Here is a 72,089-nt window from a genome sequence, read left to right on the forward strand (position 1 = left end):
TCCCGACATACTGTATGTGTGTGTGTGTGTGTGCGTGCGTGCGTGCATGAAGGCACTACACAGTAGGCTAAGTGTAGTGAGTAAGTAAACCACTGTAAGTGTAAATAAGTTTAAAATCCCGAGTGTGTCCAAACAGACCCTATCCTCTGTCCACACACAAGTAGAAAAGATGGCCGTTAGTAGTGGGGAAAATGTTTCCCGCGCATTTGGGGAATTAATTGAAACCAACTGCCCTCGCTGACGGCGAATGGAAAGAAAACGGTGGAAAAGAAGAAAAGACTATGAAAGCAAAAGAGTGGAAAGATGTGGACGGCAGTGGAACGTATAATGCTTTCCAGCAGGGACTGGTGATGGGCAGCAAGGGGGAGCAGGGCGGGGTCTTAGATCAGGGGATACCCCTTTCTTCTAAAAAGGGGTTTCCCACAAAACGGCCTCCCATGCCAAACGTTTCCACCCACTAACCGGTAGGAGGTAATTACATGGGAGCTGTGAGTCACTCCAGACCTGAAATAGAACTTCCACAAACCCCCCCGCCCCTTCCCTAGGGAGAACCGATGGAAAGTGGTGAAATTATGGGAACAAAGGTTTATAATCTCGTTTAGGTCTCCGTTTTACGTGGTTGTTACTTTTTAATTATTGTGATGTGAATTACAGAAAACACTGCAGATAGCTTAGAAGGAAACCACACACAGACAATCGCAGGTAGCATCTTGGATAAATTGCAGACGTACAAACTGACAGCACGAATCGGTGCGACACATTTTCTGCTTGTAGATCGGCTGTTGTGAGTATAGTCAGTACACCATCATACGGCAGGCTTTGACAAAGGTATAGCCAGGCACGTGCACACATAGACATCAAGGGGGCTTGAGCCCCAGCCCTTTTATCCGTCTGTAAAATGTGCCCTCTCCAGACCATGAATGCAGTTTTTACTATGGTGAAAGGAACACAAATGCCCTCTTTCCATGCCATACCTGAAGGCAGCATTCAAGAGAATCGCCTTGTCCAAACTCTCCTGAACTTGAATGCAGCATCTCATGTTGAAAGAATTGCCCTCTCTGTGTAGAAAGCCATGCCATTACGCCACATCTCCAGTATTTACTTGATTATGCTTAATTCAGTGTGGTATCAAGCACCGAAAATAGCCGACCTCCAAGCTCACAACGCGTCGCAGTGCGACGCGTTATGAGCTTGGAGGTCACCTATTTTTGATATTCACTGCATGTCCCTGGGTATAGCAACAGGCTGAGCTGGGCTTTTCTATTTGTACAGCTTCACCACAGTAACACGTCCAATACAGATAAAGCTCTTGGAACGGACTGAGGCCAAAGTGTTCAGGTGTGAACATGGACAACACTATGGTGTCTTTGTTTCGAGCCCTGTCTTCCATCCATCTAACATCAATGGGCTGACTCGTTTAAGCCGGTTCTGGGCATTCTTCGGAATTAGGCCGCTAGTGCATTCCCTTTCAACCCATTCTTTTTTAAAACTCTTGATTATGCCTATAAGAGTGTTAGGGAGTGTTTCTTATTTTTTCCAAGCGGCCTGTCTGCTCAAACGAGCCCTTTGTGTGTGAAAGGTCCATGCTGAGCCGGACAGCGGAGCAACTAGCCGCTGGCAGCGGCAGTGTGTTCTCGCGTGCGTCTGTGAAATGTGGTGTGTCAGCTCCACTGGCCTTCGCCAGGAAGCAGTGTGCCCGTGCATGCGTGTGTGCATGCATGCATGCGTGCGTGTGTGTGTGGGCGAGCGCCTACGATTTAAATCTGAGTGGACAAAAATATAACCAAGCTGCACTTAAGTTATATTTCAGTCACAAATGGATAATGTAACACTCCATTTCACACTGTACATATCTTAGTAGAAGCCTAAGGGGATCAGCTTGCGTGCGTGCGTGCGTGCGTGCGTGCATGCGTGCGTGCGCTCACACACCAGCACCAGGGTCGTAAAACCTCGGACCAAAATGTGGCGGCTTTCCCGAAGCGAACGTTGGAACTTTGTTTCCCTGTCGTCATGGCAACCTTAGGGTACCGTTTTGGAACTTTCCTTCCTTAAGGACGGCGTGCGTCACAGGGAGGAGCCTTGGGGAGTAATTACTGGGAATGTGGCTGGAAATGGGAAGAGGAGGAAGAGGGGGAGGAGAGAGACGCAGAGACCAAGAATGTGTGAGACTGAGAAATGAAAGAGAGGAGATGCTGTGAGAGAGAGACTTGAGAGATATTAAAAGAAGTTTTATTTTTTTACTTATATATTTTTAAGTCAAACAGAGATCCACCTATTGCACATATTGTCGTTGTCGGGTGGAAACTTTGTATGTCCAAAACCGTTTGTTTTGTATTTATCATTTTTAAAACGATTTAAACTAGTGAAAACAGCCAATCTACAAGCACACAACGCCTCGCACCACAAGGCGTTGTGTGCTTGTAGATCGGCTGTTTATCACTAGTCTTTTGCGACGGTCTTGTATGATAAAGCAGGGCTTTACCTTATGAAAAAACACACATTTGAAACTTGGAGATACAAGGTTTCTGCCCGACAGTGACAATATACACATACAGTACACACATAAATACATAACTAAATGAATAAATACCCTGCAATACTTATGAAACTGTTTAGATAAAATAGTCATAAATATTGCAACGTACCTAATTTCAAGAACTCATCAGGTCTATATTGGGGGAATTACACATGTGGAGCAATGTTCATGAAAGTTGATCCTAAAAAACACAAGACAGACACTGTCACGACCTTTGCCTCTGTCCCTGCCATTTGTCCCTCTGCCTCGTCAGTTATGCTGCGTTTTGTCCCTGTTGTGACTATGCCACACTGAGTGTGTCTCTGCCCCTCCCCATGCCCTGCTCCTGCATTTCCCTCAGCCAATCTCCTCTCCTTCCTCACTGATGAGATTTTGCCTAGCCCAGGGGTCTTCAACGTTTTCAGCCCAAGGACCCCTTAGTTGAGAGAGCGATGAAGCAGGGACCCCCACAACCTTTTCATAGATTTAATCGTTTGACAGCACAATCATCAGTGCATTTTGGATTCATGTCAATTTGTTGTTTTCAGATATTTAACCACTTGTACCGTCAATACTTACTAAACTTGACCTTTCACTCCGTACTTAGTCTGTTGTTTTTCCCCTCTACACCGAAATTGATCTGCTATTTTTGGTTAAAGTTCTCAGAATATGGACACTAGGGTTCAAGACTTCAAGTGGTTAATTTAAAAAGGCAAAAAAAAAAAAAAAGGTTTCTGCACACAAAGATTTGGAGGACCCCCTGTAGTAACTCTGAGGACCCCCTAGGGGTCCCGGACCCCCTGTTGAAGACCACTGGCCTAGAGTGTGTTATAGTTTAGTCTTGTGCTTGTTACTGTGTGGACTGTTATACTTCGTGAATCCTGACAGACACAACACAAAATTAAAAAATATAAGACGCAGTCATTTCTTTGCAATGTGAGGTGGTCTGTGTCGAACCCAGAGCCCAGCCCGGTTGTGTAACTGCTGTTCCATTCTTAAGCCTATATGAACTCCACCTCCACCTCCCTTATGAAGTTGGACTTCTTAGAACTCTGAGTCCCAGAGTCCCTTTCCTGTAACCTCCGCCCCTCCCAAATCCCCCCTCCCTTAACCCTATAGGCTTGCAATTACCTCGCACACTGTTCCAAGCACAACACTCACCACAATAATGCTATCATTCATGGACGTGTCCTCTTAGAACCGTTGCGCTAATTAACCTTGCACCTTCCATCCAATACGCTGCATTTCTAGCGGCCTTGCGAAAGGAAGGAAGGGAACCCTTGGCTCATCCTCTCGTCCACCAACAGTCTCCCCACCCCGACGACTCATCCCCAGGGGCGTCGCACCAAATTCTGGGCCCTGGGTACAAGGATTCACTGCCTTATTTTGTGCTTTAACTATTGAGAAATAGCAGATATACAAGCTCACTGCGAGCTTGTAGATGTGCTATTTTTGAAAAATCGTGTACATTCTTTGAAGGTTTTTTGAAAAACCTATGTTTCTAAGTCAGTGGTGCTCAAACTTTTTCATGTAAAGGACCCCCCAAAATACACCCTGGCCACAATAGGCGATGTAAACGGCATGAATCTGCAGACACCAGAAGTGCCGCGGTTAACGGAAGTTACGGTGAAATTCTCCCGGCGGAAGTAGCACCGTTTCATGCCGTTTCAGCTTATGGTCGTAACCAGGCTTTTCTCTTTATATGTATTTGGCCACGGACCCCCATCTCAAAATATTTAGTTCCAGGGACCCCCCAGAAGCAAGATTTGAGTTACAAATGTTCGCTTAAAAAATAAAGAATTTTAAGCACACATTTTCACGACTTTTCAAAAAGTAGAAGATCTACAAGCTGTATATCTACTATTTTTCAATAGCTAAAGTATAAAATAATTAAGGCCCCTCCACCCTGGGCCCTACTCAGTCCCACCACCCCCCCCCCCCCCCCCTTGTGACGCCCCTGCTCATCCCTCCCTCCAGTCGTCACTCTGTCACGTCACCCACTGATGATTTGATGTGAACTCGTAACTTTAGTTTGCATGTCCCCTCGCCCTGCCTCGCGCTGACTGAGGTGTACATGGTTAGACTGTGTTCAGTCCACTACACTATTATTCATAACATAATTATTCCCACATGACGACAGTGATAGAAACCTCCCATTCCAGCAACCTCTTGTGTGTCACTGTGACTATGTGACACCCATCTACGCTCCACAGATCATGACCTGTGGGCAGAAATGTGATTCTCCTGAAGTGGGATCATTTTTATCCACTGGTGGTTTCATTTGATGCATTCATTGTTTGATGCTCATTATGTGTTTTGCCCCTTGTACTGTATATTATTTTATTTTTGAGCCGTGCTCCTGGAACATAAAGCTCAAACATCTGGCTTTCTCCGGTCAAAAACAATGGGAAAACGTGTTAAAAAATGTCTGAGCTTAAGTAAACTGAAGAGCGGCTACTATGTCTGGCCTACATCCTGGCACAAACAGCTCAAAGTTTGTTGTCCGGTCGAAAACCGGGGGGAAAGAATTCAAGGTCCAAACTGGACCCTGTACACGCCGCTATTACTGACCACGGGAAGCGTATACATTCTTTGGAGTCAAATGTGGACTCGGTCAGTGAACCTTTTCATGTCAAGGACGTCCTCCACATTACTATGTATTTGTCATTGTCACCCATCTGAAAATATGCTGTGCCATACAGGACAAGAAGATTTGTGTTAAAATGTTTCAAAATTATTCAAAAATGTTCACATTCTTTCGAGATCCTTTGAAAATAGCAGATCTACAAGTTCACAACATGTTACTGCATTGTGAACTTAGAGATTGGCTATTATTGGCTATTTTCACGTGTAATGTTAACCTGGGGATCCCCAGACCCCACATTGAGAACCACTGATGTACAACACAGAGCTATTTTTCTGACCTTTCCCCACCCAGGCAAAGGGTCTCCTCACCTCACCCTTTCACCTATGCAACTTAACTTAACACACCTCTTTCCAGAACCTCTTTCCTATAAAGATCTAACCTTTTGACAATAAAACTACCCTCATCAACAGATACTGTCCACCTGTACATCCAAAGACATCAAAAGACAAAGTGCACCAAGAGTTCACAACATTCTTTCCAGCTTGAATCGAATAAATATATGGGTGATGATTGACAAGACACCCACGTTGATACAGGATTGTGCAGTGATGGGCAACGAGCAAAAACCTTATTAATCTAGCATGACAGACCGTTATTGTCATTATACTAAGTACAACAGACAAATTCAACACGCTACAACAGGGAATTCTAATTAAACAGTTGTGTAATGTGCATATTAAGGCCAGCCCCATCCAGACACCCCCCAAAATACCTCACTGCACCACTGAACCCTCCCTTACCCGCCCTGATAACCGTGACCCCCCCACCACAGCAAACACACCAGTAGACACAGTGCATGCCTCCACCACCAAACACACACCTGTATCTGTCTGACTGGAATCGTGGTCGAGTCATCGCTGAACAAATGATGGCATCAGTGATAAATGAACGCCGATGATATACAGGAAAATAACTCCCTGTCTAGTGTCTACTCACACACACTTCCCGGTAGGAGATAGTCTCACTCCAGGCGGGTGCCAGTGCACCTGTAGGGAATGTTCCACACACACCTGTAAACTGTCTTCAAGTAAGTGCTTCCATCTGTGCCCTCTTCTTCACCCCCCCCCCCCCTGCCTGAATGAATCACCATGAGCTTCTTCATGCCATTGCAACATGACAATGGTGTCTACCCGCTGTGTGTCTGCCCCTGCCCACTGCTATGGAAATCACTCAAGCGTTCAATCAGAGTAGCCAAAATGTATCCCTGTCAATGTGACTGTATAATTTAACTCAGAGAGGGTACAAATGGAACCAGGGTCCATTTGGTTCCATTTGTACACTCTCAGGGGCCTTTTCCACCAAAAGAACCTTGGTTCAAGAACCAGTGGCGTTCAACTTTCTTGGAACTTTGGTTCGTTTTTGCGAACCGGCTTGCGTTTCCACCAGAATGAACCAGATTGAAATAGACTAATAGAGGAACCAAGGATTTTGTGGTTCCCGTTCCGAACCAACTTTTACGGTTTGTAACCAACTTGGTTCTTGGTGGAAAAGCTCACCTCTGGTTCATCCCATAGGCAGGAGAAAGAACCCGAACTGGTTCTTTGCCGGTGGAAAAGCGCCCTCAGAGTTACAGACCCCTAAGGTTCCCTTGGTTCCTATGTGTCTATCATTTTAGCTTGGGATCCCCGCAACCCCTGGAGGTCTCCTGAATGACCCGTTGAGACCGAGCCAGTGCATTACAGGTTTGGGTTTTGCATTCTCAACGTTAAATTGACACTGAGAATTGAGAACTGAGAGTGAGCGTGACTGACTGAGGGCCTTTTGTGCATCCAAGAGGAGTTCTGATGGGCTCTTCCACAAAAAAAAAAGTCATGTATGGCGGTTTGTTCTCTCTCTGAATGAGGTGTTATAAGAGACAAACAGCACAGGGCTCTGTCCGAGCCTGACCCGGGGGTCGGGCAGAAAGAACATCCATGCCTTGGCCGGACCTCTAGAAATTCACGTTTTCAATGGAGTTCCTCTGGTCGCAGTGGAGTCCAGCGAGGACTCCCGCTGTCTGGGTTTGATTTAGGATCTTCTGTGGGTGTTCTATGATCTGAAGGTCAGAACAGACTAAGGATGGGCTTGGCTGGAACAGAACCTCTACAGTTCATGTTAACAGTATGGGCAATTTCTTTCTATTCTAGTGAATGAGTATATTCAACTTTGTTTTGATTAATGTCCAATCACACAGTAGCAGATCTACAGCAGTCATTTCTTGGGGTTAATGTTTGCTAAGGATTTCTTGGAACAGTGCAAAAATACACAAGTAAAAAACCCTAGAGTTACAAATGTATAAATGAATGATAACAGTGTATACAGAAACCTTGCAGCTAAACAGCTTGAGGTTGACTCAGAGGCAAACTCAGTTTAACTCTGAGCTGAAATGACACTGGTTTCACAGTGTGCAAACCAAAAACTAACGAAACTGAACTCATTATTAATTGTTAAATTGAACGGTACTTAAAGGATTTTAGTAGACTTGATAAAATGAAAACTGAAACTATATTGTGTATCAGCACAAGCATGAATACACGCTGGTGGTGCATAATGTGTATTGAGACTGGGATATCTACATGACAACTTTCTTACTTCACTCTTGTGTTTGTTTTGTAATAACCATTCTGAATTATTATTCACATTATGATTTAAAACAAAACCTAAACCTAATACTGAAACTAATACAACTAAACAAAAACAATAGGGGAAACCCAAATAAAAAGAAAAACCCAGGAACAAAATATTATAATATCCTTGTTCCAGACTACCATATAAGGACAAGCCATGAAGCCTCATAGCTTACACAGCTAAGTGTGACAGGGTCCAGGAACGGGAGTGACCGTGTTGTCACTTGAACTGGCAGCTGGTTCGCTGGCCAGTTATCACGTTCAGCTGATAAGGCCAGCGGGGCAAAGCAAACAGAATTTTTACCTCAAACACCACTCCCATGCAAAACCGCCATGTGCCATTAGGTCGCGAACTGGCACCAACTCACAACTCACAGTGAAAGTGCCAGCACGTCGTCATCAGACTGAAGACCAGTCATCTGACCTTCTCAGTGTTTTCTGAGACCAAATGGTATTTGTTCTCTGACTGAAATGCAATTTTTTTTTAAAGTACACCATACATTATTTCGGAGGTGCATATTGTGAAATGTCAGTTCAAACCAAAACATTTTACCAGGTTTTCCTGACCTATAGGGCCTAGGCCATAATTCATATCTGAGGCATGTGTGCATGTCCTGCTCTTTATCATATCGTCGCTGTCGGGTGGAAACCTTGTATGTCCAAAACCGTTCGTTTTGTATTTATCATTTTAAAAATGATTTAAACTAGTGAAAACAGACGGGTGTGCTTGTAAATCTGCTGTTTTCACTAGTCTTGTGCGACAGTCTTGTATGATGAAGCAGGGCTTTACTTTATGAAAAAAAAACATACAAATTTGAAACTTGGAGATACGAGGTTTCTGCCCGACAGTGACGATATGCTCTACCTGCACAAATACAAAGACTGATCACTGATCCATTGAAGGGACAATTCAGTAATGTCACGCAACAGGACAAAAACTATACGGGCTCTTTATCTGGAGGGGGAGGGGGGGGGGTGCAGTCATGGTTGATAGTATTTCTCGTGTTGATGAAAGACAAAAGTGATCTGATGTTGTGCCAACATCCTTGAGGCATTATGGAGGTATACTGTCACATGGCCTGCCAAGGCTTGTGACAAACATGTGAGTCACCTAATTTCTCAGGGGGCACATTAATGCTGAGAACTGGCAGCCCTCAATTCAGCATTCCGATGGAGATTTTTATAGCATTGCGGTGGAGATGGAAAGCGTGCGTTGGAACAAACTGAGTCACAGTAACATCGTTCGTATGAAATAACAATACAGTGGGTTTAAGCGATATGCAACAAATCTTTGTTTGTGCAGATGTAGATAAGAGTTCAATGTGTTTTTTTAATTTTATTTATTTTTTGGTCTTGGTCAATTCTTATTTGAACACATTTGAAAGAAATCCAGGAATAGAACTTGGTTCAATTAAGAAAATCGTAGCCACTCGTCTGACAACAATTTTCGTTTCAATTTAGTTTTGAACTATCCAAAATAGTGAAAATAACAGATCAGCTATTTTCACAATTTCTCGTATGAAGAAGTATAAAGTTGTTAAAGCAGGTCTATGTGAACGTCATTGAACCTATTGCAGTCTTTATTTTCACCTGAAACTGACACTGTTGATGCAATGCTATAGGAGCTATGACAAGTTGCACCAGAGACATGTGAAGACTTATCCCCTTTTGAAATAGATGCAGATTAAAGGCAGCCGCACATCGGCACGATAACACCACGCCAAGACCATTCCTTTATGACCTCCCCTTTTGTCTCTTTTATAGCCCTCAAAAAGGTCTGCAGCTAGCCTGGCGCCCCGGGAATCAGGATGCATTACACTTGTGTTATTTAAGTGTCAAAGATGACATATTCAGTTGTTTTAATTGGACTCATTCATTTGATTGATGGGTAGGTTACAGTATATTCTCTTACAATATTTCACCCCTGACAATGCCATGGCTACTAGTAGCTTAACTTGATTCCTCTACAATGGCATGTCCATCGCACCCTCTCTTTTTAGTTTTTAATCTATCTATATCTATATACTGTATTATGTACTGTATTGATACTGCATATAGACAGGAAATGGGGAGAGAGTGTCTGGGAGTAACCCGCAGCAAAGGTTTTGGGATCGGACTCAAACCCACCCACGACACATTGTTAGGCTGCATTGGAGCCTAGGAGCCCAGAACGATATAGGCCAGTGATCCGGGCCCATCCGCACCCTTTCTAATCAACACCCATGGTCTTGTTAGCAAAAATTGTTCACTACATTGTTTTTAATCACAAATAGCGTACTAAATAGCGACCTGCTGTCACAATTATAAGTAATGTGACAGCAGGTCGCTATTTAGTATGAAAACCTCCAGCTCATGTCCGTCCGTTCGTCTGTCTGTCACACCTCATGCTCTTCTGACATCACAATGATGTTGCAAATGAACGGCAAAGACAGAAGAATTCATAAGAACTGACCTGTTCTGACATCACAATGATGCAAATAAATGGCCAAGACAGAATTCATTTGCTCTGACATCTGACATCACAATGATGACTCGACCAGCTCAGCGTTCTCAACGGGCCTGAAGATTAAGGCCTGGCCCTAACTGGGACCTAGATGAGCCGGCCCGAGGCCCCGTCTGGCCTTACTAATTAGCATACATTTTACGCCCTACCAGGCCCAAAAAACGTCAATATCAAGTCCATATATGGATATTCCCAGATGATGCCCTGTTAGGGCAACCACACTAATACAATCCCTTTTATGCCCATATATGGAGATCCCTGATGTCATCAATATCAGGCCCATATCTGGGAATGCCCATATACGTGTGCGACCTCGCCCTTTAGGGTGGGGTCGCCTTTCGCCCTTAGGGCGTCTTACAGGTGTTGTAAGTAGATCGTGTGGAACGCTGTCGCCCACCACGAAATAAGTCCTGTGGATCTCTTATGGTAATAGTTTTCGACTGTTTGATCTGAATCCGGTTCTTTCTCTCTCTCACACAAAAACACAAATATGAGTTTGAATCCAGGCTCTAGAGAAGCTTACAACATCTGCCTCATGGGACTGACGCCTGAACATCCACGCCTATCTCGTGGCACCATCATTATCTTCACCTGTGTTTTCTCTGCAGGGTGTGGCTCCCATCAGGACCAGGCAAGACCCGGCAAGAAAGGCTGATATTGGCCCACCATAAAAGAAACACTGTGTGTGAGAATCGTTTGTAATACTTTTAGAATGTCTGGTCTAAATCTGTTTATATCCACTGTACATCTTTCTCACCATCATTATCTCTCTTCTCGCTCATTCTCCCTTGTCCCTCTTTGTGAGGGAGCCTGGGTTTTCTTTAATTGAAAGGGGTTTATGACTAAATGGGAACTTAAATGTAGGCTTGAGTGGGATTCTAAAGCATTTGTAAAGTCAATACATGTGCAAACAGACTGCTCACAGGAGGCACGTATTTCTGGTTACTATGAACAGAGTCGTGCTGTAATAGCAAAGCTGCACACCAACTTGTTGAATAATTTACATCAGGTTATATGTATCTGCCTCATCTAAAAACATGTACATCTGATAAAATAACCTCCACTTGATTCACTTAAATGGAATTGTTTATTTTGTCTGCTCGCCGACTGTGGTCGGCCCGGTCTATGTGATGTTGTTTTGATTTCACCAGGGGTTCTCACAAACATTCATATCCTGCCACGTGTTTCTTCCTGGAACATTTAATGAATATACAAATTAAAAATAGTTTCTGGGATGAGACTGAACATGACTCCAGACAAAAGAGAAGCAGTCAAAGACATTGCATCTTAAACATATTGTGTATGCTCATGGGTGTGTAGGCAAATGCATGACGACTGTACAAACAGCATTAAAATGATTACTGTCTCTGTGCTGGTGTAATGGGTCTCTAGGTGTCTGGCTGTCTATAAGTAGATGAGGACAGGAAAAGACATTGGCAAATAGTGTCGTTGACATACTGTATGTACTGTATATGCTCACACACTGACACAGAGACCACACATGCACCACATCTGAGAACATGAACAATTTTGAGAACGGAAAATAAAATAAAAGAAAAAGCGGAACTTCTCTTCTGTAGAACCCAAAAGACATGAAACACATGGCGAATGTTGGTGTGAAAAAAAAAGAAAAAGAATAAAGGACACCCACAGGGGGTCTTCTTGTATAAGTTTACTAGTTTAGACTGGCTTTTTGTTCTTATGTGTCTAGCAGGGACACATGCTGATTGTTCCTTTGTTTGACCAGCATGGAAGCTGTATCCTCTAAAGGGAGGGGTACGAACTGACATGTCCGGCTACTGAACAGGACATATCTCATAAACCATATGCTTCCACCGTGATGCTCTCATGTTAAACAGGTTGCAATGTGTCGTTTGATTGTTGTTGATGTTAACAAGATTAGTCAGCCCACTTTGGTGTTTGTATTTTTCTTTATTGCTTAGTTGGAACGTAGGGGAGACAAAAGAGAGAACACCCCCTGCACAAAGTACGGAAAAAACAGATGACAAACATTCCTCTTCTCTATGAACTTTTGCACACCTACTCTGAATTTGATGTCTGAAGAGTGGCTGTAATTTTTCAGTCAAACCCAGTTTGATTCGCATTTGTTACTGTGATAGACAGCGCGTCACAATGCTTTTAGGTTGTAGATCAGATTTTTTGTTATTTTTTGACACACCCTAAATAGGGACGCCAGGTTGAAAGTGGTGTTTCATTGTGAAGGCTCCGGTGAGATTCGATCCCAGCCCAGTACACAGAACATACAGGCCCAGAGGCGACGGTCCTAAACATTACAGGAACAATTTGAGGTTTTCACCGGGATTGTTTTATGTGAATGCGGGTATTTCCTTTCATCCTGCTTTTCATGTCCTAAATCCAGCATTGAAGCACCTTTGCCTGGTTGTAAGAAGGTGTTGTTCCCACCGGGAGATATGAGACAGGTTTTTGCCTATACTGAATATCTTTATCTTGTTTTTCTCTTTTCTTTCTCTTTGTCGCCTGCCGGTGCCGTGTCATATTTCACTATCTGTTTCCGTACCTTACTGTATCATTTTGTATTGTATAGAGACGGCAATCCTTGCAGTCTATGCCAGGTTTCTGTCCAGCTTCTGCCTCAGTCTTTGTGTGACCGTGAATAATGGCCAAGATTTGTTGAGTAAACAAATTCGTGACACCCTGTGGGAGTCCGACTTGACCTCTTGTCGGCCTGACCGCCTATGCGGTCACCGGACAGCTTCCTTGTGTTTCTCTGCCTCCCTCTATACCTTCCCCTTTTGTTCTCATAGTGGTCACAGCTGATACTTTCGCTCTCTTTTTGTATTGGTTTTACAGTTGTGGTTTAATGTTCTGTCTGCAACAGACATGATTCGTTCTGACTTCACCTGAGGTGTGACTCTACGCTCTCCTCCAGATGTGACCAGTCTAGACCTCGAGGACGAAGCCATCCGTGAAAGAGAACATTCGAACCATCCCACACAATTCTTTCACACCAGGCAGGCTGGATGTGATGATGATGATGATGCAACATCACCACAATGGAGTCATAAAAGAAATGTGTCGTAAAACCTAGAGGGCGGAGAGTCTGATTGTGAAAGATTTGCTTCCAATGGAAAAACAACTTTATAGGCCTATGTGATCTGAAAGCAAGATAGCATTATATTTTCATAGAAATGATTCCTCAGAGCTAGAGCAACCATACACAATACTCAGTTAAACTAGAAATACTGTTCCTTCGAAACAGTGTGGGCTCGATTCCAACCCAACAAATAGGATACTTTAAGGTACTGTAAGGTACAGTACCCTACAGTATTGTACTGTACCTTACTGTACTGTACTGTACTGTACTGTACTCTACTGTACTGTACCTTACTGTACTTTACTGTACCTTACTGTACTGTACTCTACCTTACTGTACTATACTATACTGTACTCTACTGTACCGTACTGTACCTTACTGTACTGTACTCTACTGTACCTTACTATACTGTACTTTACTGTACTCTACTGTACTTTACTGTACTCTACTGTACTTTACTGTACTCCACTGTACCTTACTGTACTTTATTCTACTTTACTGTACTTTATTTACTTTACTGTACTCTACTGTACTTTACTGTACTCTACTGTACCTTACTGTATTGTTTTGTACTTTACTGTACCTTACTGTACTTTACTGTACTCTACTGTAACTTACTGTACTTTACTGTACTCTACTGTACTGTACCTTACTGTACTTTACTGTACTCTACTGTACCCTACTGTACTGTACCTTACTGTACTGTACTTTACTGTACTCTACTGTACCTTACTGTAGTGTACCTTACTGTACTATACTATACTGTACTCTACTGTACCGTACTGTACCTTACTGTACTGTACTCTACTGTACCTTACTATACTGTACTTTACTGTACTCTACTGTAATTTACGTTACTCTACTGTACTTTACTGTACTCCACTGTACCTTACTGTACTTTATTGTACTTTACTGTACTTTATTGTACTTTACTGTACCTTACTGTACTTTACTGTACTCTACTGAACCTAACTGTACTTTTACTGTACTCTACTGAACCTTACTGTACATATTCTATGTGTTCTAGAGGTGTATATTGAGTGCATATACTGTAGGTTAACAATCCCAGATCACATCTGTCCTCCACTATGTCTATAACCAAGGCGTTCTTCTATGTGGCCACTCCAGACTGAGGAGTGGAGCATGACTTTTATTGTGTTTGTGGATCTGATTTGAAAATGCATCGGTTGTGATATCTCCCTGAAAACCAACAACAAGCACTAATACGGCTGATTGTCCCTGCGGGTTCTAGGATATATACTGTAAATCCCATTGCCCGGGATCCTAAAACCTTATTCTTTTTAAGAACAATTTCTAAAACACTACAAAACATGTCTCAAAGACAAATACAAGCAAACGTCTTCACAGTAACACAGTAACAGTTGTTTGTGTGTGTGTGTGTGTGCTCCACTCCAGACTGAGGAGTGGAGCATGGCTTTTATTGTGTTTGTGGATCTGACTTGGAAATGCATTGGTTTTGATATCTCCCTGACAACCAACAACAACCACTAATATGGCTGACTGTCCCTGCGGGCTCTAGGATATATGGCTATGGGATTTACATCCCATCGCCCGGACTTGATTCTTGATCACAGCTGTGTAATCAGTAGAGTGGAGAGGGACATTTATTTATAGTTTTAACTATAACTATAGTTTTATACATCACACAGCTTAGACATTTGGATCAAATCAGAGAGCAGACCTGTGTGAACGCAATGATATAGATAGCATATCTGAAGTGTGAACACTGCAGCCACAGCGCCTTAACATAAACATGGGTCTATTATCCTTCTCTCCACTCTGTAAACCCATTGGAAATGCATTGGGTGCTTAAAGTTAAACATTTTTATTTTTTTATATTTATACTACAAAACATTTCAAAACCAAAAATACAAGCACACTTGTCCTCAGTAAGCTGAACACATAAAAATTTGAATGGTGTTGAAAGGTGTAAGCGTTTAAGAGATGAATCGCGCCAAAGTTTTGAGGATACTGACTGACTGATAGATAAATAATGAAGATAACATACGTGTGCTCGCCTTCCAGGCGAGCCCACAACTAGAGGGGTATGTTTCCTGTATAGAAACAGTGTGGGCTTGATTTTTGACAGGATTTTACATGTAAAAATGTCATCCATTCCCGAACTTGCAGTGCAGTTGAACAAATGCAGATAATATCTGCATTTGTTCCACAGATAACTAACCCCTTTAACAGTCATTGGTCCTCACTAATTTGGAACAACTTTTGGATATTATCCGGCAATAATCCTTTTTTTGTTTTGTCAAACAGTCACAGCTATTCCCAAAGGAGACGAAAGTGGTAGGCTATGACAGAGCCAACGCATGCCAAAGTTTAGAGAAGAATAAATAAACCAACAAATCAATAAATCAATAATAAAGAGTTAGTGACAATAACATTCTCCCAATAGATTGAGCACTACATGAATTGCCACAGAACAGGCCTGTTGCCACAATACACTGAATTATAGAGGGGCTCCATCTGTGCAATGAATCAACATCAGAAGGCAGAGTCTCATTGACTCTAAATAAAAGTTCCCTAATTCAAACTAACTGTATTTCAGTGAGTATTTAATTTGGAATTTGCCAGCTCAGACGCGGGAAGGAGGGCAGAGGCATGCTCTGAATGGTCCTGTGGTTCTAGGAACAGTGGAAAAGGGGGCGGGGCCTCTGGGGTGTGGGGGAGTGGACCTGGGCGGGCCCGAGGGCCTCTCTGGGTTTAAATGCTTCCACCTCCTTCCCCTCTGCTCCTGCCTTGTGCCTGTGAGCTCCTGTTTCTGTGCCTCTCTCGCGCACTCTCTCTCTGTCTCTCCCAGAGCCTCACGTCTCTCCAGCAACCATGAGTTTCCAAAAAACCAGCTCGTACTCTGTGCGCTCCTCCTCCAGCGGCAGGGGGCCCTCCGGGCACATGTCCATCACCCGTAGCTCCGCCGCGCCGGCCTACAGGGCCGCCAGCACCTATGGCGGCGCCGGTGGCACCGGGACCCGCATCTCGTCGGCCTCCTACTCCGGCGTCCACAGCAGCGCCGGCGGCATGGGTTCCGGGATGGGTTCCGGGATGGGGGGTGGCTTCTCCAGCAGCACGCAGATGAGCGGCAACAGCGGCAACACGTCCAACATCATGGGCAACGAGAAGTTCGCCATGCAGAACCTGAACGACCGTCTGGCCAACTACCTGGAGACGGTGAGGACCCTGGAGTCTGCCAACAACAAGCTGGAGATTAAGATCCGTGAGGCGCTGGAGAAGAGCGGGCCCGACTTCAGGGACTACAGCAAGTACCAGGCCATCCTGGATGACCTGAGGAGGAAGGTGAGGAAGAGGAGGAGGAGGAGGAGGAGGAGAATGGCTGCGAGGGGTTGAGGTGGGAGGGAAGAGGGAGGAGGAATGTACGCAGATGATTTGTTAGATGTGGGATGAAAGTGTGTGGGGCGGGGGGGGGGGGGGGGTCTCGAGGGGGGAGGGGGTAAGGATGGAGGGTTGTGTTGTTCATGGTTGAGTTGAGGGGTTGTTAGATGAAAGCCAGATACATTCAAGCTGGGAAGGAATGTGGACAAATGATTTAGTATGAAGTATTTATCGAGATGGGCCTGGCAAAGCTGTGTGGGAGTTGGGGTTATTGAACTTACTTACTAACCCTTACGGCCCTTTTGCTTCCATTGGATACATTTACACCAGAACTGGTTTTCTTTTCTTTTTTGTGACCAACTATTGTGAATGCAATATGTCACAATATGTCTGAATGAAACAGATAGGAGTGACAGGTGAAGGGACAGTAGGACAGAGAGAAGGACACAAAAAGTCTAATGTCACCAGAACTCAAGGTTACTCAGCAAACCACAGACGCCTGCGCCTGCTTTAGGGACATGGGAGTGAAGGCTGAGTTGTGATTGGCTCTCAGTGCCTGTAGCCTGTAGGCCTGGTCCAGACTGGAAACAGCTGGGGGTGGGGGGGTTTCACTCACCAGAGAGAGAATGATCGAGGAAGAAATTGGAACAGAAAGAGAGAGAGAGATGAAGGAAGGAAGGGATGAAGGTAGAAAGAAAGGAAGAAAGAAAGAAAGAACCTCTTATTCAAACCGACACAAAAGCTTTGTTTGTATTTGGACTAGTTGGATAACATAAGAAGATTCAGATTCAAGAGTTTTGACACTGGTTGTACGAGTAGGCTATGTGAAATGTTTGCATAGACTATACTATACAGTCTATACAAACACTGATCACATATAGTAGGATTAGAACTGCTGTCTATATACAAACACTGGTTGTACTGTAGGGAAAGTGAGAGAAAAAAAGACAGCTGACACAGTGCAAGGTTCACAGAACAAAACCAAAATGGGAGCACATCCGCTCAGCTGATCCATCGTTAAATCTCTTACTGTAGGTCACAGTTCCTGCAAGTCATCAAAATGTTCTTTTGGCTGAGCAACATTAAAAGGCTAATTGGGACACACTCAACTCTGAAGCAAAACAGCACCTCAGATTTAGAATAATGGTGCTCTCTTAACTTTAATGGTGAAGCTTGTTGAAGCTTGCTCAGTAAATCCACAGTGCCTTGTTTGAATACCCATTGTTCTAAATGAGCAATTAGCTTCTCATGTATCTGATAAGCCCCATTCACAATCCAGGACAGTGACTTAGTACAAAAAGATTTTAGGCTGGAGACATTATGCAACTAGGTAACGTCAATCATTCAAGATTTTGGTCAAAGGGGATGTAATTTGATACGAGAAAGGAAAACACATTGACTGGAGCGCCGAAAGACTGTTACTAACAGCACCCTGCCAGCCAGCCCCCTAAAACCACATTTTGTAATTTGACATTTCCAAATAAAACATTTCAGTGAGAATCACTCCTGCAGTGCCAAATAACTGAAGGGAAAATCTACTGTTGCCATTCAGAATGTGGGACAGACAGTGTTTGTCTAAGCTTTTAAAGTGAAAGATATCCAAGGTCAGTTTACTTTACCTTGCAGATGACAGAAATATGAGGCTACAGGTTAGACAACTCCTGTCAACGGTCGCATTTCTATTAAACTAGATCTTATCAGGTGCCTAATCATCCGCACCATCCCTAAACAAAACAACTGAAAAACATTTAGTAATGATGGAGGATTGATTTAGATTTCTACAAGTGAGTTTCTATTTACTCTGCAAACATTTCTCTGTCCGTCCCAAATGCCCAGTGGAGTCAAAACAGCTTCATTTTCCGTTTCTGTACTGACAGGTGCCCCACCCCTCCCCCCTTTAACAAAACAAAGATTCTCACGGCAGGTTCAACAGGAAGCCCCAACCCAGAAATACAAACGGCGTGCCCACATCGTCAGTGTGATGATTCGTCACAGGCAAAACGAACACGTCGGCATCATCAAGCCTCATGCAAATCACCCAGATCCACTGCCAGTCCAATCCTGTTCCCTAGCAGCAGAGTTGCTGCCTGGCAGTTAATGATTGGCTGGCGGACTTTGTCCCATCCCTGCCAGCCCTTATCTTATTGTACCGTGACTGCCGAGCAAATACTGTACTGGCACTGGCACTGCCTCCAGGCTTGTGCAGCTGCCTCTGGCACTGTCCCACTTCACACACATTATGTCCAGTGGCACCTTGTGAACAAAATCGCCCCTTAGGAAAACTCCTAACTCACTATAAACGGCCATTGAAAAGATGAATCCCTGTATGCCAGTACACTAAGCTTTTAATTGTGCATGACACACTCTGGCCTCAAGGCAGTAATATTGAGTGATTCAAGTTATGCTCAGTGTAGAAAGATTATCCCAAGACGGCACAATCTCTCCCTCTCTTGTGTCTTTGTCAGTCGCAGTCATTTGTTTAATCCAAGCAGGATATCAAAGCCAAACTTGGCAGATTCCGCCTTGTTGATTCCGACTGAATGGAATCCTATCAGGTCTCACTCAATGTAAACATTGTGATACTTCAGGTTCTGTTTGTGTATGTTATCCATTGTGTTCCCTTCCTAAACTAAACTTTTCCCACTGGGGCTTAATCCTGCTCGTAGGTGTTTGATTCCACCGTCGACAACGCCAGTCTGGTCCTGCAGATTGACAACGCACGCCTGGCGGCCGATGACTTCAGAGTGAAGTAAGTAAAACTACACCCAGACAGCAGCTGGCACACCCAGTTTTATGGGGCCGATGATTCTACCAATGTCAGAGTAGCGGTTTAAGGAGAGGGAGAGGTATTGTCTGGTTAACGTAATCATAATTCATCTAAACCTTCACACCCTCAGGCTATAAAAGAAGATTATAAAGAAGGAAACACTTAAAAGTTTAAGTTGCTAGTGTTTTGCCATACCATTATTCCTGCTTGCTGCTATTTTAGCCTGGCTAAAGTCGGTCAGGGGGAAGTTCTGAATTGATATTTCCAGCTTAAAGCCACAATGCTTGCGTTTGTTTTACTTGATAAGTAAGCTAACGCTAACATTTTGTGGTCAACCTGTGTGATTACATACGTCTCTGCAAGAAAAACTGGTTTTATGATCATGCTATATAGGACATGTAACCAAACAATGCATTTTTGTCTTAAGACCATTGTTTTAAATCACTCGTGGAACATATTGCTTGGTCTGCTTAAACCACCAAGCAGCTTTGGGGACTGGGGCTTTCAGACTATAGTCTTGTTTTTGTTTTGTTTTGGCTCATTATGCTTGATTTATCACTGCAAACACAAAGACAAATGTACTAGTAGACTACAAAAAAGCAGCAGCAATTAAGTATTTTGGCATCATCCTGACCACTCTGCTCTGCTTTGTGCGTTAAGGTTCGAATCAGAGCTGTCCATCCGCCAGTCGGTGGAGGCTGACATCGTGGGTCTGAGGAAGGTCATCGATGACACCAACATGGGCCGCATGAACCTGGAGAGTGAGATCGAAGCCCTGAAGGAGGAACTCATCCACCTCAAAAAGAACCACGACCAAGTGAGTGGGACTGGTCTGCTGGAGTATTACCGGGGAATTTGTTTTCATAGCAAACCTATAAAAAAAGTTCCATAGTTAAAAGATTATTACTGAGTGGTTAATGGTTGGTTTCATCCCTCGAGCCTTGAGTCATCTGCCTCCATCTCATTAGTTCTTCAAACAACTCTACCCAAATCCTTGAACTAATGTTTGTCGATTCGCAGTCAGTCATCGCATGCACCTCTAGATGTTTGCTCTACAGTGCATGTCACCGTACAGTCCTGTGACTGTCATAAACTATGGCATAGTTTACACACAGCTGTCACTTACCCCGTGCCCAAAGGCTTTCTTGAACAGGAAGATGAACAAAGAGTCTTTCTGTGGGGAACGGGTTTACTAGGACATGTGAATTCTGTGGCGAACCTCATCATAAAAACAACCTCCCCCATATCTGGCAGTGGAGATGAACCACAGAATTCTAATTGCAGGCATCCGAACGGCGCAAGTTAACACCCAGACATTTGTTTACGTACTGAAGTATTTTGCACCTCATTTCAAAAGAACCCCAAGGTCAGCCTTGGGTCAGTAATCCAGCTCCCTTAGTGTTTGCCTAACCACAAAATGACACCATTCAATATTGCAGCTGGATGGGTCCTCAGAATAGAATGCACCTTTACGTGAACTGCAAACATGGCCCTGACCTTGATATATCCATTTGAAATAACGGTTTGGTTTTCACACCACATCTAACCATTCTCTACTGTGTTTTTAGGACGTAATGGAGATGCGTAACCAGATCGCCCAGTCAGGAGTCCAGGTGGACGTTGATGCTCCCAAAGGTCAGGACCTGGCCCAGATCATGGCAGAGATGAGGGCCAAGTATGAGAAGATGGCACTGAAGAACCAAGAGGAGCTCAAAGCATGGCACGAATCTCAGGTAAACCTTTCGGGAGTTACAGAGCAAAATGTTGTTTGAGTTCCCTGAACTCGGATTTCAAACACGGCCTTCATGGATGCAGCATAGAGATCCATATCTCATATTCATCTCGTCTTTATTTCAGATAACAGAGGTACAGAGTCAGGTCGTCCAGAACACAGAAGCCCTCAAGGGCGCACAAACAGAGGTCAACGACCTGCGCAGACAGCTACAGACGTTGGAAATCGAACTGGAGTCACAGAGGAGCCTGGTGAGGTTCTTTCTCTCGGCACACAGACTTTCATTTAGTGTCTCTCTCTTCAACACGCCCTCATTTTATCCACTGTTGTTGACACAGCTAGCCTTCACGGGCTGGTGGCCTGTCAATGTAGCATGACGGAGTGAGGGCACAAGCCAGCTATTAACCCATTGATTTCTTTTTTGTCAGCCTGGTTGCCTTTTATGTAATAGGCAAAACATTTCCAAAATTTCAAACAAAATTGAAGATATTTATATATAATCACAAAACGTTATGAACATGTATTTCTTTCCTTCATTCTTCCCCCTCCTAAACAGAAAGGGTCTCTGGAGGGCACACTGAGGGACACAGAGATGCGGTACAACATGGAGATCGAGTCTCTCAACACAATCATCGTGGGCCTAGAGGCGGAACTCACAAACCTGCGTAACAACATCATGCAACAGACACAAGAATACGAGCACCTGCTCAACATGAAGATGAAGCTGGAGGCCGAGATCGCCACCTACAGGAGACTCTTGGATGGCGGAGACTTCAAGTGAGTACAGGTGAAAATGACCTTCTCCTTGACACAATAACTGCCGCGAAATTAATAAATACATCAGATACTGCCGGGATCTTTCACAGTTTTTACAACACTTTTGGGATGACGTAATTTCCGGTTGTGACTCCTAGCAATCTTGCACCATTCATACATTGGCGAAGAGCGCCCTCTAGCGCAATCACTGAAACCCTGAAATATCAAGCCATCTCGTCCATGGCAGTGAACCGTTGGATTTCAAATGACGAGTTATGATACAAAATCTCATTTGATACCTTTTCTGCTGGCGATTCAATTAACTGTTACACCTCATGTGTCTCTCTGGAACATTCTCAGGCTCCAGGATGCTCTGGAGGAACAGAAGACCACGGTGACCAAGAAAGTGATGACCGTCACGCAGACGCTGGTGGACGGCAAGGTGGTCTCTTCCAGCACAGACACCCAGCAGCTCTGAGCAGCCAGACCTTCAGTTTTTCACAACACTAAAGCTTTCTTTATACCCCATTGCAGGACGGTGTCGCTTGCCGACAAGAAATGATTCTCAGGCTAAAACACGCCATGATTCCCCTTGTCGGAAAGTGACACCGGTCGTATGGAGTATGGGTTAGGCTTAACACAACACTGGCCAAACTTTGATGCTGTGGTTGATTCTTTTCACCCATTAGTGCGACAACACTAAGCCCACACTGGCTAAGAAAACATTAAAATCCTTATTATTACAGTCATCATTTGGAACCATTTTCCAGACTAACACAGGACTAAATTTCAATATAGGCTCATCTCAACTTCAGAGGGAAACTAGCTCATCTTTTATTTATTCCATTGCCATTTTCTTTTACATGTGTTTATCTGTCTGTTCACCAATTAACCACTTAAACCCTACTTTACCCCGAAAATAGCTCATCTAAAAGCTGACTGCAAATCGTATTGTATTGCTTAGAAACATTAGAAATGTTTTGACATTTTCTGAACATATAATAGGGGCAGCAGGTCGAAAGTGGTTAATGGGCTCAGACGTTTACAAAAGGCGTTAAAGAATCAAGTTTTGTTGAAGTGAAAACGGCCATTTTGACCAACTAAAACCATCAAAGGAAATTGTCTGTTTTGTTTTGTTTTTGTCCATCTCGTGTTTGGTTTTCTCTCTGTTTGTTTGGATCTGTCTGATGTGCTGTAACGGTCAATCAAAGCAAAAATAAAGTCTACTCCCGTAACATCTCAGTTTGGCTGTTGTATCTTGTTTTCAGGAACATCAATAATATCATGTTAACACATCGGGTGCCCAGAATTATTCGACGTTTAATTTGCTGGTGCCCATGGCAACCCGCCATTTTACCTACCTTCGAAGTACTGGCGAGAAAAGTAATCCAAGTAAATGTAATCCAAGTATGTCCTGTTTATTTCGCGAAAATCTTTTCTTTCAGTCAGGACCGTTTTTTATCAATTCTAAGCCACAGTGTTTGTGTTATACGGCCGGTAGAAGAGGCTGCCGTTTTGAGAAAAAAAAGAAAAAAGGAAGAGAATCCGGAGAAAACAGCATTTTTGTGCAGCCGCTAAACAGGAAGTCAACGAGACAGACAGCACGTCCGGGTGACGTAATTTCGCGCTGCATGTTGGGAAATGGAGTTTGTTTCATCACCGCGGTAGCCAAGTGCAGTAGCTACAGTACAGTATAGTTTACTGTACAACGCGTCGAACGCGTCGTGGGCACACGTAAACATCAAAGAGATTGGCGCGTGGGCACCCGATGTGTTAAACACTGGTTTCATTAAGCTCGACTATGCAGGATTTATGGTGTGGTGTTAAACACACTCGCCCTCCCCCCTCCCCTCTCTAAGAGGCATCAAACACGTGGATGAATTTGATGCACTAATGGATTAGAGCACTAACGAGCACAGCACGAGTTTGACATGTTTATGACCCAATCGATCGCCTCAGCTCACGGCCGCCCCCAGTGGAACAAAAACAAAATACAGTCAGAGGGGCGTGTCTTTCAGTAGGGAAACACACCAGCACAATAATATAGTGGCTGATGGGAAATGATGGCTTCATAAGAATGTGGCTAAACATTACACAGTTGACCTGTATACTTGCTTCAAATACATTACATCAACATATTTATAATGTTAAAAACAAGTCATCACGAAGACCAGAAGGCTAAATATGAACTATGAGTGTAAACAGACTGTGTCGTCCACAGTGCAGCTAGTTCCGGTATTAAAGAGTAGGGGATAGCATTGCGTAGCCAGACAACTATTACACAATCTCCGGATGCTACTGTATATAGAGTCTGTAAAGTTAAAGCCGAGAAAGGAAGCTGTCATCTGTTTGTCATTTCCATTGTTGAAAATAATTATCTTTGAAAATATCTTTAAAACATATTTTTGAATTCCCATTTGTGACAAGCAGCAAGCTACTGTATATATGCTTTGAATAAGTATTTACAGTAGGACATATTTGCCCTATTGCATAGACTAAACGGAAGCGGGGAGGAGGCGGGACATCCGTGTTATTCTCGGATCGTTTTCACCGCTTCCTTTGCACAGACTGCAACGGAAGCATTGGAAAATGTTGTGAGTCAACAGTCTGGCTCGGGAGACTTAGGATAGCAAACTATACTACAGGCAGTGAACCCCCCAAAATAATCATATTTGAACTGGAGACCCCCCCCCCCCCCCCCCCCCCCCACCCTGACAAGTACTCGGAATGTAAGAGCTGAGGCATTACATTTTGTCTGACAAATGATAAATATTGTGAAAATAGCAGATCTACTAGCTCACAAGGCCTCGCAACCTTTTGCCAAACCAGCAAGAAACTGATGGTTTAAAATAGCCAACACTGCAGATTGATAGATACAGTGCCAAAGGACAGATACGTTTTTATGGTTCAATAGTATTTCCTCAACAGATGTACATATCACACTTTGAGGTGCTTCTAAGGAGCAGTGTGCATGAGTCATACATCTAAATATTATATATGCCTTATCCAAGACACTTAACTTTCAACAGAAGTTGATAAAACTAGCAATGATTCAGGTCTCAGACTCAATTTCAGCTAATTTATAACTAACTTTACAGCTCAACGGTATGTCGAGCTGTAAAGTGGAAATCATTAAGCTTCCATTGACATTGCTGTTTTGCCCACTGACATTTGGCCAATAACATGCACAGTGAAATCCTCTGTGTCTATACAGTATCCATTTATAACTCAATTAAATTTCAGAAGAAATGCGAGTGTTGACTGCCATTTTTATTCATCTGTATGGGATCTGTACTACGGTATATCCAGCATGTCTGCAGTGGTTGGAGGTGCACGGTCTCCCTTATTTTCCAATGTAAAAAAGTAGACCCTGCTTCCGAAAGTATTACTGTTGCAAGCTCATAAGCTCATAACATGTCCCCTGCCTAAGCAGGGATTCCGTCTTTACAGAGCTGTCTCCCACGCGGGTTTGAATCGCAGGTATGACATGAAACCTACAGATTAGCAACCGATTTTACAGTGTGTAGTAAAGTTAGTTGGCATAACTGCAGTTTATCACTCTCTCCTTTCAGGTGATAAAAGGGTCAAAGAAAACAAATACTATAGCATCATCTTGGGTGTGGTGGTGGCCAAAGTCTAAACACAGGAGCCATAGGTGAAAACCTATAGCCTACGTATGTGTGGCAGGACTCTATAAAACATCTTGGTGGTCCTACGGCCAGCACTCTGTGATCCAGCAGCCTCTCATCAGACCTCTCTGTCCACTGATCTCCACTCTACTCACCAATGGAGCCTCTTATTAGACGTCAGAGCTCGCAGCTCTTAGGCCCTTCTTCGCTGCGGGTGGAGAGGTCCTACGCCGCCAGCGTCAGCGGAGGAGCCGGAGGCTATGGCACCAGGATCTCCACCAGCTCCATTGGCGGTCGGGTCGGCAGTGGCTTTGGCAGTGGCTTCAGCAGCGGCCTGAAGTTAGGCTCTGGCTTCGAGATCTCCAGGACCCTGGAGTCCAGCGATGGGTCCTTCAGAATCGGCAACGAGAAGGCCGTGATGAATGGCCTCAACGAGCGCCTGGCCAGCTACCTGGAGACGGTGAGGAACCTGGAGCAGGTCAACCAGAGCCTGGAGATCAAGATCAGAGAGGTCATTGCCAACAGAGGCCCCAGCGAGGAGCGAGACTACGGCAAATACAACGCCATCATTACGGATCTGAGGGCCAAGGTGAGTGACAGCCATCGTTCAAAAATTATATGACATGCTGCAGTGGTTCTCAGAGTGGGCCGGAGCCCACTGGTGGGCCGTGAGGATATCGCGAGTGGGCCCCCAAGTGATTGGCAAAACACAAGACAAAGTGTTAAAGGACAACAAGGGTTCATATTTTAGGTTGTAATCAGAGAAAAGAAAAGATCAGTGTTAAATCGTTTTGTGTCTATCGTTTTAGCTATTTTAGTGATTTTGACTTCAGTGGGTGGGGGCATACGTACAAGTGGCTAAATTGTATTTTTAGACACAATAAGCTGGCGATTTCTTTATAACTATTTACAGTAACACTACAAGCCCCCATAAGTCACATCTGCCCAAGAAAGATTGCGATGCATCTTGGGAATGGGCTAAACATACCTATTTAGCCACTTGTACGCATGCCCCCACCCACTGAAATCAAAATAATTTAAATCGCTAAAATTACAGAAAGCAGTGAATGAAAACATGTTAACACTCATCTTTTCTCTACTTACAATCTAAAATATGATTGTAAAAAAACTAAGTTGTCCTTTAAGTGTCAGATGGGTGGGGCACAGATGCTTTTGAGATTTTCAAGTGGGCCCTGATCCATAAAAGGTTGAGAACCACCTGTAAGATATACTGTAAGTGATACAATTCATATTTTGAATCACTTTATCTGAACACTGGAAATACAAAAAAAAAAAAAAAAAAGTTGGTTTTGAACACTGCCAATAATTATAATTCAGATCGAACTATCAAACTTTAACTCATTGACCAACTTCTCATTTATCTTCTTCCTGTTTCACTTTAATATAACTCCATGGCCAGGATTGGAACACAAGAATTGTGTTTATTTATAGGTACTGTATCTAAAACCAAATAATTCTTCAAAGAGTTCAGAGTCAAAGAGTTCATGTAACCTCACTCTTTCACAACTTTATTACCGTACCTGGACTTTGAATCATACCGTGGGTGAATCTCTGCTGTCCAGTGATGAACTGCTTTCACTGATTGATTTACAGCATGCTATTAACCCACAATTATCCCTTTTTATGATCTAAATGATGTACTAGCCATCAGAATGGCCGATGAGAAAAGCAAACATGAAAAGTCATGATACTATCACAGTATTTGTACACAGCAACATTGCTCACTCACTCACTGTCCATTTGTACACTCTTTTGCACTCAGCTCTACAAGTTCTCAACATGTCACCGTGAAACACGTTGTGAGCATGTGAATCTGCTATTCTCACCACACGACCCCAGCATATGACAGTATATAAAATAGGGGGTTAAGTTAAATGAACCCTATGCATTTATCTGTGGCTATTTCACAGATTTCTGGGCAGGAAAGCAAACATCTTTTTCATGTCTACTTTCACTCAGATCCTGGACATGACAAAGGGCAACGCCCAGCTGGCCATCGCGCTGGACAACGCACGTCTCGCCTCAGACGACTTCAAACTCAAGTGAGTGGGTAGCTTTGTCTAGACTCCATGTTTGTGTTCTAGTCATTAAGCGAACAGCCAAATAATTGTTCTACAAGCCCAAACACAAGTCAAACCCATTCCCATAACAATGATATTATCATAACCTGAAGTTAACCTCCTTGCAGGCTGGAGTATGAGATGTCGATGCGACAGGCAGTGGAGGCAGATGTGCACCGTCTGAGAAGGCTGCTGGACGACACCAACGTGATCCGTCTCCACCTGGAGACCGACATCGAGGGTCTGAAGGAACAGCTGATCAATATGAAAAAGAACCACAAGGCGGTGAGGAGACCATTTATTGCAATGATATTGCATTGTATTCATTATAATGATATTGCATTGTATTTATTATAATGGTATTGCATTATATTTTGTGGTGCAGTTAGTGATGCACAACAAGCTACACAAGATAACACAGACTTCACAACCCCGCCAAAGCAGAGCCTAAATATACACAGTTATTACATGGAACTGATAGACACTCATAGATACTAAAGATACACAGAAATGAAAAGAATTGAATGACATGCTGACACAGTGAAAACATAAATGCTATTACAGGAGAAGGCTGGGGATGTGGAGGGAGTTTGAGCACTGACAAGCTGTCATTGTGGTAGCAGCGATATGGGAGGGTGCACATGCACGTTGACCAACATGACTGCCTGAACTATCGCAATGCACAATTTCATAATGACACCATAATGTGACCTATTTCAGCCAGACATTTATGAAAGAGAGAGACGACCACTTTAAACCTCAATATGGTACACAGACTCAACCTCTTCAATTTATATCTGGGACACATTTCCTTTTATGTTCCAATATTAAGACATTTTCGTTTTAGATTTGGGATATGCAAAACAGTTATGCAATTGCTCATCTGCTGTTATCTCATGAATCTACTCACTGGCTGTATTCATTCATGATCTGGAAGACAAGGTCAGAGGTGCTTAAGGTGGCGAGTTGTGATGAGCAGAGGAGAAGAGAACGTATTTTAACCAGTCAAATACAGGCGCTCGTTCGAGGAAATAACTCCCCGTCCTGTTTCCTGTTCAACAGGACGTGGAAGAGCTCCGTGCCCAGATCTCCCACACCGTGCAGGTGGACGTTGACGCACCTAAAGGTCAAGACCTGGCCAGAATAATGGAGGAGATGAGAGAGAAGTATGAGAAGATTGCCCTGAAGAACCAGAAGGAGCTGCAGGCATGGCACGAAACACAGGTACAATCAGTTCTAACCCAGACTCAAACTCCTACACCCCAAAACAGATCTATATAGACCTGTTAGCATCTGTTACAGTTCAATTAGCGTTACTTTCTGATGAACAAGGGGTCAATACATCTGTAATCGGTCGTCTCTCGGACTCTCTCAAATCGGGATTGGCTTCAGACTGAAACAATCTGGCATCGGTCAAATTCTTCTTAGTATAAGTGGATATGCAATCAATGTACGTCAACACAGTGTGTGTGTGTGTGTGTGTGTGTGTGTGTGTGTGTGTGTGTGTGTGTGTGTGTGTGTGTGTGTGTGTGTGTGTGTGTGTGTGTGTGTGTGTGTCCAGATGACGGAGGTGCAGGTCCAGGTGACAGAGAACACGGTGGCTCTGAAGGAGGCGACCACGATGGTGACAGAGACTAGGAGGAGATGGCAGGCCCTGGAGATTGAACTGCAGTCTCAGCTCAGTCTGGTAAAGTCATCATTCCTGGTGAAACCGTCTACACATGTAACGTCTAACAGCACACAGTAAAATCCTCTGTGTTAATGTGTAACACATGTAATACATTTTTTACACTGAGGATCATACTGTGTATTTATTTCATCCCAACCATTGATTGTGTTAATCTATCAGTCTAACACCAAGTGGTGGATTTTTCTTTTACTTAACTGAAAGTATCAATACTGCAATATAGAAATACTCTGTTAGGGTGCCCTGACTGCCCTCACACCAAAGAACCTATGAGAGTGGAATCTGCGTTCCGCCAATGCATTTCAATGAGAGTGAAGCGGTTTCATGCCAGCAGAGGATTTCTGCAAAAAACGCTCCCTTCTCATTGAAATGCATTGGAGGAACGCGAATTGCACTCTCATAGGTACTTTAGTGTGAGGGCACCCTTACAAGTAAAAGTCCAGAATTCTAAATGTACTTGAGTAAAAGTATGAAAGTGTTGGCGTCAAAATGTACTTAAAGTACCAAAAGTAAAAGTACAAAATGTTTGAAAATAGCAGATCTACAAGCTCACCGCGACACGCTGTGAGCTTGTAGATCTGCTATTTTCAAATAGCCTAGGTATAAAATAGGGCTAAAGTGGTTTATTTATGTTGTATAATATCATAATTGATATCTGCAAAGTAACATAGTAACTAAAGTTTTCAAATAAATGTAGTGAAGTAAAAGTACAATATGTGGATCCGAGATGTAGTAGTGGAGTAGAAGTAAAAGTATTGGAAATTGTAAATACTCCAGTACAAATAACTCAAAAGTACATTACTTAAGTAAATGTACTTAGCTACTTTACACCACTGCTAACACCCCCCATCTGTCCCCAACAGAAAGCAGCCCTGGAGGCCTCACTGAGGGACATCGACATGCGCTACAACATGGAGATGGAGAAGTACAACGAGATCCTCCTGAGGCTCCAGGCTGAGCTGGGCCAGATCCGCACAGACATCCAGCAGCACACGCGAGAATACGAGGTCCTGCTCAACATCAAGATGAAACTGGAGGCCGAGATCGCAGAGTACAGGAGGCTGCTGGACGGAGGAGCAGACTTCAGGTGAGTAAATCATCGTTGTCGGGTGGAAACCTTGTATGTCCAAAACCGTTGGACAGGTATTTATCATTTTAAAAAGGATTTAAACTAGTGAAAACAGCTGATCGGCTGTTTTCACTACTTTTGTGTGACTGCTTTGTATGATGAAGCAGGGCTTTACTTAAAATGTACAAATTTGAAACTTGGAGATACGAGGTTTCTGCCCGACAGTGACGATATACTGTGCGGAGAGGAACCAGAGAGAACCACAAATATGGCAGTGTTTTGGAAACTGTTATTTAAAGCCTTTGGTCTTTATATATTGTATAAGGATATTGTATAAACCATAGTTTCAGTGTAAGCTACTGTAAGTGTTCAGGTGTATTAAAATGAGCCACGCGAGAGCTTTGTCCGTCTTCCGGGAACCTCGTTGTAACTTTCAAATGACATTCAAATGAGCTTCATGCAAAAACGGAACGAAGCGAGCCAAGCTCAGCGTCCTTGTCAAGGCACGTGTCCTTGTCAACGCAGCAACATATTTCACTTTTAACCACAGCGACCCTAGCACCCATGTTCTGGGCATGTAATATTGGGCTAACATTCAGCAAAAAGAATTCTGAAAATATCAGATATACATTTTCAGATATAATCGCAATGCAAAACGTTGTAAGCTTGTAGATCATCTATTTTCGATGAAAACAAGTTTGTGTATAGGGACAAAAGGGTGTGCAGAACCCAGGTCAACCAGAACCCCTGGCGGACCCCGGTTAACGAATCTACAAAAAGACAGACAAAACATGAACTCAATTCTATGGTCTCATGCTGGACATAAATGTTTCTCCACCAGATACTTGTAACTGAAACAAGAAGCCTTTAATCTAACATCTTGTACGTATCATTTCTTTCAGACTTGAAGATGCACTTCATTCCAAGACCATTCAGACCAAAGTGGTGACGATCGTTCAAACTCTGGAGGATGGCAAGGTCGTGTCGGAGAGCAAGGACATCAAAGCCAGTGAAAAAGTCGTGGAGTCACAAAAGTCAAAAGTCGTGGAGTCACAAAAGTCAAAAGTCGTGGAGTCACAAAAGTCATAATGGAAAAGAAAAGAAAAAAGATTTCAGCAACAAAATAATAAATGCCCTACTAAAAGGAAACTGTGCTCTGTGTGGTCTTGACTTAATAATGTAGGTCAGGGGTTCTCAACCTTTTCAGGCTGCGACCCCCAAAATAATCATATTTGAACTGGGTACCTCCCACCCTGACAAGCACTAAGAGTTGAGGCATTACATTTTGTATAACACGGTTCTATTAGTGAAAATAGCAGATTTACACGGGCGAGGCGTTGTGAGCATGTAGATCAGCTATTTTCACAATTGCTGCCACTAATATTTGACAATTTGGCCAATGTTTCATTTGTCATTTTAGAGGGTGAAATCAAAAACATGTTTTTCACACTTTTAGAGTAACCCTAACCCTTTATCTGTAGTGATAATATGGCCATACCTAACAGTAGATGCCCAAAAAAATAGAAAATATTATAAACAATTTTTGTGTATATTTATATCAAAGGTCCCTAAATAGGCCACACTTAATTGTGGGCTCGCCTGGAAGGCGAGCACACGTATGTTATCTTCATTATTTATTTCTATACTATACTAGTCAGTATCCTCAAAACTTTGGCGCGCTTCATCTCTTAAACGCTTACACCTTTCAACACCATTCAAATTTTTATGTGTTCAGCTTACTGAGGACAAGTGTGCGTGTATTTTTCTTTTTGAAATGTTTTGTAGTATAATTATAAAAAAATAAAAATGTTTAACTTTAAGCACCCAATGCATTTCCAATGGGTTTAGTGAGGAAAGGGACCCATGTTTATATTAAGGCGCTGTGGCTGCAATATTCACACTTCAGATATGCTATTTATATCAATGCGTTCACACAGGTCTGCTCTCTGATTTGATCCAAATATCTAAGCTGTGTGATGTATAAAACTATAGTTATAGTTAAAACTATAAATAAATGTCCCTCTCCACTCTACTGATTACACAGCTGTGATCAAGAATCAAGTCCGGGCGATGGGATGTAAATCCCATAGCCATATATCCTAGAGCCCGCAGGGACAGTCAGCCATATTAGTGGTTGTTGTTGGTTGTCAGGGAGATATCAAAACCAATGCATTTCCAAGTCAGATCCACAAACACAATAAAAGCCATGCTCCACTCCTCAGTCTGGAGTGGCCACATAGAAGAACGCCTTGGTTATAGACATAGTGGAGGACAGATGTGATCTGGGATTGTTAGCCAATATGTATATGCACTCAATATACTCCACTACAGTTGGAGTCCATTTGACAGTTGCTGGTTCCCAAACACAGAATCAAAAATGTAGATCTAGAACACATAGAATATGTACAGTACAGTAAGGTTCAGTAGAGTACAGTAAAAGTACAGTAAGGTTCAGTAGAGTACAGTAAAGTACAGTAAGGTACAGAAAGGTACAGTACAGAAAGGTACAGTAGAGTACAGTACAGTAAGGTACAGTAAAGTACAATACAGTACAGTAAGGTACAGTAGAGTACAGTAAAGTACAGTAGAGTACAGTAAGGTACAGTAGAGTACAGTAAAGTACAGTATAGTAAGGTACAGTAGAGTACAGTACAGTAAGGTACAGTACGGCACAGTAGAGTACAGTACAGTATAGTACAGTAAGGTACAGTAGAGTACAGTAAAGTACAGTACAGTAAGGTACAGTACAGTAAGGTACAGTAGAGTACAGTAAAGTACAGTAAGGTACAGTACAGTAGAGTAGAGTAAAGTACAGTACAGTAAGGTACAGTAAGTTACAGTAGAGTACAGTAAAGTACAGTAAGGTACAGCAGAGTACAGTAAAGTACAGTACTGTAAGGTACAGTACAGTACAGTAGTGTACAGTAAAGTACAGTAAAGTACAGTAACGTACAGCACAGTAAGGTACAGCAAGATACAGTAGTGTACAGTAAAGTACAGTACAGTAAAGTACAATACAGTACAGTAAGGTACAGTAGAGTACAGTAAAGTACAGTAGAGTACAGTAAGGTACAGTAGAGTACAGTATAGTAAGGTACAGTAGAGTACAGTACAGTAAGTTACAGTACGGCATAGTAGAGTACAGTACAGTATAGTACAGTAAGGTACAGTAGAGTACAGTTAAGTACAGTACAGTAAGGTACAGTACAGTAAGGTACAGTACAGTACAGTAAGGTACAGTAGAGTACAGTAAAGTACAGTACAGTAAGGTACAGTAGAGTACAGTAAAGTACAGTAAGTTACAGTAGAGTACAGTAAAGTACAGTAAGGTAAAGTACAGTAGAGTACAGTAAAGTACAGTAAGTTACAGTACAGTACAGTACAGTACAGTACAGTACAGTACAGTACAGTAAGGTGCAGTACAGTATAGTAAGGTACAGTACAATACTGTAGGGTACTGTACCTTACAGTACCTTAAAGTATCCTATTTGTTGGGTTGGAATCGAGCCCACACTGTTTCGAAGGAACAGTATTTCTAGTTACTTCCTGAAATTCAGAAATTCAAAAAGTGATGACATAGACAGGTCCGCTTGCATATAAATGAACCTTTGATTACATTCACCTGTTTGTTTCCCATTGCTGGCTCCCATTACTCCCATTACTCAGATTTTAAATCCCATCGCCTGAAGGGCTGGTCCCCTCCGATTGGTTCAGAAACACACAGGCTTCCTTTTCAAACTGAAACTTCAAAAAATAAAATACCCAAAATAGTAATTTCATTGGGTCTTTAAATTGTCACTTTAGAAATGTGCAGATCGTCTATACACTTAAACTTTGTGTTGGTCTGTTTACTGTTGAGAGAGAAAGCAATGTTTCACATTAAGCTAATCATCTGGGGACCCCCCAAAATAATTTGGGGACCCCCCCGGGGGTCCCGACCCACAGATTGAAAACCACTGATGTAGGTCACTGGCAGACATACGGTATGTGTGCTTGCTTACACCTTCTATATTTATCACATATCCAGTCTTGATTTGCCATTGGGTGAGGGGAGTGATAACATTCCTACTGCGCAGCGAAAATAGCAGATCTACAAGATCACAATACATTGCGATGAGATGCGTAGTGAGCTTGTAGCTTGCTGCCATTTTCACCACGCCAGGTTGAAGGTTATTAATAAGTGGTTAATAACTGATAAACGTAAGCGACCTTGCCGAAGGAACTTGGAATCGAGCTCGGCATCAAACACGGCCACCACGGGGTCTTCAACGTTTTCAGGCCAAGGACCCCTTATAGTCCAGTAATTTTAGGCCAAAATTAGGCTAAACCTAAAACAAATTGCAATAGTAGCAAACTCAACTGATTCTGTATCCTCATTATGTCCTTAGTGAGGGAAAAAAAGTCCCAAGGAATCCCATCGGGGCAAAGTTTTGAAAACGACCTACCTACCTTCACTTACTATACACTACACTATAAAGGAAAAATGACTCCCAAAAAAATCTGCTTTAAGTGGGATGTGAGGGGTCAAACTAGGGTTTTTTAATTATTCTGAATCCATTGCAAGCATTTGTTTTGCATGAAAAACATTCCTTGGGCAAGAAATGGCCCCTCAAAATGATGGTTAGGGTTAGTCATCAATTTTCACAGTCTTTTGGGGTCCGTTTTTAGCCCAAGGAATGTTTTTCATGCAAAACAAATGCTTGCAATGGATTCAGAATAATTAAAAACCCCTAGTTTGACCCCTCACATCCCACTTAAAGCAGATGTTTTTGGGAGTCATTTTTCCTTTATAGTGTAGTCGTGTATAGTAAGTGAAGGTAGGTAGGTCGTTTTCAAAACTTTGCCCCGATGGGATTCCTTGGGACTTTTTTTCCCTCACTAAGGACATAATGAGGATACAGAATCAGTTGAGTTTGCTACTATTGCAATTTGTTTTAGGTTTTTTCATATAATGACTGGACTATTAGTCGTGAGAGAGATGAAGCACAGACCCCCACAACCCATAAATACCATATAATTTAGTTTCATCGTTTGACAGCACAATCATCGGTGCGGTGTATTTTGGGTTCATTCAATTTGTGTCTTCTATCACTCTGTACTTAGTGTGCTCTTTTCTCCCCTCTACACCAAACCTCTTTGCCGAAAATAGACGATCTACAAACTCACAACGCCTTGCGCTGCTTGTAGATCTGCTATTTTTGGCTAAAGTTCTCAGAATATGGACGTTAGGGTTCAAGTGGTTAATATAAAAAATAAAATAAAAAAAGTTTCTTTCGCACAAACATTTGGGGGACCCCCTGTAGTAGCTCTGAGGACCCCCTAGGGCTCCCAGACGCCCTGTTGAAGACCCCTGTTATATAACCATCGCTTCTCCCCATATATGTACTGTATATACTGTATACATCAGTATTCATACCTAGTATGTACATAATATGAACAGATGTTCTAGCCCTCCATTCAAGGAAATCTCCAAACAAGCTGACGTGCGTTAAATTACGGATGACATAACCGCCCCTGAGCTTTGGGAGTTGGGGGAGCCCCTATATAAAACAACTCCTCCATCACGTTCCTTTTCTCTTAGGCTGGGCTGCCTTGGCCGCCTGCCAACGCTCCATACCACCCCCCCCCCCCCCCCCCTGCTCTGTGTCCACAAGACATTGTGTTGCTCTATCCGCTACTCAGGAATTCACAGTCCCGACCTGCAAGTTACCAAGCTTTCACCCCCTGTCGTTTAGAGAAGGCCTCTTATTCCCAGGACCCTTGGTCCGATCCGGTTCTGTCCAGTCTCTCCTGTTTGTTTTCATTCCCGTTAATCACTCTGATGTCCTAAACAACGTTTGTTTGAGACAGAAGGACCTCTTCGGGTCTAGGTTGACTCACTGCATAACTTAGTTTTAATGGGCCGCTGGCTTGACATGATGGAATTGCGGGAAAATTTGATAATTGGCCTGAAAGTTTCAGTATACACTCAGACGATAACTAAGTTATCTGTACTGAAACTTGCTGCCCCGAAAACAACTATAAATCCATGCACTGTTCGCCATTACAATGACACTTACAGTATAAGACTGAATCGCAGCGTTTCAAAAGACATGAATCATTTTGCTCATTTCTTTGCCAGACTGCAATCGAAAACTGTTCTCCAATTACGGTTGGCCACTAACAATAGTTGTTTAATTAGTGCCGGTTTTCCAGTGCCATGTTCCATGGCCCACGGGCAGTTGTTATGGTGTATAATGTGCGTGACAGTCCGGCATCCCAGTCTCAATATCTACTGGTCTGGGGGAGAGTTGTAAAGCTGTCCTCCCTCTGAGACACACACAGCTTTTGTTCCAGGGCTCTGCAGCCAGACGCCACATATTAGAGGACTGAATGAATCTGGACACATGGATCAGGGACGGAGGGCATTCCAGAGGAATTAAAAAAAAAAAAAAGAAGGGAAGAAAGACAAGGAACATAAGAAAGATTCAGAGAGAGAGAGGGTAAAACATCGGCAGATCTTTCCTGTGCATGCCTGTCATTCCTCGTGGGCCCTTTGGAGAGCTACACAGTAAAACCATCAGTGTTACGTTCATCCTTTTTTTATGAAGGTCTTTTTATTATCTATCTATAAATGCGAGAAGTCTCTGCGTGTGTGTTTGTAATCCGCGTATCTCGAGAACCGTTCGTCCCACCGGCTTCAGATTCGGCACGCGCGCTCCCCGCCGCGGCGCGGAGTGCAGTGCCGGGCCTCGACCCGACCCGACGCACGTTTTTTCCGAAACGGCGCAAAACGTTCGGAATCTCCTTATGCGGAGCTGATTGTTGACATCAGGCTGTTCCGGAGGAAATCATGTCATTGTGACATCACTTCATAAAAGGCTCTGACATCACGTACACCACATGACCCCACACTCCTATGACAACACGGGCATATTTACATTGTTCCCGAGTTGGCCAGGGCGCCAACTAGATGCTCGGCCGCCCATCTCCATATATGGGCATAAATGGACGTATCGGCGCAAGCGCTGACTCATTGTGACATACAATGGACGCAATCTCCGTATTTGGGCATAAAGGGGACACAGATACAGAGATCTCCATATATGGGCATATGGGCATTCTGACATCACTTCTGCTGACTCAAAGACAAACAGGCAAACAGATGGTCAAAACGGGTCCTACAGAGATCTCCATATATGGGCATTTTTACATTGTTCCCGAGTTGGCTAGGGCGCCGACTAGACGCTCGGCCGCGCATCTCCATATATGGGCATAACGGGTCCTACAGAGATCTCCATATATGGGCATATTTACATTGTTCCCGAGTTGGCTAGGGCGCCGACTAGACGCTCGGCCGCACATCTCCATATATGGGTATAAATGGATGTATCGGCGCAAGCGCTGACTCATTGTGACATAAAATGGACGCAATCTCCGTATATGGGCATAAAGGGGACACAGATACAGAGATCTCCATATATGGGCATATGGGCATTCTGACATCACTTCTGCTGACTCATTCTGACATCACTCCTGTACTTTGCACGTGTTGAATCTCTATATATGGAGATAACCGACGCATCTCACAAGCCATGGGCATAAATGGACACACGCAAACAGATGGTCAAAACAGATCCTATGACAACAGGTATAATGGGGTTTGCATTAAAGGGCGGGGCATTCATCCCCTATTTACATTGTTCCCGAGTTGGCCAGGGCGCCGACTAGACGCTCGGCCGCCCGAAGGGCGGCCGAGCTTCTAGTTTCCTTAATACAAAGAACACATGTATCATGTATGATGTATTCATGTGTAACTCCCAAGAGTGTACACGGGTTTGTTAAATGTACAATCAGGACATTACAGTGTACTTGAACAATTCTCTTTCTACATGCATTGGACCAGAGTGGTGAGGCACGTACACACATCTATATGTACATCTATACCTTGGTAATGGTGCCTATTTTGCAGTTATATATTTGTTCTTTTTTGGGAGGAGGACAATGTCAGGAATTAGTCCTCATACAGTATGAGTAAATATACCTGGTAAATAAATATATTCTTAATGAAATGTGATGATTGAAGAACTCATAATGCTCTTATTAACCTATGTTTACAATCAGGAATGTTACAGAATAAACCCATTTCCAGGGAGTCAGTTATCAATAGTCAAACCACACAATTTGATTGATTGATTGATATGTGTGGTAGAACAACCATATGAAACCTAATACTTTGTGGAGGTCTATGGAGGTTAAACTGTGGATGAGTGAATAGAGAAATATCTCTGGGGAAGGAATCCACATTAAAAGGATATCATATAGAACAGAAAGATTCAATTGATTAACTTGAAAAGCAAAATCAAAATAAGCACTGCTAAATTAATTGGGCTGTCAAATGCTTTGATGACAGGTGTCAGGAAAAATGTGTATATTAAATCTTCAAATAGCATCAAATGTGTGTTTATCAGAGTTAATTAATGAAGCAATAACTCACTCCAGGCCATTTAAGTTACAACAAGTGGCTTGTTGGTTCTCCACACTGTCAGGCAAAAAAAAAGAAGAAAAAAACACCCCTTCGCAATGACAACCATGGCCTGTCGTTAGTTATTGCTTTTAATTTAACCGCGTAAACTCTAGCGTCCCTATTCAGGGCGAACATTCAGGCCATTCTACAAGCTTTTAGATTGGCTATTTTCGTCAAAGAGATTTGGCCTTGTGGGGGAGGGAGAACAGAACTAGTGTAGAACAAAATGTATAAAGGTTTTAAGTGGTTTTATTTTTGATAGCAGTGTGAGAGAGAGAGGACATGCAGAAAAAAGCCTCAAGTTGGATATGAATCCAGGCCAGCTGCAAAAACAAAAACTGCTCATCACAACACAGCCAGGGCATGGCAAGATGGAAGGCACTGGCACAAAGGCTTTCCTCGGCTTTTTGCAAATTGTATTGATTGGCACAAACCTCTCTTTTCCTGTACAGTATGGCCTTTGTGCATTAGGCTAATCCTTACAAGAACAACACAAGGACGTCATTGTCATGACACTTGATGATACCTCTTGTGTGTCTCTTGGCGAGGTGGATGGCAGCACTATCCAGGTGTCCGCCTTTTCTTGGTCACTCGTCAAATCAGCTAAGCTCCCCACGCCGTCCTTTTGAATGGTTGCGGTTTCTTCTGCATCTTTATCATCTGTTCCTCAGTGAGTTTACAGTACGTGGGACCTGTGCTGGCTATGTAATTGCAAACAAAAGTGTGACCTTTTTGCCACTTCTTTGTCAAGTACCTCCTGCAATGTGGCACTTTTATGTGCCCTGAGACCACAAACGTTGGTCCCTGCTCCCCATCAATATCTCTCCTGTTGTGCGATGGAGTTTTGTTAGTCATAAAACCATGGGAACAAAATAAATGTACTGCCTCTATAAATAGCAGTAAAAACATTCTTTTGAGAACGCCTTCTGCAAGGTGGACACCAGGACAGCGCTACACCTACAGTACATGCCATCCACCTTGACAAGAGACACACAAAGAGTCCTCATCAAGTGTGTTGATACTGACTGTCATTGTGTTGCTCTTGTATTATGTAAGTTGCAACAAGGATTAGCCTCCGCCCCAAAGCCCAAATACCACTCTGTACTGGCAATAAGAGTTACTGCCAATCAATACAGTCTGAGAAAAGCTGGGGAAAGCCTTGTGCCGGTGCCTTCCAGCTTCCCATGCCCTGACAGGCTGTGATACAATGAACAATGTTATTTAACAGTACTTGGAGGAAATGAAAAGTCAAAGTGACTTTGATTTGACAACAAATATTGAGGAGTGATTTCCTGAAGCCAGACATTACGCACTTTACACATTTTGTATGGAAACAATGATAGGCCTAATAACAAAGGGTTTGAGTTTACCGCTCTGGATGAGTTGAGGTGTGACAACCTCAGACATGCCTGCCTCCCAACTGCCACCAACTGAAGATTAATTCAGGCAGATACTGTATGTACCAAGCTGTTCAGGCACGTGCAAAGAATGTTAGAGAGGCAGGGGCTGACATTTCTAAAAGGGCCTTCTGGTGGAAATATCGAAAATAGCAGACCTCCAAGCTCACAGCCGTCACGCTGCGATGCGTTGTGAGCTTGGAGGTCGGCTATTTGTGTTTGATACCACACTGAACTAAGCATAATCAAGTCAATACTGGAGATGTGGCGTAGGGCATGGATCTCTACACAGAAAGGGCAATTCTTCAAAGATGCTGCAGTTCAAGAGAGTTTGGACAAGGAAATTCTCTTGAATGCTGCCTTCAGGTATGGCATAGGGCATTTGCATTTATTTCACCACAGTAAAAACTGCATTCATGGTCTGGAGAGGGCACTTTTTACAGACGGCTAAAAGGGCAGGGGCTCAAGCCCCCTTTGATGACTATGTGTGCACGTGCCTGAAGCTATTGTTTGGTGCACACACAGACGATGCAGTTGCCATAGAGCTTCACCCCACCCTCTCTCACCTTGATGGGGGAGAGCAAATGTGTACACAGAATACGCATGCATTGTGTACACAGCATGCTGTTCGTGTACAAGTGACCTAGGCCCACATCTGAACATGTGCAATACTGGATTTCCTGAGGAGCCACCGCCAAGTGGTGGAAATGGACAACATCACATCAGACTCTGATAGGGCTGTCACAATTATTACATAATCGTCTAATCGTAATTATTTGACATAATCGCGATTATTTTTCATAATCGTTTCCATGTTGAAAAAAAATCATTTTTTTTTTAATGAAATAATAGTGGAGATAGCAAATCTACAAGCTCACAACGCGTCGCGTCGCGATCGGCTATTTCCACTATCAAGGTACTTTTTCAAGTATAAAGTTGTCAAATATGTTAGTCATTTCTTTGTATATTTAGGTTATGTGTCATATCTGCCATGTGCAACTTCAAAGCCTACAAGCCAAACAGGAATGTAATTGTCAACGACAGAACCACAATTAAATCGTTAATCACAATTATTTCAGTGATTAATCGTCATAATGTCATAATCGCGACAGCCCTAGACTCTGACCCTCAACACAGAGGCCCCTGAGTCAGGGCTGCATGGGGAGTCCTCTCCTCCACTGTACACAAAGAAATGCGTGGCCACACACAGCTCCAATGGCATCATGCAGTTTGCTGACGACACGACAGTGATGGGGTGAATTGTGGTAGACGACGAGACTGCCTACATGAGATGAGGTCAGATCACTGACTCGTCAGGAAAACAACCTCGCTCTCAACCATTTCCACCTCAGGGTGTTGAATTTTTGGATAGTTTGGGGAGTTTACCTTTTTGGATAAATGTATTATTAGTGTAATTCTCTGTATGCCCATTTATACATCTGTATTGCATGCTTTTAAAAGTATCTTATATGTCACTGTCATTTGATTGATTATCTGATTGTCTGTAGTCACTGACACTGAGTTGGGGCCCCTAATTGTTCTTCACCACCCAGATATCTCATCAGGTGTCTCTTTGATGGTGTGGCCTACAGTATACTGTAATAGACCAGTGTTTGTTCATTCTGGTGAAGGCCAGCAGGCTGAAACAAATAGATGAATTAAAATGAACTTCATATGAGCCAGAGAGGGCGATGTGGTTTTCCTACATTTTAATGTTTGTTTCCAGTAGTCAGCAACTCACCACAAATATCGGTGTGCATTACCTTTTCTACTAAATCATCCTAAAATTGTCTTGGCTAATGCGAATGCTTGACTTCCTACTTTCACACGTCATAATATGACATGCAAAGTATAAAATAGGGCTTCAGTGTAATCCAATCCAGTGTCACCAAAGTGGTTCTTACATCGTTGACCAAATTCAGCATCATTATCTCATTTACAAGGACTTGATTCATTAGATTAGGAGTATGTTTTACTATGATAGATATTAGCTGGATTTGTAATAATGTATCAGGGTGGTGACATGTGATTTCTTTTCCTGCAGTCTGTGTGGTGCAATATGTTTGGCTTTGGTTCAGGGCGGCTGCAGCCAAGTCATGAATAAAATGTTGCAATCGCACAGGAATGGGAGTTAGAAACAGCTCACATGGTAAAGGAAGGGTGAGGCGAAACTGCAGCAGCAAAACTCAGTGGAAATATCATCTGTTGCAGACACATTGCATCAGCCAGAACTTACGCCATTTGTGACCCGCTCCAGGTCATTTTGACAGGCCCTCTGCAGACATACATAGACGTTAGGGGTGTAACGATACATTTTAATAGCGATTCGATACATATCACGATACCTGTACATGGTTGATGATACGACACATGGACGATATTGGTTCATTCATGGCCACACGATACGATTCGATTCAATGATTTAAAATCGATATAACTATGTAACTATTTAGCAAAGACATTAAATCTGTGTAAAAGGTGTGGCTAGTGCAGGTTTTTAAGGGAAACATGTATTACTATGGATATAAATAAGTAAACACAGTGATTATCTGCCAAATACATGGACAGTGTATATTGACAAACCTGCACCTTGATATGAACCCAGAGATTACACACATTTATCGATAGACCAGTGTAGCTATATAGAAAAGAAAAGTAATTAAACCCCTCCTTTTAATTTGTTCTTCTTAAAAATGCTAAATACAATGCACAAGTGTAGTATCGATACAATCGATTATTTGCACTGCCGATTCGATACCATACAAAATAAAACTATACGATTCGATTTTAGCTGTTTTCATATCGATATACTTCGATTTTTTTAAGTTAAAAACGATATTTCGATACAGTTACTATATCGTTACACCCCTAATAGACGTACATCTGCTGCTGACAGGAATTGGCCTTTCGGAGGCTATCAGTGACCTTAATAACAAACCAGCCTGTCAGTGTGTAATTAGTGAGTCCATTCAGAACTTTCTCTCAAGCTATGAGTCACTCGTGATAGGTCGGAGACCTGCAGTATAACAACCTCTCTAATCTAGCAGTCTCCCCTCGGTGAAGCTCGCCAGCTCTCCCTCTCTAACACGCGTGTGCTCTAGGGCTGTCACGATTATGACATTTTACATGACGATTAATTGTCACTCAAATAATTTGCGATTAACGATTTAATTGTGTATTTGTCGTTGATAATTACATTTCTGTTTGGCCTTTAGGCTTTAAAGTTGCACATGGTAGATATATGACACATAACCTAAATATACAAAGACATTACTGACATATTTGACAACTTTCTACTTAAAAAAAGAACATTGATAGTGGAAATAGCCGATCTACAAGCTCACAACGCGTCGCATCGCGACGCGTTGTGAGCTTGTAGATCTGCTATTTCCACTATTTCTGAAAATGTCTGTAAATGTATGAACATTTTTCAAACATTCACGATTATGACGATTATGACAAAATATTTGCGATTGATGTCAAATAATTGCGATTAGACGATTATTATGTAATAATTGCGACAGCCCTAGCGTGCTCACACCACCATGCACCCACCCACGCACGTGCATGCAGGCATGCAATCTCCCCCACCCTCTCAGACTGTTTCCCCTCTGCATCACACATCTGCAGGGCGTGCCGGGCGTGAGTCAGTCTGTCATGGTGAGCTGGGCCTCGTCCCAACGGGAGAAAGGAGAGAGCGGAGGATTGGGGGTGGAGTGGAAATTAAGTGGAGTGGGAGTGGGAAGAAGGGACGAGGGTTAATGGGTGGGTTGACAGAAGTGTTGCAGGGGTCTGGGTCATCAGTGCTGTGACGGTTAAGTCAGGGCTCTCCAGAGCACCCTGGGTGGCCCCGCCCTGCTGGTTCAAGTCCTCCTGAGCCTTTGTCCAGTAATACACGGTCAGCTTTCTTAATGTCTCTCCTACAGTATACAGTATGTGTCTCCCTCTCAGCTTTTCTACAGTGTTACAATCTCTAGTTTCCAAAAGTCTCTCCTCTACACTGTCTCCCTCTTAATGTTCCTATTTTCTGTTTCTCCTACGCAGTCTTCCTCTCAGCTTTCCTACTATCTGTTCCAGGGGTGGACTGGGCATCTGGCATACCAAGCATATGCCCGGTGGGCCGACTATACAAGTGTCTTTTTATTTAATTAGGATAATTGCTTTAATTTTTAGGCTGGGTGGCCACTAAGTGGAGAGGGCCAATCCCTCTGTAACACTGCAGGCCCACAGAGCAGAGAGACATCATATGATTGGCCCACTGACTTGTCTATCATCTGAATACCAGCCTAGAAGCCCAATCACAGGCTACTGTGGCCTAGGAGTCCCACCCAAACATAAAACAGCTGATACAAGCCCACAACGTGTCGCTGCCTCGACGCATTGTGGGCTTGTAGATTTTCTATGTTCGGTTCGCGCCGGTTGTGGAGGGGCCGGTCTGCGCCAAGATGCCAAGGCCGAATTTGTGTCCCAGTCCTGCCCTGATCTGTTCTCTCCTACGCTGTCTACATGGTCTCCCTCTCGGTTTGCTACTGTCTGTCTCTCTTACATGTCTCCCTCTCAGCTTTCCTACATCTGTCTCTCCTAAGGTGTCTCCCTCTCACTTTTCCTAATGTCTGCCTCTCTTACGCCGTCTTGCTCTCAGCTTCCCCACTGTCAGTGTAAATAAATAAATAGTTAACTAGAAAAAGTGCTCCTCAGAGAACAGGCCCACATGTACACTAGGTCAAGTAAGTTATTGTAGGCCAACAATGTTCGGAATGCAGCAGCCTCCTCTCCTGGTGGCGCTAAAACAGGCATGTGTGAACTTTCACAGCAATCGTATGGTGCGTTCATGATTTGAGGCATTTTGTTCAAAGCGAACCACTCCTGCAAACTTTAGATGTATTAGCCAATCAGGATGGAATATGAGAAACCGGACTGATCTGTCTTGATCACATGCCCATAGAGTACATATATGTGTATAGATTTGTGTAATGTTTGGACAAAATCTGTAAGAGTAATATGCTTAATGTGCCTATAATAAGTGCACTATAATAGGCTAATGTGAAAAGGGTGGCATTTCTTCCTCAGCCTAGTGGGAATGTGCGTGCAAAGTTTCACGGATGTTTGGACAAAATCTATAGGAATAATATAATTAGCTAAAATCTGCCTCCTGGTGGTGCTATTAACAGACCAAAGAAAGAAATTTGATCAGGTCAACAACGGTGCCAGAGATTAGCTGTTCATAGACGGAAGGAGGGACACACACACACACACACACACACACACACACACACACACACACACACACACACACACACACACACACACACACACACACACACACACACACACACACACACACACACACACACACACACACACACACACAGGGTGCAAAACAGTCTTGGCCACGCCTTTGGCCTGGCGGAGACAAAAATTGAGTCCACTACCGGCGCTCCTGTTCTGAAAGACATGAAGGAAGGAGTGGTTCAAGGTCACATGGAGTGAGAGGAGGCATGGGAGCAGAGGGCAGGGAGGAGTGAGGTGAAGGGAGGAGGAGGAGAGTGGGAGGTGAATGAGGACACAGGATGAAGGGTGGGAATGGACTGGGTAAAAACCAACGCAGGGCAGAGGTGAGAGAAACGAAGAAAGGACATTGTGGGAGGCAGAGGGGAGTAACAAGGCCAAATCCAAAAGTATGTGTAAAAACAAGAGTGCTAGCATGTGCGTGTGTGAGTGCATGTGAGTGCATGATTGTGCGTGAGAGAGAGAGAGAGAGAGAGAGACAGAGCGAGAGAGAGAGAGAGAGTGTGAAGCATGAAGTTAGAACAGAACTAGGCAGCGAGCCACACTTTTCTTCCCAGTTTTTCATTTTCTCTGCTCGCTGGAGAGCTGGAATGCCCAAGACACGGCTTCCCGCTCTAAAAAAGAAAAAAGACAACTCGACATGTGTGAGTCGGCCGTCTGGTCTCCATGGAGACGGGCCCAGAAGAACCCAGTGACCAGGAAGGGGAGTCGGTATAAGTGCAGACCCAGAGGACTGTGATGATTACCCCCTTCTGTACGGCTAAAAATACCACACGTCTCTCTGGCGTGTACGAATCCAACCTAAAATGACTCCTTCAGAAAGACTGTTCTCGTGAGTTTGCGGAGTTCAGACAGTTTGGGGCCCGACTCGGGAATATTTATTTTCTTTTAACCACTTGAGCACTATTCTATACTTCGGATCGGTTATTCAAAAAAAGCTGATCAAAAGCTATTCTACAGTACACGCTGATCTGCTATTCTTGAAAAAAAGAAAAGAAAAAAAGAAAGAAAACATTTCGCCTATAACGACATGCCCAAATGACATGCCCAAAATAGGGACGCCAGAGTAAAGTTGGTTAACCGAGAAGGTAATAATCGTAAGCATACATAGCTTTACATGATTCAGCCCGCTTCATAAAAATAGCATTAACTGCAGGCTTCTTTTCCACACAAAGGAGCTTGTTTCGATCCAGTTGCTCTGGAAATATGTTATCCATCCAAGATAGTTTCACTAACCTTGACATTCTTTAAATGAGTAACGGACCTGACCAACACAGATTGCAGAGAAGGTTAAATGGTTAAAAAAAAAGAAGTAAAACTGTAAACTGCACAGTGCTGCCTTGTTCTGAGGTATTTCTAATGATTTCATGGGATGGTTATTTCATTCAAGTGTCATGGTGTCAAGGGCAACTTGCCATAAGGGCCTTTCAAACAGCAGCTAAACATCATTTTGTCCTCCCTTTTCAGATAGGATGTTCCAGCCTTTTCTCAAACTTGGTGTCTTTCCAACCTGTTGTCAGAGCAGTGTATCACGATATATTACACTCATTTAATGTGTCCATTTGTAACTTTGAGAGAGACAAGCGACATTTCCCACTGATACAAGATTCGAGATTGAAGAGGGTTTATTGTTGACATGCTCTGGTGACTGTGCTAATAATGCCAGTTACAATATATAAAAAGAAAACAAGTAAAGGCACAGACTTTTAAGAAACAATATGGAGGAAGAATAATTTAGCAACCAGGTATATGCAAAAAAGATTATACTTATACAATGAATAGTGAAGATAGCTACAGCTATTCTACAAGCAAGCAGCTTGTAGAATAGCTATTTGTGCAATTTGTGAAAACCTTTTTTGGTTGTCGTCACCTATAATGGCATGCCAAGAATTGGAGTACCAATAAGTTGAAAGTGGTTAAATAATTCCGTAACTCACTGAAACGAAACTGTGGTGGCAAAATTAATAAAGTATGAAGTCTGATTCCTGACAATGCAGTCCTGCATCTTCCTGATTTGTTTAACTTACTTATACTAGTAACATCAAAAACTTCCATTACAAAACTTCTTCAAGTTGATCTGTTATGTAACAGGTCAACTTTTGTCCCAGTGCACTGTATACTTTTATGCAATTTGGAAAGAGTGCATTATTATTGAACGGAAGTTAGGGTCATGGAAACATACTCGGTAAAGGAAATGACTGGGCAAAACCTCAATAGAGCCAGAACAGAATAGAACAGAGACTTGGCAATTTTGTGCATTCATTTCAAACTCCTGATTCGGACCTCAGATCAGAGCAGGATGTTCCGAGCTGAGGGGTCCTGATTGCACAGACTGTTTTGAGGAAACGACTGAATGCAGGAATTCCATCACAGGAAGGGAGAGTCCGGTATTTAGAGAGGACAAGGGTTGGAATAACCCCTTCTACTGAAACGGCATGCCCAGACGGACACACATCCACACACGCATTCACGCATGCACAATGCACACACACGCACCCACACACCTGCAGAGTGCATTTTCTCACACACAAAAGGCCTGTGGAACATAATCTTGACAAAGCTCCGATGCCATTTGTTCCTGGTGGAAGCGAAACCCTTGAGCCTTGGGCTAAATGAGCCATGAGTTGAAATGAGCTGAGGACTGACCGTTGGACTCATAAGACCTAAAGCTCTTCTCCAACCTAATGAACCCTAGGTTCCCTTCTGGGGTGTGTGTACTAGGGATGGGACAATATGAGAATTGCATATCACGATTATTGTGACAAGAAACCGTGATTTATGATATTATCACGATAATCAAAATCCATTATCCTGGGGCGGAACATTTGCAAAAAAATAGCAGATCTACAGGCTCACAACGCGTCGCAATGCAACGCGTTGTGAGCTTGTAGATCGGCTATTTTTTGGCAAAGACATTTTTTAGAGAGTGAAAAAACTACTGTATCAAGTACAGTATGTATATTATAAGTACCTTTTACCAATTCAAGAGGGTTTAAGTGTTACCGGATATGCAGCTCGGCAAATAAAAGGTGAATTGAACCCAGTGCATGGCGGAGGACGATATCACGATAAATTAAATCTCCACGATACGATTATCATGCCCTTGGGATTACAACAATTTAGCCTTAATTAGCCCTTGGGATTCCTTACTTGTATGAGTCAGAGACAAATAAACCCTCATTAGTCTCTTAAATCCATGTAACCTGAAAGCACAAGCGTTTCTCATCCTATGACTCAAGGATGTTTGTCATAGTTCCCCACATAACTACTGGTTTCAGTGTTAATGTTATATTAAATCAAGTTTTATAGTTTCTCTTCTCAAGAATGTGCAAGTCTCTGCCCAAATATAAGTATGTTCTCATGTGAAAGTATCGGTTTAACTCACTAACTCACTAGTGATGCTAACACACTTATAAACTCAGTTGTATATAAACTCTGGTCTGAAGGGAGAGAGAAAATTATGTTTAAACTTTGTGTACATCCTCTGTTTCTAGCAGCTCAAGATCACTTAACAAACTCACACCAGCAGGTCAGAGGTTGTACATTTGCAGCCATAAATTCTCACAAGAGGCATAAGTATTGAAAGGCTTTGGGAAGTTTGTGGAGGTGGATGAGGACCATGTAGTATAGAACCATTGAGTAATAAAATAAAATAAAATAAATTAAAATAGTCAATTATTGACTATAGGAGTCAATAATGTATCTGAACCAACCAGCTCTTCGAAAGAATCAGGTTTTACTTTAAGTGAATTCAAGCAGGCCCATGGTTGATATGAGTTTTTCTTCAATTCATAGATAACCCTATATACAGTAATGGCCTTGTATTCCAACCCCAGCCTTTTCCCAGCATAATATTCTATTTGCATAATTAACTTTGCATTCTTCGATTTGTGAGTATGTTTGCACAATTCTTTGTGGGGAGTTTTGCATGATTTTCCAGTGAAGCAGATTGTCTATCTAAAGTTTGAAAGTATTTGGTATTCAGGGTATTGTGAAAACCTCACCACAGTCACAGTTAAGATTTGCTGAGCTTTTTATCTGCCTGTATTTTCTCCAATGGAACGCCATCTGACTGCCATGTGTTTTTTTGAGAACAAAAAGATAGCTATTAATTAATTCATCTGCAGTAAAGTCCCTCACATTTGGCTCCATTTATACCAGGGGTCTTCAACGTGTTCAGGCCAAGGACCCCTTAGTTGAGAGAGAAATGAAGCAGGGACCCCCACAACCTTTTCATAGATTCCATATAGTTTCATCGTTTGACAGCACAATCATCGATGTATTTTGGATTCATGTCAATTTGTGTTTTCAGATATTTAACCACTTGAACCGTCAATACTTAATACCATGACCTTTCACTCTGACCAAACCTCTATGCCAAAAATAGCTGATCTACAAGTTCACAACGCCTCGCACTGCAAGGCGTTATGAGCTTGTAGATGTGCTATTTTTGGCTAAAGTTCACAGAATATTGACGCTAGGGTTCAAGTGGTTAATATAAAAAAGGAGAAAAAAGCTTCTTTCACACAGATTTGGAGGACTCCCTGTAGTAATTCTGAGGAACCCCCTAGGGCCCCTGATTTATACACTTAAATTAACACTAAGGGCTTCACTGTGTGACTGACTGCTGTACCAGTTGTGGGTCAAAGGTCAAAGCAAGGGGTTCCCGTTACATTGTTTTGTTTACACGGTTTCCATGGTGACCTATACAGGAAGAGAGTGTCAGACAGCACAGTAAACAATGACGAGATAAAATGACTTGCTGGGGTTGTTTAGGTTAACCTGAGGGAGATCCTATGACCCACAGCTGGACAGCATGTGTAGAAGTGCAGTGATGCTATTCCACTATACAGAAGACTGTCAGTCAGTCAGTCAGTCAGTCAGTCAGTCAGTCAGTCAGTCAGTCAGTCAGTCAGTCAGTCTGTTGTGCACTTGAGGCATACAGCAGTTAGTAAAGAATAGGTTAGTTAAAATCAATGGCTGTTACACACTTGTGTCCCTTGTGTGTGTGCATGCTGTGTGTGTGTGCGTGCTGTGTGTGTGCGCGTGCTGTGTGCGTATGTGCGTTCATGTGTAGTTTTGTTAGCACTTGCTTTCTCCACCATATATCAGTGTATGCAGATATCTATGGACGTCTGGCTACGTAAGACTAGTGTGTGTACGCGCCCACATGAACGTAGTTCTTTGTTTTGCCATGTGCGCCCTCTTCATGTGTGTGTGAATCCCTCAAAGACTGTCCTAATATCTGTATGTTTTTTGTAACAACATCTATGTTTGTATTCAGTGAGTTCCAGAGTGTGTGTGCACTTTTGTTGTGACGATGCTCTATCTATGTTGACGCCTTATACTGCAACTTTCAGTAAAAGTTCCACCTCGTTGTTGGACAAGAAAACAAATGCCTTGTCTTATGTTTTGCCTTCGCAGTTCGCTGTTCTTTCCCACATGGTGTTTTCTGCAACTAAGCACCCAAAGTAAACGCATGCTTACGGTTTATACCGGCACACGCACATGCCCAGTGTACAGTATGCGAATGGGCCATGTGATATGTCCGGCACTCGCATAATGCAGTCTACCTGAGCGGTCTGTATTATACGCGACGCGCGCATGCACACTTTTGCGCAGTCAGTGTACATGAATGTTCATGTGAGTATGGACGGAGGTTATTCCTTGCGTGGAGCGAGATCTTTACAATGAAAACATCTTGGTGTGGATGTAGCCACAGGCTGTCTAGTCTAAAGTGTTAACGGCAGTCTTTCAGTGTTTGTCATAACATCAACACCTCTCTGTTTTACCGTCCCACAGTCTGAGGTGTGGCTGCTCCGTCACGCCACTCTGGATTGCAGTCATGCAGAACAGCTTCTTAAGCCTCATGGGGTCAACACACCGAGAGACAAATAATGGAGGCTTCGGTTCAAAAATCCAGTTAACACCTGTGAGGTCAATTTGACATGATGGGTATGAACGGAGAATATTATTGCTATTAATAGAAATGTGTGTGGGATAGGAGTAGGATTGTTAAAGCTGCAATCTGTAACTTACTTGAATGAATAAACGTTGATTTAACCGATCTGTATGGTAGAATATAGCATTAATATACTGTATCTACAACCTCTATAGTGGCTGGCGGGGGTCTCCCTTCTCTTCCACTGAGACATTTAGACTCTGGCGTCGAGTAGGACCAGTGGTGGAAAGTAACTAAGTACTTCTATAAAGTATTGTACTTAAGTACAATTTTGAGGTATTTGTACTTTACTTGGGTATTTCCAATTTCCAGTAGGCTATACTTTTACTTCTACTACACTACATCTGAGAGACAAACACTGTACTTTTACAACACTACATTTATTGGAAAACATACTAGTTACTTTGTAGTGTAGGTTTTGGTATTGATTATTATTCAAAAACACACATTAACCATTTCAGCCAGCATTGTGAGCTTGTAGATCTGCTATTTTCAAATGATTTTCTTTTTGACATTTTATACATTTGAAAACTTGTGAAATGGGACATTCTGCATAAGGCTGCACCCACACCAAAGTACCTATGAGGGTCGATTCCACCTTTCCGCCAATGCATTTCAATGGGAAAGGAGCAGTTTCATGCCAGTAGAGGATTTCTGCCAAAAAAAAACACTCCGTTCTCATTGAAATACATTGGCGGAATGGGGAATCCACTGGTTCCTTTCTGTGGGTGCAGCCTTATGAGTACGTTCTACTTTGGTACTTTATGTACATTTTGATACCAATACTTTTGTACTTTTACTCAATTCAATTTTGAATTCAGGACTTTCTATATTGCAGTATTGATACTTTTACTCAAGTACAAATTTTAGTACTTTTTCCCACCACTGACACATTCTGGTTGACAGGCAAGTACATCAAGGTCAGTGCAATCTCTCCCCTGGGTAAGCAGGATTTTCCTCTGGCAAGAGCGGTAGAAGTTCACAATCTTGGGATGAAAGTCATGAAACGTATGCCTTGCAGCTTGAAATTTGACCAGATCCGTGTGGTATTGTGTGCCCCCTCTTTCCCTGTGACATTCTCTCCAGGGGAAGTCTGGTTCGTTCCCAAAGCAGCTATGTTTATCAATGAGTAATGGTCAGGAAGGGCCAAAGGAAATGCTGCAAGGCAGCTCATGCTCAACCATGCAGCCATTTGTTTATTGAGACTGATAATGAAGAGTTAGTCACAGTGCAGCAGTTTAAGTTCAGTTCAGGGCACGGTTTCTTACGAATGATTAACACAATATTGTACTTTCACAGGATTTTAGCACTGACAGGTGTTAGTACTTCTCTCCGTCTTGCGTCAAATGTTGGCCACATGTACTGTAGGATTTAATGGAATACCCACATGTCTACTGCACCTGCATCTTCTTTCAAATGTATTGTCACATCACAGGTGTAAAATAAAGTGGATAAAATTATTATTCAAATAAGTGAGAAAAATAATCAAGATATAGGTCAAGACTAGTCACATTATTCCTAAATACATACTGCAAAGTCCATGGCTAGTAGAAATGGCATTGGATATAACATATACACAAGGTTCAGAACTAGAATAGTAACAGATACAATATAGATGTAATAGGGTGTGCCAATTGTAGTCTTAGAGCGGCCATATTTTGGGTCAAACTCAGCTTACACAGGTGTTGATTGGAGTAGTAGTATTAGTTCTATGCAATCAAACAATTGAAACACCTGTGTTTGACCCAAAATATGGCCGCTCTAGGACTACAATTGCGTCACCGTTGGCACACACTATATACTGTACTGTACATGTTACTACAAATCCCATGATGCATTTTACAAGTAGCAAGCAACCAGCTTGGCATGGCCATACAGTCTATGACTGGTGTTGAAGCTGATAATCACTATTGCACTGTAAGCACTGTGAATAAGGTTGATGTCAGGATTACTGAGGGTAGCACTACCACTGGGACATTGTGTGAGCTTGTAGATCAGCCATTTTCAACGGGTACAACAGGTACTCTGACAAAGCTATGACTCAGATATATTGGTCGGATCGGCAGTATGGCATAGGTGTGAGGGCCGCGTAGCGGCCTCAACTCTACTCTAGTAATATAAAATGTTTCAAAATCACCACTGTGTTCAATTCTCATCTTTTCATCAGTGACCATAGGACAGAATCGTTTGATCATCATTGATCATTCACCTATAATGACATGTCCAAAATAGGGACGGCAGGAATAGAAGTTAAAACTATAGCGCTCCCTGTGTTAAGCTGGAGCAGCAGTTTGTTGCGTGTACGCAATCCTTCCCCGCAGCTGGCTTATTTGGCCTGCCATTCCTGTGATATGACCAAAAAAGGCTGTTGACCGCGCACTGCTACTGGGAAATGTGCCTCTATCTCTCACCCACATCGGGGCCTGGGGAAGGGAAGAGGGAGGGCTGCTGCAAAATGCTATTGGAGGTCAGCAGCACAGAAGCCTTGTGAAGTCATGATCGGTGTGGGAGTGGTGAAGAATAGAGGAATGGGGATGTGTGTGTGTGTGTGTGTGTGTGTGTGTGTGTGTGTGTGTGTGTGTGTGTGTGTGTGTGTGTGTGTGTGTGTGTGTGTGTGTGTTGCATGCGTGCGTGCGTGCGTGTATATGAGGGGAAAGGGAAGCATGTCCTATGAAGGCAGAAAGAAAGAAGGTTCTCACTAGCCCCTCTTAAAACAAGATTATGTCATTATTTACATGACGTCGTACGTAGCATGATCCATTATGTACATTTCATGTATTTTTATTGTGCAAGTAATAAAATAAATAAAACAAAAAAAAAGTGCTCATGTGAGCGCTATAAAGGCAGGCCAGACGTTTTTATTCCCTGGCCTCTAGGGAGTGTGCATACAAAGTTTTACGTAGATTGGTGCAGTTACAGGTCAAGACACGACTTGGCCTGTTATAGCATTTCTTCCCCAGCCTAGTGGGAATGTGCGTGCACAGTTTCACCACAATCGGACACTTTCTTTGCCATCGTGCCAACGGTGCCAGAGATTAGCTGTTCACAGACGGACAGACAGATGGACGGACGGTGCAATACATAGTCTCGGCTATGCCTTTCGGCCTGGCGGAGACAAAAAAATAAAAGTAATTGCAATCAGTCCCACCTTTGTCAGCTGCAACAAAGTGATGAACACATTACCCACACAAAAAACATGCAGTAATCCTGTTCTCTATACTGCCGCCCCCTGGCCCTGGTAGGCCAGGGCGCCTGATGAAGGGGAGAAGAACTGGTTGGAATAACATGTTCCTTTCAAGCGCTACATCCTACCGGGGAAACTCCCCCTATCAGATGATAAGAAGCGGCCCGCTCACTCCTCATGCATTGAAGGAAGCATGAGCTCAGGGCTCTCCCCAGGTTGGCAGAGGGAGAGTAGCACTGGACGAAATATTTGTTACAAAATCGTGGGATAAGAATGTTAGTTATAAACGTTGGTCATGAGCTGAGCGCTAATCAATATCTTCTCCCATCACTCTGCAAACATGTCCTTGACATACTGGTGTGGACAGCGATGAGTCCAAAACAGAGAGAAACTAGGACATAAAATGACATCATGTTTCAATTTCGTTCAGTATGACTTGCTGACTACATTGGCAGTGGAGGAAAATGATGTTGACAAACAAAATCACAGTGTGAGAGCTCACCGATATAAATGTACGTATATGTCCCCTAACCTTTGGACAGCGTTTGAAACTATCCCACTCTTGGCTGCGTTTCCTCGCTTCTCTTACGTAAGTGGACCAGAGTGCGTTCGCATCTCCCTTCCGTCTTCTCATGCGGTCGTTGACTGAGGGCCAGCGGACATGGTTCTAAGCAGGACACTGGAAGAATCGTGGCAAAGACCAGGGACACTCCTGCACTGATCTCATTGGAAAGGCATTTGTCGTTTTCTTTTAAGGCAACCCACATAGTTGACCCCCCCCCCCCCCCCCCCCTTCCCCTCCTCTTTAACTTCACCTAATCTGGTCCGTCTCTGGGGAGTTTGGCTCACCTCTGCATGGCCACATGCCCACCGCCCCCCCCTGCACGCTGGGTTCATTCATCAGAGCTCCCATATAAGACCAAGGGAAGAGCAAGGCTCCGCTGTGGTATTTGAACCGGGGGGCCGGTCCTCATATTCCGTTCCCTGTTGACACAAAATATGAACGGAACAAACTGTTGGCTTTGACTTCCCAGTCCGAGGCGGAACAACAACGTTACCTGATCAATTTCAGCCATTTTCTTTATTTTGACATTAAAAACTCGACACATCGAGTAGGCGTATTTTCACAGGTAAAAAACAGAATTGTGTACAGTATTTTCTGGACTATAAGGCGCACCTGACTATAAGGCGCACTGTCAATGAATGGTCTATTTTCAAACTGTTTTCATATATAAGGCGCACCTGACTATAAGGCGCACATAATAGACGCTACCGTTGCGTTATGCATCCAACAGATGGAGCTGTGCTAAAGGGAATGTCAATGTCAATGAATGATCCATATATAAGGCGCACTGGACTATAAGGCGCACTGTAGTTTTTTGAGAAAATTAAAGGCTTTTAAGTGCGCCTTATAGTCCGGAAAATACGGTAGCTTCATTATTGCGACCGTTAGGGAGCAGTTTACTATGAAAACCTCCACCGGCCGTCCGTCCGTCCGTCCGTCCGTCCGTCCGTCCGTCCGTCGGTCACACGTCACACCTTTGCCCTGCTCATATCTCCGCATCAGTATGACATCACACCACATGTGTACACAAACCTTTGTGTAAGTTGCTGTGGCAACAGTCTGTTGTTGCTGGTCTGTTAGTGTACGTTAGCAACCACCTTAGCAACCATGGTTTTACCCTAGCAACCAACTGTTTACCCTAGCAACCAACTGTTTACCATAGCAACCATGTTTTTTTACCCTAGCAACCAACTGTTTACCATAGCAACCAGATACGCAGAGCAGGGATCTCCATATATGGGCATAAACAGGTGACATCACACTGATGTCAGATACTCAGAGCAGGGATTTCTCCATAATATATGGGCATAAAAGGGATTCTGTTAGGGATCTCCATATATGGGCATAAAAGGGATTCTGTTAGGGATCTCCATATATGGGCATAAAAGGGATTCTGTTAGCTGTTAGTGATCTCCATATATGGGCATAAAAGGGATGCTGTTAGGGATCTCCATATATGGGCATAAAAGGGATTCTGTTAGGGATCTCCATATATGGGCATGAAAGGGATTCTGTTAGGGATCTCCATATATGGGCATAAAAGGGATTGTATCCCAGATGATGCCCTGTTAGGAGATCCACACTAACAGAATCCATAAATGGTCCTACCGACAGCTGCTATAAGCCAACCCTGGCGATAAGGTCTGAGTCGAAGAAATGCTTCTTTCCTGGCAAGAATTGCCCCTTTATACTGTAGGGCTCGTTTGTGTATTGTATGACATCACGCCACATCATCGGCTGAGGACTGTGTGATGTCATCATATCTCCATATATGGAGACATAAGTTGCTCATGCCCAAATATGGGCTGGTGAGGTCAGACTTAGTGTGATGCGTAGGTTATCTCCATATATGGAGATTCAACTTCAATGAGTAACCATGGCAAACTGTCAACTGCCCGTATGTCTTGATGTTGATAATTGGTAAAACAAACTTTTGGCCTATTTGTGGAGATAAGCGACCAACGGTCGCTTATCTCCCGATTAGGGAGTCTTACTGGTGTAGAACTTGAGACAAGTACCGATACATTATCACCAAACAAAGTGTTACTGCTGTTAGGTTTATTCACTCTTGATGAAGACGAGACAAGATTTAAACTGGAATGAATGAATTAGTGACTAAAAATCGAATGTACAGGTATTTAATCTGGACTTGAAGGAGATCAGAGCCTTCTGTACAGAACATCATTTTCACAATCACCTGACTGTGGACGTAAAGGATATGTTTGAGAAACGCACTCACCTACACAAAACATGCTTCTTTAATCCCAACCACTCCTATGGGCCGTTCCCTTAAATCCCCCAAATTGGTTCACACAGAAGATAATTATCATCTTGTGAACCAGGATGACGAATGGACAAAGTCTAAAGTCTTACTAGTCCTCAAAGTGGCTCAGCTCAACAATTCAATCTTATCTCACGTTAATCTGCAGGTTGAGAGCAGGATAAATGGAGTCTCAAGCTTAAAATCATTATCATCGTCATCGTCCTGTCTGCAACACAGCAGCTATAGGAGTCTTCTATCAGGCTCAGGCAAGTTGGAACAGCCCAGAGGGACCGAGTCACACAACATCCCTGTCAACGCCTCAACGGGGGTTTTCCAGCACCGGGCAAGAGAAAATGAAGCCTCCAACAAGCTATTTAACCACATTAACCCTGGCATCCCTATTTTGGGCATCTCATTATAGGCAGAAATTAAAATAAATCACACACACAAATCAAAAAACATTCTACTCTAAGTGTGCCTATAGATTGACTATTTTTTGAAGATAGGCTTATGTGTCAAATAACAAGTCAAACTACCATTCAACTGCATGTTTGTTTACTGTAAGTGAAGTAATATCAACAATTGCTCCATGGGATGTATTCCATACTGTAGGTGTTGTACTGTACTGAAAAGAGGGGTCATTAGTTACTGGTAGATGTTTTCAGTTTAATGACAGTGATAAAACTCTTATAACATTTTTTTCCAAGATGATGTCAGTATTAATGAAATGAAAACCTCCCAGTTACATCATTACATGAGACTCATCCCACACCTTGTCCTTGAGCCACAGTTGACGTAATTATAAACCGTAAACTTAAAAGGCATAAAAGGCTGAAACTCGCTAAAACGATTTGTTTGCTTCATCATTTTGTTAGCGTCACAATTTGGGTATACACTAATAAGTCTACAAATGGGGTGTCACATTCTTTCTTTGTAAGAGTCCTGTCTTTCTTTGCTTATTTCGTCAGAGGATGAGATGAACTGATATTTCTCTGAGCTTGCAGCCCGGCATCTGCTAAACCTCATGAGACCTAAATGCCTTGCCAAGTAAATGACCAGAACAATGAGCAGGAGTGAGGGGGGAGAGAAGGAGAAAGGGGTGAGGAAGAGAAGGGGAGGGAGGAGAGGTGAAAGCTTGAACAGAGGGAGGACGCAATTACGATAGGTCCTCATTACGATGAGTTGCTGCCACCCTAAGCCTTTCACATGAACTGTTTCAAATGGTGTGTAATGGAAAGCTAACATGCCCTGCTCTCTGCTGGGAATCTAAAGATACCATCAGCATATTGCTATAATGGGACATGCATTGATAAGAATATAGATACTATAGATCGTGGACACCTTTTTATGGGTCCCTTAGTTTTTTGTTTCCTAATTTTTTTTTTTATTATTTCAAAACATATTAAAAAAAACATTAACACAATCCATATTCCATAATACTTATATATTAATAAATAAATAACAAAAGAAATAAGCAGGGAGTACTGCACAGCAAGTATGAATAAGTACAAGAAACCAGAATGTTTAGGTATACTACAAGCCCTGCAAGCCCGGCTTGGACTATCTGGGAATTAGTGTGGTGAAAGAAGTAGCAGGAGTGGGTATAGCATATAGAATAGTATATTCACAATACATAACAGGTATACAAGTATAGTCCAAGTGTACATAGACAATCTATTCCCAGTGCGGGTAGAAATAGAATCGAACAGAACAGTCAATCACAATGCATGGATTTATGTTTTCATGGACATCATACAGTCAAATATGGATGGTTAATTTGAAAGTGTGTTAATGTGAAAGTTAAATGACACTTCCAGAGTTAATTGTGTGCAAGAACATGTAGCAAGTGACTGCATATTATGTTTATGTTTAATAATTTAATAACACCAATTCATATTTATTTATTATTATTTTTTTGTTACTATGACTTGCTGACTACTTTGTCAGAGCCAGAGGCGCAAGATGTAAGCATGAAGTCAAGTGTGAGATCATCTCATCTCCCCTTGTGAACGGTTCATTACCTTAATCCTCTTGTTTGTGTTTCTGTCAGGGATTTACAGGACCCTGTTCTAATTTTAAAGATGACATCCTCGTTTTAGACCTGCCTCCCCATTTCACTGTGGCTTTTTACGAAGGCCCAGACTACTGAGTGCCTCTTTATCGCTCCATTTTATATAGCCATAACTCAGCAGGGTTTGTTTGCCAGGTGAGTGTGAGAGGACAGACCTTTACTCAGCCGTGCTGTGTGTCCGCCTGCCTTATACAGCGCTGACAGGTCAACCTTTTGTCCAGGTTTCACACGCTCACGTTACGGCAAACAAATAACTGTGTGTGTGTGTGTGTGTGTGTGTGTGTGTGTGTGTGTGTGTGTGTGTGTGTGTGTGTGTGTGTGTGTGTGTGTGTGTGTGTGTGTGTGTGTGCGCGTGTGGAAACCGGCCTGCAGCTGCAGTTTCGAAGTTCTGACAAAACACATGCATGCAAAATGACACACAGGAGCATACATGCACATGGCCCAACCCGGCAAATATGTGAAGGTGAACAATGACACGCACGCACGCACGCACACACACACAGACACACACACTCTATCTGTCTCATTTGCGCTGCTCCACACTGATTGCAAAATGTTGAATTATGAACCATGAACTGATTGTCCCATGGCACACATTATGTGGCCTTCAGAAATCCTACCTTTCTACTAACAAAAGCGGGTGGCAAATGTACTATTTGCTCCACTACATTTAGGCTATTTGATATGAAACATTTAGTTTTACAACATCACCCTGCAGATTGGCCTCCGGTTGACCAGCTGCAACATTAACAACACATCAATTGCATCAATAAATATAATACAATAAAGATGTATTATTTGAAATGAGCCATTCCAATAATGATTCTCATTAATAAGTGTTTTTTCTTTTGGTGCCTTAAAGGGGCACACCACCACTTTTTTCCACCACTATCTTCATATAATAGGTCCTCACTAAAATATCAAAAAAAGAAATATACTCAGTTTGGGTCTCATAGGAGAGCTGTGGGTGGGTCAAATCCTTCCTACCGGTGACATCATCAATGGGAAATGCAAGCTAATAGAAACTACAGGCTTTCTATTCCTGAAAAAAATGCAATGTTAAAGTGGAAGCCATTGTTCTCGTGATAATAAAAATCTATTTTTTTTTTTTCAAAAATATTATTAATTTCTTTTTTGTCAAACGATGATGTCACCGGTAGGAAGGATTTGACAGCTCTCATATGAGACCCAGACTGAATAGAAAAAAATGTGCTATTTTATTATGAACATTAGTGAGGACCTATTATATGAAGACAGGTTGAAAAGTGGTGAACTACTCCTTTAAGTACATTTTTACCCAAATACTTTATTTCTACACATTTTGGGTACTGTCACCTAAAGGGGTACTGTCACTTTAAAAAGTCATCTTAAAATATGAGTTAATATTTTTACGATGTCATTGTGGGAATATGCAATTATAAGCCAATCAAATTAATTTACTGTACTTAGACTACTTTTTACTTACTGTACTGGTCAGCTGTTGTTGGGGGCGAGGGGCAGATGTGACACTGTGACATGAGTTTCAGCCCCCCGAAATTATAATAGTAGGTCACGTGGTCTCTCTGAAAACGGTCTGAAATAGTCTGAAACTCATGTCACATTGTAATCTGCCCCTCGACCCCCAACAACAGCTGACCAGTACAGTAAGTGGTCTAAGTACAGTACATTTATTAAGTAAAACACCTACAGTACTTATGCTGCTACAAACAAAAGTTCAAATCATCATGGAGGCTACAAATTAGCCTCCATGACGCTAATGCTGTTCATTTCATCTAGATTCCATTCATTTAAATGACACAATGGCCACACTGTACACTTTCAGACCTCTAAACTGCACTTCATTCAATAAAACTCTAGGAACAATTTGGTAATTTCATTTGTTCCAACTTCCAAGTAAAACAATGTAGGGCCTAACCATTTTTGGACAATACAGTTCTTTGACTGTTGTGCATAGTGGTCCAGGTATTAAAAAAGAAAATAATTCCCTTCTCTCTGTCGGATCCGAGAGCATTTCAGGTCAAGTTTAGCCAGCAGAGTTTTTGAGCCTCTTTCGTGCTGAAGAATCTAATAAACGGTACAGCCAGCAACCACACAGCGAACTCCACTCACATCCAGCCACGTCGCTCCCAGAGGACTATAATTGCGTTGGCATTCGCAGTGAATGTTGACTTGTTAAGCTCAGAAGGCTCTCCATTCGTTTTGGATTTTGCACATGGTAATTACTGATTTAGCCTGATATACTGGAATGTAATCCACTGGGTAAATTCTCGATTTTAGGCACGCTTCCTACAATCAATTATTGCATTGCAAGTATAGCCAGACAGATTCTTACTGTACCAATCTGGTAGCATCTATTTATAGTATGACTTTATTATAAATGTCAAAACTAAACATTGTTTATTGGCGTCAGAGGAGGGGGGAATTGCCAATTGGGACCCATCTGCAGAGTTAATTCAGAAAAAAACAATGTTCACAATATTATGCACAGATGCTCATCTTAACCACCTCCACCAGTTCTGTTGCAATGCACGTCAAAATGCACGGGTTGCGATATTGCTGTTGAGGAATTGTTATTTAGCCCACCAACCCAGAAAGGTTGATCAAATCATCATCAGTGCCAGTTTCCAATCCAGTAAATGTTGAGTTGGAGCTGGCAGAGGTTTAACACCATGTGCTTCTCACAGGAATGAGAAGAGGCTCATTAAATCTCAGCCTGCTCAGTATATTGTCACTGTCGGGTAGAAACCTCGTATCTCCAAGTTTCAAATTTGACGTTTTTTTTTTTTTGCGAAGTAAAGCCCTGCTTCATCAGACAAGGCCGTCACACAAAAGTAGTGAAAACAGCAGATCTACAAGCACACAACGCCTCGTGCGAGGCATTGTGTGCTTGTAGATCGGCTGTTAGTAAAAAAAGATTCATGATAAAAAGGAATGGTTTTGGACATACAAGGTTTCCACCCGACAACGACGATATAATACACGTTCGAATGACTGTCAAGGGAGATGACTGACACAAATACCTAAAACAAAAGTAGTGACATCTTGTAAATCACATCACCAATTTGTTTTTTGACAGTTAGGCTTCATATCACAGTGGAGTCAGTACTGCTACACAAGAGTCTACACAAGAATGCTACGAATGGGGGGCGCCCGCTGGCCTACTGGTCCAGGTGCATACCACTTAGGCATGCCACATACCGTAGGCATGGATGCCTGGCGGCGTCACCGGTTCGATTCCCGATCCGGACGACCTTTGCCACGCGTCATCTCTCCCCCCATTTCCTGTCAATCTACTGTCCAATCAATAAAGGCATAAAAGCCCAAAAGAACTAATCTTAAAAAAGAATGCTACGAATGGCACAAGGTGTCACTTGGACGGACCACATCAGAAATGTGGTCCTCTAGTCTACAGGGACAAAGTCACAGAGAGAAGGATGAGGCTGGCAGGGCACTGCGTCACGCACCCGGAACTGGTGGCAAGCAAACTGGCACTGATATACAGGAAAGGCAAGAAGCGCACCACCTTCAGTTTATATAACTCAAGAGAAGACAGAGCAGCCTGCTGATAGACACAAAGTTTCATGGAACTCTGCCCCAGGGACGTGCAGAGAATGTTAGAGAGGCAGGGGCTTACATTTCTAAAAGGGCCTTTTGGTGAAAATATCGAAAATAGCAGAGCTCCAAGGTCACAACCTTTGTGAGCTTGGCGGTCGGCTATTTTCAGTGCTTTTCACACTGAACTAGAAGCAGTGCTCTTCCGAGCACAGGTCTCCACCAGGTCAGGCATGTAATGTGTTTTACATAAGTCGGCCTCCTGATGGCGCTATAAAAGGCTGATGTAAAAAATGCAGGGAAAAGGTTTTACCTTGGCCTCTAAGGAGTGCGCATACAAAGTTTGACACTAATCGGTGGAGTTATAGGTGAAAACCTGAATCGGCCTGTTATAGAGCCACCATGAGGCTGATTTGATTTTTCTTAAGTGGCATTTATTCCTCTGCCTATTGGGAATGTGCATGCACAATTTCACCAAAATCGCACACTGCGTTCAGGATTTCAGGCATTTTATTCAAAACTGACCAATCCTGCAAACTTTGAAAGCCAGTTTTAGCCAATCAGGATGGAATATGGAAAATCTGACTCATCCATGTCGATCACATGACTGTAGAGATACTGTCTACTGATTTACGTGATTTTTGGACAAGATCTGTAGGAGTACTGGCAAAAGTAAGTTTTGCAAAAGTCGGCCTCCTGGTGGCGCTAGAACAGGCCCATGTGAAATATTTGGGGCAGAGGTTCTGAATTGGTGTCGAGGGAGTGTGTGTGCACAGTTTGGCAGCGACCGGGCCAACGGCGCCGGAGATTAGCTGGTAACGGACAAACGGACGGACGGACGGACGGACGGACGCACGGACGGACGGACGGACGGAGGGGAAAACATACTCTCCCTCAGCCTTCGGCTGGTGGAGACAACTACTGGAGATGTTGCGTACAGCATGGATTTCTACCCAGAGAGGGCAATTCTTTCCACATTCAAGTTCAGGAGAGTTTGGACAAGGCAATTCTCTTGAATGCTGCCTTCAGGTATGGCATGGAAAGAGGGCATTTGCATTTCTTTCACCATGGCAAAAACTGCATTTGTGGTCTTGAAAGGGCACTTTTTATAGGCGGATAAAAGGGCAGGGGCTCAAGCCCCCTTTGATGTCTATGTGTGCATGTGCCTGCTCTGCCCATCCATTCAAATGTTTAACCTTGAACTTGAGCTTGACTCTGACCTTCCTTGACCTTTCAACCCAAAGATTAATTATATTTTCAGGAGAGCCTGCTGATAGTTACCTTGGTTTCATTAAAAAAGCTTCACAGGACATGATGTAAACATAAACGTGTGCCAAAAGAAAAGCTTATCAACAGTGCATGTGTTTTTTGAGTGCATGTCTTGTGTAGAGGAGATTATATTTTCATCAGGGTTCATTATCTGCTTAAAACTATATTGCCATTTTATATTTTATATCGCCTGCTGCACCGTTGTCCAGCTGTTTGTGTTGTTTGTTTAATGGACCACAATGTGAACAAAGCCTCTGCCTTTTTTGTGTGTGTATCTGTATCATCAATTTGGCATCTTTTAACATTGGTTGTACTGCTGTGTAAAGAATTGTCAATAAAATATTCAATCAATCAATCAAACAAAGACAATAGATGTTGTCACCCTGACCCTGTCAGACCACTCTCACTATGCCACATCATTATCAATGGCATTGTTTGTTTGGTTTTAGGTGTGGACTTTACAGTGCTGATAGGAGCAGGATTATGAGCTCCTGTTGAGACATGTCAACGCGCTAACTCAGGGTAGCGGTTCATTGGCGGGTGCTGAGTTTTCATCTACTCATCACAGCAATGGTTTCCTGGACACGGCTCCATGCTTTAATTACTGTTCCCCTGATTTGAGAGGAGAGCTTAGCACAGGGAACGGCATAGCAATGAGAATATTTCTAAGATCTCATGACAGGCCCTTGCAATATTTCAGAAATAAAGACAGTGCGGCGTCGGTTAAACCAAATATGACAGAGTTGAGGCCACTCCAGGAACATTTTCACAGAGAGAACTGATGCACACACAAAAACATAAACTCTATTCATACATAATAATTTATGTCTGCGCTGGTTCCTGCCAAAGAACGGGCTCCATCTGCCTTAGATAGCCTATACTGGCTAGAAGATGACAGGGAACCACACGAGAGAGAGCCTCTGTCATCAATTATCCACTTAAGACCCACGTAATAAACACCATACATAACACCACATGCACGCACAAACACACTCGGCAGCATGCACACTGGCAGAAGCAGTGCACAAGCCTAAAGCCCAATTCATACTTGGTTGTATGACTGAACTGTTTAACATTTTATAATAAGTTAAAGGACAACTTTGTTTTTTTACAACAAGGGTTCATATTTTAGATTGTAATTAGAGAAAAGAAAAAGTGAGTGTTAAAATGTTTTCATTTGCTTCGTTCTATTGTTTTATCGCATTTACCGTGCTAAAATGTGGGGCATGCGTACAAGTGGCTAAATATGTATTTTTAGACACAATAAGCCAGCAGTTTCTTTATTGCTATTTACTGTAACACTTCTAGCCCCCATAAGTCACATCCAACCATGAAAGATTGCGTTGTATCTTGGGAATGGACTTATTCTGTGTAAAATGACATATTTAGCCACTTGTACGCATGCCCCCAACCACTGAAATAAGAATCTCTAAAACAATAGAAAGAAGTAAATGAAATAATTTTAACACTCATCTTTTATATTCTTTAATTACAATCTAAAATATGAACCCTTGTTGTAAAAAAATAAAGTTGTCCTTTAAGGTATTTGCACAGAGCAACACGATCGTACAGAGAAGTGTAAGTCAGGCTTGACACGTGTACTGTACATTCAAACACATATCCAGTCACACACACACACACACACACACACACACACACACACACACACACACACACACACACACACACACACACACACACACACACACACACACACACACACACAAAAACATCAGCACTCTCGCATAGGCTTTAATCTTAAGTGCCTCTTTAGTCTGCATCGGTACGGGAGCCATGCAGGCTAGTGCTAGCTGTCATTTCTAGTAGCTAGTTAAAGTTAAATGCATTCATATGGTGTCTTTCTGAAAATTAGTCTCCAATTAGCTGAATAGAATTGAAACCAGCGGTAAGCCTGCTCGGGGTGCCCCAGAGCTGCCTGAAGTTGAAAGCCACTGCTCCGAACAAACCCAGTGCTGAACAAAAACCCAGGCCAAAGTTTGACAGTCTGTGGAATAGCCATAGAATTGCAAGAAGGGTCCTTTTGTTCTTAATCAGATTATAATGATCTTCAGGCCAATTCATGCAGTGCATGCAAAAGAAACGACCCTAGAACTGGTCGTCTCTAAACAAGGGACATGCTTGTATATTTAGACGGCAATCACACCCGGCCAAGCTGCCTTGTGCCTGTAATAAGTCCTGCGTTTGTTGGCTTAATTGACGGGTTTATCTTGAGCTATTGAGGCTCATCGCTCATTTGAAACACATGTACTGGAAAATCAACATTCCACATGCATAGGTCTCTCTCTCTCTCTCTCCCTCTCTCCAAATACATATACCGTTGCACATAAAGAACTAATTTCCTGTGTGGCGATGACCAGGAACGATGACGTCCGCTCTTTAATTTCCATGTTGCCCTGGTGATAACGACAAACTGCCCAAGGCCACATTTGACTGTCCAACCGACAGTGAGCCAGAGGCAAATATTAGATTTCATTCTAATAATGACTATTCTGTAACTGACACACACTTACTTCCCATTTTCAACTTGATACCTACAGTACTGGAAAAAAAGAAAATAGAAAAAGAAAAGTAAAATTAAACACCAAACAGAAAGTAAGCTAACATCCAAGAACCAATGTCATATTGAATAAAAAACATAATGGGTGAGGTGGAAATAGATACAGTAAGTCATGCCATATCATTATTCATTCACATTTTTGTTCCAAAGTCTACAGTAGTTGGACTCCAGTGGCTACTGTAGGAATGTGTGGAGGAGGTTACTGTTGTCACAACAATGACAGAGTTGTTTGGGAGCTTAGGAGAAAGGGTTTTCTGGACAAAAAGATGTGTGAGGGAGCAAAAACAAAAGTCCTTGATTGATATTTTAATTTATCCTACATCTTGGCCCCCTTTTCACATAAGCGCGTGCACTCACTCAGTGCACGTACACACACACACACACACACACACACACACACACACACACACACACACACACACACACACACACACACACACACACACACACACACACACACACACACACACACACAGTTACTAAGGAGACAGCAGTCAAGTTTGGTTCAACAACACAGACAGTATAAAGAGGAAGCCAGCAGGAGTTAAGTAACTGGATTTGGAGGACAAACAGCCATATCATCACACTGCGTCATTACAGTGTGACGATGAAGGGTTCCTATTTATACTGTGGCACAAAATCATTTAACCACTTTAACCCCAGTTGAGTCCCCCTGCAGGGGCCTATAATAGGCACTCTCCTTTTACCCCCCTCTATACTGAATATCTTCATGATGATTGTCAATTACTGCTTGTAGATCAGCTATTTTCATCGAATGTTCACCCATAGGAATGCTATAGGTTTCATGTGGTTAACCCACTCCCAGGGTCAACCACATGAACTCTAGCATCCATATTCTGGGGTGACTGTAGTTACAGCAATCTGTGTCTATCTGTAAATGTCTTTAAAATGTATGTATGTGTGGCCTGCGTGTGTGCGTGCGCATGTGCTTGCGTGCATCCGGAACTAATCTTACAAACCGCTCTACTGATCAGAACCCCTATTCTTCTGTATACGCTGCCAGTAGGCAAAGAAGTACTTCCAATTTGTTCTCTATAGTTTTTAAAGTATTTTACTTTAATGTTTTGTAAGTCAATTTGGCTCCCTCTGATCAGGCTGAAACTGTGGCCAAATTTGGAGTCATGCGTCACAGATACATCTTAGAATTCTCATGTCACAGGCTGGCCACATAAAGTCTGAGAGCCACATGAGGCCACGCCATTCCTATGTGGATCTCAAGACCCACAAGAGAAAACATTAGTAATGTGGAGGATCACAATGATGTGATTCCCCCATAATGTTACATTGTTGGAATTCAAATAGGCCCACTCAGCTTTTAATGTGGTATTTTGGGCCACAGAGTATATTATGTAGATTTTGTTTGGGACAGAGTATGAAATTTGAGTTAGGTCCCTATGGAGCTGCCTTGAAGTCTGTGTTTTCAGTGCCCCATGGTGAATGGAGGGAGCAGTGGATATTGGAGGAGTGGCGTGGAGTATGGAGACACCTAGGCTTATTTTGGCAATCAGAAGAAAAATAAGCTTGGGCAAGCCCCCCTATGTGCAGATATCTTATTTTACATCAGTATTGTTCATGTGAACTGGTTTGTTTAAGCTTATCCATTATAATTATAAAATCACTATGATTTATCACTCGTTTTCCACTGCGGATCACCTACTCATTTACTCAAAGCGGACAGCAGCAGTAGTCATGTCACCCTCCACGTCATTTCGAGACGCCGGAGGACCCGGCGAGATCCGCCGGGCAGCATAGAATGTGCCGCGTTAGGTTAGACCTGTTAGCATCCGTCACCTCTCTGCGCTGAACCCTTCCATTTGCTGTGTCTGTAGGCTATATGCCACATCATTATGCTGTGTGCTTAAAGTCAAGACAAAGGAAGATTGGTAAGGCTGTGCTGCCCTTTCTTCTAATTCCCCCTATTTTTTCTTTATTTTATTATTATTCTTTTTATGTTTATTTGGTGAGCTCAAAGTTTGTAGTCCGGTCGAAAACCAGGGGTCCAATTGGATAAGCTTTGCAGGACGCGGTGTGATTGGCTAGTGGGACGCTTGATGAAATTAACTCATAAATAAACACTACCCCTCACTTCACAATAGGTGCAAAAAATGTCTGTCCAGGCTCTGAAGCTGGCCAACATGAAAGAAAGCAACCAGATATGGCCTACTACATCCTGGCACAAACAGCTCAAAGTCTGTTGTGTAAAATGTCCGATCAAAAACTGGGGGAAAAACCTGCTCAAAAATGTCCGGGCTCCCAGATTGTTGTACGCAAGGGTCCCATTGGCCAAGCTTCAATGGGCGCCTTGTGATTGGTTAGCGGGACGCTTAATGAAATTAACTCCCTACTCTCTTCATACGTCATTTTTCATCTTAGGACCCCCAAATGTTTATGTATTTGGCCAATGACCCCCATCTGAAAATGTTTTGTGCCAGCGACCGCAGAAGAGAAGATGTATTGCGACCATCAGGTCGCAGTTACTATCAAAACCTCCACCGGCTGTCAGTCTGTCAGTCAGTCACGTCACGTCACACTTTTCCCCTACTCATATCTCCGCCACCGTTGCCCCTATCCATGCCAAACATTGCACACACACTCTTGCTGCCAAACCACAACCTTCACCCCTCATTTCTCACATGGCCCTCTTCTAGTGCCACCATGAGGCTTCTTGCAATACACATTTTTGGACACTGCTCCTTCATATTTTGCCCTAAAATCACGCAAAGTGGTCCACAGTATGTCTACAGTCATGTCATCAACATGGATCTGTCCCATTTAGCGCCACCATCAGGCCGATTTTTGCAAAACACATTTTTGGACACTGCTCCTTCAGATTTTGCCCTAAAATCACGCAAAGCGCTACACAGTGCGCGATTATTGCCACCGTAGGAGACGGTGTCGCATAAATTAGAAGGCGCGGCTTGTGATTGGCTGGAGCGGAGGTCTGGAGTGCTCGGTGTAGTCACTTGGACCGCGCAGGTGAATGTTAACCTCTATGCCTAAACCTCACCCTAACCCTAACCCTGGTGAACGGAAAAGAAGCGCTCCTTCCCCCACCGTCTCCTACGGTAGCAATAATAGCATAGTAGTCTACACCCAGGAACCAATGGCACTTACAGGCCTATTTGTGTATACATGTGACCTGACGGTCGCTTATCTCCCGATTAGGGAGTCTTGGTGTTATGTTCAACATGTTAAAAAATGGCAGATGTACAAGACCAGATCAGATGTGCTATTTTTGAATAGGCAACATAAATGGATAAAGTGGTTAAAATGATTGTGATGCTATATTAATTTACTTTTTCTGGGGACCCCCTGGAACCCCCCAAGGACCCCTGGGGGTCTCCGGACCCCACTTTGAGAACCACTGCTCTAAACTACAGCAGGTCGCAACATTTGATTCTGTGACTGGTTGTGTGTACCAGTTGACATAATTTTATTATATTGTCTGCACTGCCACCTTGTGGTGTAAAGTCAATGATACACTGCATGGTGTTATGATGCCTCTCCATTTAACAGATGTTCCTCATCATCAACCAATACTGTATTAAAGGCCATTTTCATATTCTCTCAATGCATGCAAGTTAGAATCTTTTTTGCTTTTGTCTATACTGGAAGGATGTCCTGTCATATATTTATGCCAGGAAACGGGGAGAGGGATGGGGAGTGACACGCAGCAAATCTGGTTGGGCTCGGGAATCAAACCAGCGACCCGCTGCAGATTACACAAAGTCTATGTCGTATGCGTCTGGACCAGTAGGCCAGCAGGCACCCCTATACAATTGAGTTTAACCTTGTGTAATTAGCATTTAGCACCATCGTGATTTAAACCAATTCCTTCATATAACATGAATTCATGGGTTTCATTTGTTGTCCTACAGCGGCCATGTTGACGACCAACACAGCACAGGTGGATGCCAATCAGTAAAAATTTAAACACCTGTGTTGGTCCTCAACATGGCCGTGTACTACAAATGAAACCCATGAAGAGAAACTATCAAACTTGATATGCGAAAATTTGACCAAAAGCCGATCTGCTCAAAGCATACACAATGTGGGTTGTGAGCAGTGGCGCCAAATTCAGCAAAAGCTAAGGTAGGCCTATGGCAAATTCACGTGACAGCAATATTATCAAATCAAAGGCAACCAAACATACATACAGTAGCTAGGTAGGCTATATCCAATCTGAGTTCCCAGAGGTTCTTTTTTTCGCCACTGTATTTAGGTTTTATTGTCTAAGTTTGACTCTGTTTTAAGTTCTTGCCTTAATTCAAAAGTTGTCATAACAACCTGCGTTTGCCTTTTACATTTTTTACTTTTACTTGAGGACCAAACCTCTCAAAGGTGGCGTGGTCTGCTTATACATGTGAAGAAAGCAGAAATAGCACATGAACAAGCTTATGACGTGTTGTAAGCTTGTAGATCAGCTTTTTCTGCTTTTATTTAAAATTAGAAAATGTTTCAACATAGAAACCATTATGATGACTGATGAGTATACAAAATAATTGCGATTAGACGATTATGTAATAATTGTGACAGGCCTAGGAGGAAGTTGTTGCTCTGGTAAGGGAAATCTCTGTTGAACTGTTAACCCTGCGAACTGATTCCCAGATAAGCAGTTGAAACATGGATGGATATAACTATGATGTAAAAGCAGACCCTGCTGCACTATTAAGGAGTGTTCGAAAATGAAAGTGTTTCAAAACAAAACTGCACGTATGGGAACTGTTCATGGATATTATGAACTGAGACTCAAGGAGAGAAAATGAAAGGGGCTTTTATTATAAGTAGCAAAGCAAAACATGGTGGGAAGTATATTTACAGAAAACAGCTGACCAGACCTGAAACACAGATGTCGTTAAGTCAGAAAACCCAGAAAGAAATGTTTAAATGTTTTAGGGGTTCTGATGTGAAATGTAGGGGTCCTTGAGTACCAGGGTTACGTTTCCATCAAGAAGAAGAACAAACGGCTTTGATTATGAGCTCATGAAACTGAGAAACATC

At 42.8% G+C, this 72,089-nt stretch overlaps 2 protein-coding genes across 3 annotated transcripts; both read left to right on the forward strand.

Annotated features, from left to right (window-relative positions):
• The first annotated feature begins 16,092 nt into the window (after positions 1–16,092).
• Positions 16,093–23,207, forward strand: krt18a.1 (keratin 18a, tandem duplicate 1). 2 transcript variants are annotated; one of them, XM_080734303.1, is made up of 7 exons: positions 16,093–16,674; positions 19,377–19,459; positions 20,138–20,294; positions 21,046–21,210; positions 21,335–21,460; positions 21,766–21,996; positions 22,326–22,463. In XM_080734303.1, exons 1-6 carry the CDS (start codon positions 16,204–16,206, stop codon positions 21,988–21,990), a joined length of 1,227 nt encoding a protein of 408 aa, XP_080590429.1. In that variant the 5' UTR covers positions 16,093–16,203; the 3' UTR covers positions 21,991–21,996; positions 22,326–22,463. The 2 variants fall into 2 exon arrangements, with proteins under 2 accessions (XP_080590429.1, XP_080590428.1); XM_080734302.1 differs by having other exon boundaries at positions 16,094–16,674; positions 21,766–21,986; positions 22,326–23,207.
• A 2,544-nt stretch (positions 23,208–25,751) lies between these two features.
• On the forward strand, positions 25,752–44,096 carry LOC308290961 (keratin, type I cytoskeletal 18-like; the record flags this gene model as incomplete). Its single annotated transcript, XM_080732876.1, has 8 exons — positions 25,752–26,183; positions 27,575–27,657; positions 27,804–27,960; positions 28,738–28,899; positions 29,237–29,362; positions 30,226–30,449; positions 31,334–31,475; positions 43,965–44,096. 8 exons carry the CDS (start codon positions 25,752–25,754, stop codon positions 44,094–44,096), a joined length of 1,458 nt encoding a protein of 485 aa, XP_080589002.1.
• Between the last annotated feature and the right edge of the window lie 27,993 nt (positions 44,097–72,089).

The sequence above is a fragment of the Nannobrachium achirus genome (genome assembly GCF_963921795.1).
Source record: "Nannobrachium achirus genome assembly, chromosome: 9".
In the NCBI taxonomy this organism is placed as follows: Eukaryota; Metazoa; Chordata; class Actinopteri; order Myctophiformes; family Myctophidae; genus Nannobrachium; species Nannobrachium achirus.

Excerpts from the sequence above, each read along its gene's own strand:
- krt18a.1 (XM_080734302.1), top strand. The coding sequence starts at position 16,204 with ATGAGTTTCCAAAAAACCAGCTCGTACTCTGTGCGCTCCTCCTCCAGC. Across the intron at positions 16,675-19,376 it reads TGGATGACCTGAGGAGGAAG|GTGTTTGATTCCACCGTCGA; the intron begins GTGAGGAAGAGG and ends TCCTGCTCGTAG. Across the intron at positions 21,211-21,334 it reads AAGCATGGCACGAATCTCAG|ATAACAGAGGTACAGAGTCA; the intron begins GTAAACCTTTCG and ends TCTTTATTTCAG.